This window comes from Cicer arietinum, chromosome 5, assembly GCF_000331145.2.
Source record: "Cicer arietinum cultivar CDC Frontier isolate Library 1 chromosome 5, Cicar.CDCFrontier_v2.0, whole genome shotgun sequence".
Classification (NCBI taxonomy): domain Eukaryota; kingdom Viridiplantae; phylum Streptophyta; class Magnoliopsida; order Fabales; family Fabaceae; genus Cicer; species Cicer arietinum.
This window is the reverse complement of record NC_021164.2, coordinates 67,499,412-67,571,500: the sequence shown is the minus strand read 5'-3', so window position 1 is coordinate 67,571,500 and position 72,089 is coordinate 67,499,412. Positions and strand designations below refer to the sequence as shown.

Below are 72,089 nucleotides of genomic sequence, written 5' to 3'. Positions count from 1 at the left end.
TTGACCATCCACAGTTTTGGATCTCTCACAGATGGCAAAAGTGCTTGTTGTTCTACATCTGTAGTTTCTTCATCATAATCTGCTACTCGCTGCTTTCCATATCTTTCTTGTATACTTCTTGCCATTGCTTCAAGATCTTCATGATCTTCTTGGTGAGGTGGCAGTCGGGGGCGTGACCTACCTCTAGTGTCATCTTCCTCCGGCAGATCAGCGTCAGTTTCATCAATGAAGCCTGCATGGCTCAGATGGTTGTTAACTCATACATAGCTAAGTGGCACATTTAATACGATATAGCTTAGAGCCTGTGCTAACAATGTAATTATAAAGGCCAACAGTGAGCAAAACAGCGGAAACACACAAAATTCAATCCTTCCCCATCACTCAGTAACACATAATAGTAAGAAGCCACCACTCTAACAAAATATGCATGTATAACACACAATCTAATATACAGAAATAGAGAGGACTTGAAGCAATCCATATATTAGAAATTGGTGTGTTCACGAAAACTACAACTAAAGTTAATAGGTAAAATTGCAGCCCAAAAGAAAGATAGTGAATTCAGGGGACAATTATAATATCGCTTAGTATCAAACCCCACCGGAATAATGAACACTTGGAAGACTGTGTAGATGAAAACTGCCAGTGTTTTAAGATATCCCTTGAGCTATCATAGTTTAGGTTCGTGGCAGAGAATAATTGAAATCTCTAGAGGGTAAGAGTAACAGGGAGCTTAACTACCATTTACATGACCAGATTTTATGTAAAAGCTTTCAAGTCACTCTAACTTTATTGATTCGTTGATTACAAATAACTGCTTGTTTTGATAATCCTATTTTTTATACAAAGAGTATCACTCAAAACTAAAATCCAGATAATTGCAGCCAAACACCAATAATCTCATGCATAAAAGTGAATCTACATTAAAGAGTAAGGAAGGGTATAACAATTGTAACTGTCAAGACTTATTAGCAATGGTGAATTCCAATCTCATGCGGACCACATATCACAAATCACCCTCAAATCTCATTAGATCACACTTCCGCATCCCAATTTCAACCCTAATTTCATCCGATACCTAATCATATTGTTTTCTTCACTATAATCTAAACGCGACTGAAATTGATAAATAAATAAATAAATAAAAGGATAAGAAATAAATAAATAAAAACGCACCGTCTTCGCCTTCTTCCTCTTCCTCCTCTTCATCCGTATCAACCTCGGCTTCCTCGTCGAAATAATTTGAAGCGGAAGCCCTTTTGTACTGCTTACGTTTACGAGTACCTCGGCCACCAGCGTCATAATCATCGTCGTCGTCATCCTCTTCCTCTTCCTCCTCGTCCACCTCTTCAGCGTCATCGTCGATGAAACCAGATCGTCTCCGTTTCCTTCCACCGCCTTTCTCCTCCACTTCCTCATCCGCTTCCTCGTCGTCGTATTCGGCGACCTGCTCCTCTTCGTACTCTTCGTCGTCGTCTTCGTCGCGGTCCATTCCTCGATGGCTCATTTGAAAACCCTAATTTGCGATTGCGATTGTGCTTCACCGCTTCCTACGGGAGATTATATAACAGAATACAAGTGGAGACGTAAAACTGCGTAAGTAACTATGTCAATTGTTTGCATAGATGGATAGATTGGAGGTATATATAAAATATATATGAATTGTAAAACGGAGATGTGGCTTTGCTGTTATACAGCTTCATCCCGTAGCCCTAGAATTTCAATCATGACTTTGGTCGTATTACACTATTACTTTTCCCAATTGAAACAACACTTTTTTTATAAAATAACAGCTACGTGCAAACTGGTCTTTTAAATTATTATTGTTGGTTAAATTAGTATTGATTTTGTAAATTCATAAATAAATTTTAAAAATTATAAAATATGAATTAAAATAATATTTTTGTAAATTTTTGTCATTATATGTTTTAATGTAGTACTGTCATTGAACATATGATTTAGTTACGTTAATCTCACATTAATATAATTTTTTCGTGATTTTTTCGTGAAATTTTGTTTTTGAGAGATAAATTTGTGAATAATTATAATTGCATATAGACAAATAATATATAAAAAATTTAAATTTCATAGAAAAATTAGTCTATGTTCAACGTGTGGACGCAACTTTTCAAGCTATATTTGTGATATTACTCGTATCTACAATCTTCATTTTTTAGCGTTTCTAGAACTCCAAATTAGTGGTCGCGTGCGGATACGGTAATCAAGCAACTTGACTTTTATGGTGTGGCTAGGGTCAAGGCACATAGTATGTTTTTTTAGAGGTATTTAGTGTCTTTAGAAAATGAGTACCATCACTATTTAAGTCATCTCTACTTCTACTCAAAGTGTTGTGTTAAAAGTTTCTATGTGGTCTAGTTATCTTTAATATTGTATATCATCTCCAAGTCAATTGTATATCATCTCCAAATCAGATTAAGGAAAAATTTATAGAAAGAGGCTTGTGACATGTATGCTCTTTTATAATCTTCCATGGTGTCTAGTTAGTGATTTTAATACAATTCCCTATGATAGTGAAAAAACTAGAGGTGGTCCTATTAAAACAACTTCAGCTTCAAAATTCAGCTGTTGCATGAACAATAATTAATAGCTATGTGAGGAGGGTATCACATCGCTGACATGTTGTGAATGTGATATATGCACCGAAAACAATCTTGTATTTGGAGATTTTGAGTTTCAAACCGAAATAGTTTGTTCAATTGATTGAATCGATAATTATTTAAAACATGTTAAATCAAGTAAAATCATTTAAGTCGTATTTGTACTGTACTTGATTTGATCGAATTTTACATTTAATTATTTATTACTTTTTAATATTTTTATTTATTTATTAATTATGAAGTTCAATGTGATTTTAAGGGTTGAACCAATTGAATCGTTAATTAAAAGTTTTATAGATTTGATCTTTATTGCAATTTTTAGAACATTGGTTTCCAAGAATAATGTCCACATAAAAACTTGAGTCGATAATAAAACCGATATATAATAGACGCTGCTGATAAAAATATCTGATAATCATAAGCGAATGATTTTTTATTCCTCTCTCAATGTTTTAAAAAACCTGTGATAAATGTTGAGATTAACCAACTTAAAAATGTAAAATACATGTCCATAACATTGGATATAAGAGAATAAGCCACCAAATTACAATGACTCTTTAGCCCAGCTTGATAAAGCTCGTGTGCCGTAGTAGTTCAACGTATACCAATGAGTTATCATCTCGAAGCTCTGTGGCGCGTGCTTTGTAGCTCAGCTTGAATTGCCATCTCAACCTACACCAAAAGATGTCTTACATCCATAGTTCTACTATGTATGTAAGCTGTGCTTAGAGTCGGACTTGAGAGAATTTAATTTCACATATTATATTTTAACTTTTACTTTACATTTTATAATTTTTTGTATAAACTTCCAAAACTTTTTAAACAAAATCAACATATTTTTTTAACTCTATAATTATGATTTTTTACAAACGAAATTTCCAATAAGCAAATCTTGTTCTCAGTTTTTTTTACATATGAGAAATTGAGTTTTCAAAAAAATTTATATGTAAATTTTTTTTAATCTTTTTTACATACAAGAAATTTTGAATTTTTTAAATTTCCAATATAAGATTTTTTTCTCAATTTCTTTTACATATCTGAAATTTTGTTTTTTTAAATTTCAAGTATTCGAAAAATTTCTCAATTTGTTTTACATATCAAAAATAAAATTTTTGATATGCAAAATTTTTTCTCAACTTTTTTTTCTATATTAGAAATTTCATTTTCAAAATTCTTGATATATAAATTTTTGTCTCTTTTTTTTTTACATTCAAAAATTTAAAATTTTGAATATATTAATTTCTAGATTGGATTTTTGAAAAACAAAATTCCATATCGAATTTTTTGTATTTATGCGGTGTAAAAAATAGCTCCAAAAATTTTCAATAAAAAAAGTAAAATTGACAAGAATTGTAGAGTATAAGTCAAAATGTGGAGCAATTGAAATCCAATTCTCCTGATTGAACACCATTTTAAGAGCCCAGATGGAATTCAAGTCTTTGACCCGATCCAATATAATCCACGATCCGATTTGGACTTACTAGAAATAGGAAGAGTAGCCTGTTACGCCATATGGAATGACGTTGCAATATCTGGCATGAAATAGCAATGTGGTACCATTCCCATGGTTTCATAGCTATTTTCGTTAAGCTCAATCTGTAAAATGGATACTTGAATGATATTATAACCATTTTTATTTGGTAACTGTAATATTATATCAGTTTTTAAAAATTGATAAGAATAAAAGGTTTATATGAAAAAAAACATGAAGGTTTCAAACATGCATAGGTTTCTCCTCTAGTGGTACAGATCATTTTGATTTGTTAGTTTAATAAATTTATATTTAGTTTAAAACAAGCATCTTTTTTAGGGTATATTAAATTACACGAAACAATAAATATATTTGAATTTATTGAAAATATCATGAATCAATGCATATACCACAAAGATAGTGGAAGAAAAATTTGTTTTTTATTTTATACAGAGATGATATTGTATTTGCTACCAATGATAAAAGTTTGCTACAATAGCTGAAATAATTTGTCCCTAAATTCTTTTATTCAAAGGATGTGTGTGGTTCATCTAATGTAATTGACAATAAGATCCATAGAGATAAACCTCAAAGTATTTTAGGTCTATCATAAAAAATATATTTCCACAAGATTTGAGAGTTTTCAAATGAAAGATTATTCATCACATGTTGTTCTCATCGTTAAGGATAATATCTTCAATTTGTACCAATGTCCAAAGAACGAATTTGAGTGGTAACAAATGAAAAACATTTCTTATACTCTCTAGTTGGAAGTCATATGTAAGCTCAGGTATGTACAAAGCCCAACATTGCATTTATTGTATGAATACTAATTCAGATATAGATCGCTAGATTGCTATATGAAAGTGATGAGATACTTTCAAGTAATCAAAAACTACATGCTTGTGTATAAGACACAAGACAATTTAGATGTTGTCAAGCTATTCAAATTTTGACTTTATTAGCTTGTGTTGATTATCGCAAATTAACTCCACGATACATTTTTATGAAGGTCAATTGAACTATTTTATGGAGAAGTATTAATCGGATCTTAATTATTAATTCTACAATAGAAGTTGAGTTTGTCTCATGTGTTTGAGACTACTTATTATGGTCTATAACTTAAAAGTTTTATTTCTCGATTTAGAACCATTGATTCTATTTTTTAGCCTTTGAAAAGTTTATGTGACAATTGAACTACTAATTTTATGGTTGAAAACAATAAAAGTAGAAGTCAAAACAAATTTATCCACATTAAATTCTTATCAATTAGAGAAAGAGTTAAATATAAAATTATTGTCATTGAGAAAATTAATACTAATTCAACGATAGTTGATACTTTGATTAAGAACATGTCACCAATAAAATTCAATAGTCATTTAGAAAGAAGAGAAAAAATTAATTATACTTTATAATTATATACATACAATTTGTTGATAAAACTCTTATATTATGATTTTTTTTCTTTCTCATATTCATATTCAAGAATAAACATATACATTAAATATTTGTTACAATATTATTATTATGTATATACTTGAGAAAATAATAACAGTTGACCATTCTCACTATTAAGGAATTAAATGACATGTGTGCTTGTATTTAATGGAAGTTGTTTAACGATTCATTTTGGCCAATAGTTAGATCTAAGGAAGGTGTAACTAGTTAGATGATATGAATTTTACAAAATTGATTATTTATAAAAACTCATCTTTCAATGATCCAAATGTTATGTAGAATCCAATAACATTTGGTCCCTAAACATGCTTATGTATCTTCATCAACAATAAAAACATAAAAACATGCTTATATCTAGTCATCAATAAAAAGAATACTATTTAATATTAGAGAAAGTAAGAGTTTGGAAAAATCTAAGACTATAGACAGAACACAAATCATCATGGATAAATTATGGTTTTTATTTTTCTGCATTTGATTCCCACCGTAATTTTGTAGTTACACCTCTTATATATTTGAAATTATAAAATTGTCATCATAGTTAATTCAAAATTATAACTTATATCATCTTTTTTTTCTCCATCATCGTCTTCACCTGATACTCATCTCCCCTATTTATTGTCTAATTTATTCTACCTTGCATCATATTTTATTATATTTTGCTTCCATTTCCAGACTTGCAATTTATTTCATAAATTTGAACCATTTCTTCTCGTTTTCTTAGTTTCATAAACTTGTCTAGGTTTTAATTATCAAATTTAAGCAATAAATTTCGTACAGGATTATAGTAATCATCATAAGGTTTGTTGTTTGAGTAGGATTTAGTTAGATTGAGTTTGAGTTTTTCAAACTGAAATTCTTTACAGAGTTCTTCAAAGAGGGTTAGAGAGCTACACAAACTCAATTTGCATAGATCTATGTGAATTGAACATGTGAATGAAAATTACTTACATGATCTAAATTGATACAAACTTACGCAAACTCGGTTTGTATAGATTGCGTGAATTGAAATAACTTACATTTAGTTGGTTGGACATTTTATATAAAATTGATTGACCACTTCTACATGGGATCAATGTCTTTAAGAGCAGCATGATACACCTCGAGAGTGACAAGCACAATTAAAGCGGCAACAACATGCACAACAGGATGAGCAAACACAATAACAATTGACACAAATAGGATGTCTAACAAGAGCAGATGATTCAACCTCTACAGTCTGATGGATATACTTGCTATGAGTTATGAAGTGTGACAGATGAGTGTGAGATATGATGTGATGAACAGATAAAAGGACAAAATATAATTTTAAAATGGGGAATACATTAATGAACATTTTAGACATTCAAAATTTAAGAAAAATTGATAGAAGGTAGGGTCCGTCCAACATCTAGAAAGATCGAAAATGATTTTGAATAAGAGGTATTTTAGAGTCTATAATAATATTTTTTTTGTCAAATTACTAAATTTTTAAGAAAAATTATTTTTTAGACAATTTAAAACAAATAAAAAAATCATTTATTTAACTAATATAGTCAATTTTATATCATATCTTCTTTGCAATAGATATTCAAATAAGTTAATTTAACATTTATTAGGACAATCAATATTAACTCTAGATAAGATTTTATTATTTTTAGATTTGAAAATGTTAAAATATGAGACATTTTATAAAGTACAAATTTGTTTTGAGATTTTTCATTTAAGTAAACATGTATTTTTTATAGCTTTGGTGGTTTTATCATTGAGCTGGTCTAATGGGAGTGTAACTAACAATAATGGAGTCTGGGTAGCAAAATTATTTGATTTATTAATTCACCTTCATTGTTCTTTTATTCTGAGAAACGTAGTAGGATAGCTGATAGTTATTATCTCATAGTAATAAACTAATTGGAGACCCTAAGACAAGGTGTTCATCGTATAGGTGTTACTCAAACTGCTCGAAAAATAGGTACCTAACCTTGCTTCAACGGCCATCATATATTCAAAAGGTGAAAAGGACAAAAGCAAAAATGAAGTGATTAGAAACTAAGAATATGATACACAACTAGATTGAGTTGTTTTTTTCTACAAGTTGCTTTTATATATCTCAAGTTCATTGTATGATGGTGAAATGCATAACCATCTAAGCTGTATTGATTAAGAATACTTTGTAAGGAAGTTATGGTCTATTGTAAGAATTTAGTTTTTGTTAATAACTTATTGTTCTCTTGCACGTGAGTAATATTAAAAAAATTATTAGTTTAAATATATTTTTAGTTCTTATAAATATAGTTTCTTTTAATTTTAATTTTGTATTTATATCTTTGCAAATTCTAATAAGTTTTAAAAAAATTCTTTATATATTTTTTATTTATATCCTTGCAAATTCTAATAAGTTTAAAAAAAAATTCTTTATGAATGTAAAAAATAGTGATATTATTAAATTTGAATGAAGTGATTGTGTAATTGTTGTTGACTAGACAATATTTAATATTTAAATTAAAATTTACTTTATTAACACATTTAATCATTTAATTAAAAACTTAAAACTAATTAATTTATTAATAAACTAATTAAATAATAAAAATTCAATAATCTTCGTTTTCAGCCGCAAATTTTTTAATAAAAACTCAACAATCTTCATCTTCAATCCTAAAAATTATAATCTATTATTTTTCTTACACTACACCTGTTATGGACATGTTCGTCTTCTTGTGCTTTTGTTATGGCATGCTTTTGTTATGGCATCCTATTATGGTATTAGTCTCTCTTATCCTTTTCCCTTTTTCATCATAGTGATTGCAATTTTCCTCATAAATTTCTTTCATTTTAATTTTTAATTTTACTGTTTTTATGTAAGGGTTTGTATAATTTGGATTTATCAACAGTTTGACATCTGTGTTTGCAGGATTAATTGAAGACTGAAAAATGTTACACAAGATGGATTTAGTGCTTCTATTGTAAGTTTTTATATCCCACATAGATCTAGATGCGAACCTCGGCTCCTTCCAAAATAGAGATAGTGCATATTTAGTTAGAATTATAGGTGGAGTAAGACAAATTAGAGATTGAAACTTTTAGGGTTTGAATCAGGATATGAGAATTTGTGATTTAAAGATGAAGAAATTATGGTTGAAAATGAAGATTGTTGAGTTTTTATTAAAAAAGTTGGGGTTGAAGATGAAGATTATTGAGTTTTTATTATTTAATTGGTTAATTAATTAATTGATTAGTTTTAAGTTTTTAATTAAATAATTAATGAGTTAATAAAATGAATTTTAATTTTAAATATTATCTAATTAACAATAATTACACAATCACCATATGTCACTTCACCTAAAATTAGTCATGTCATCACTTTTTTACTAAAAAAGATTTATAAAAGACTTTTTTAAAACTTATTAGAATTTGCAAGGGTTTAAATCAAACAAAAGAATTACAAAGACTAAAATCAAAACAAAATATATTTGTAAGAACCAAAAACATATTTAAACTAAAATTATTTGTCTTTTTTCTTTTGACGCGATCCATTATCTTAATAGAGCAGAAAAACTTTTTGCAATTGAGTGTCTTTATACCTCATGAATATAGATTGACTTACAAAGAAGTTTGTTAGTGAAAATTACAAAGAAGTTTGTTAGTGAAAATTTTACAAAGAAGTTAGTGAGAATTTTACACTGAATAATTAAAAATTAAGGTTAAATGTGTTTTCCGGTAACTATAAATTCTACTTTATTCTTTATTCTATTAGTCGATACAAATATTTTTTTTTTTAGTAATTTTAATTTGTTAACAATTTTAAATTTTATTGTTAAGTCAATTCATGTGTTTTTCTCAAATTTTTGAATAATTTTTTTGTAAATATAGTTAAAGTATTAAAAAAAATCTATAAAGAATATAATTTAATAATAAATAATAAATTAAATATGAATTTTTAAATATCAAAATATCAATAAAATAAAATAATGAAAATCGAAACCTACATTGCAAAATTATTATGTATCATAATACATAGTATTTATTTGTATAAAAAGAAAAAGTGGAAGAAAAGACAAAAGAAGGAGAAAATAATATTAAGAAAATAAAAGTGAGTGGAAAGTATGATGATTTTTTATTTGTTTAGTGAAAGTAAATCAAAATTGAGATGAAATAAATAATATCTTTAAAAAATTATATAAATATCCATTTATAAAAGTAAGGGTACTTGTTTTTATTGATTTTTGTTTGTTTGCATTTTTTGCACAAACACTATCTCCAACTTTTAGATCGAAACATTTTTAACATGGTTCCACTAAAAACTTTCTTTCATTTTTTGTGAAGACCGTAATTATTTTTTAAATTTGAGTTTTCCTTCCTAAAATTTTATTTCTACTATCATTTTCTCCAACCAAACATGCCAATAGAGTGTATGTAAAAAGTTTGATAGTATACTATGATAGAGTCAATTTATTATTATTTTATAAGATTAAAAAAATGTGAGACTAAAAGTTAAGACATAATTTATATAACTAAAAATGTCATTTTAATTTTTTCTTATAAAAACCAAGATGGTGAAGCACTGAAGTCACATGTTAAAAAATCCAAGGATACAACATACAACACGTAAGAATGAAACGTGTAGAGCTAGAAGTTCAATCAGTCATCACTTAGTCTGGGTGGAAACATGAATATGTTAAGAAAAAGAAAGGAAATCTCAAAATCTTCACCTCCCGTTAATCAAATATGCTTAATCCACGATTGTCTCTTATAGAAACGTGGCTACATAATTTTGGTGGTTATATGCTTCGTGGGTGTGGGTCAGGATTGGGTTTAATGTTCCCCTCCTTTTAAAATAATAAGGCGGCAGTTGACAATTTAACATATATTAATAATATGAAAGTAATATAAATAATATTAATTAAATAGTACAGTTAAAATAAAATAATTAAAATTATATTAAAAATAATAATTTTTTAAAATAAAAAAATATTTTTACAAATATGATAATTATTTCAAGAGGAGGTCAATATGTTCCTTAAAAGTATGATGTAACTTTCTGGCTTAATTTTTAAATAATAATCCACGGAAGATTTAAGGTAAATCATCCGTCTTGTTCTTTTTACCACAATTTTTGGTTCACATTTTAGAATATAGTGGGATAAGATATATTAAGCCATATCTTATTAGGCGATCCGATAGATTTAAATGTTGTAACATTTAAAATTGAACCTTCTAAAAATTAATAAATACAAAATTGGAAATTTTGAGTCAAATTATTTTTATAATATTAAACCATTTTTTTAAGAATACAACGTTAAACATGGTACAAATAATAGATATTAAATGCATTCATATGATTGAATAATTCTTTTGTTGAATTAACTAATACTAAAATTAGAGAATGAACTTTATATTATAAATACTATAAAAATTAATAGTATTAATTAAAATAAAAATATAAAATTGAGATCTTGCTTGCATCTCCTTTAGTCATATCATGTCTCTTACAGTAATATAGTTACACACATTATTTAATCAATATTAAACTGTTCATATTTTAAGTTTGAATTTTAAATTTAAAAATAATTGTCGATCTTAAAATCTGAACCATTTAATAATCTTTGTCGAATAATCCAATTGTGATACAATCAATCAAAGTTCATCTAGAATCTACTTCCTTTATTATCAGTGTGTTTGTTACGCAAAGTGTGTAGGTATATAAGTGTTGTAAATTTTGTATTAGAGTATCAAATTCTATTTCTACTCATAAAAAAACACACTTCCTATGTTTTTTACCCCAAATTCCACAAGCGGAGCTTAATAAAAACGCAAACAAACATGTATATTAAATATTAAGGGTTGTTTTCACTACTGCTACTTGAAAAAGATATTAATTCTACCCGACTCAAATGTGGCTAAGGCACATGTGAGCCTAACATTCCATATGTACTTGAAATAAGTTTTTACAATATTGTGGTCGAAGAATTTTTTTTAATGTGTTTCAAGACATGAATAACTATTTTGTTGACAGCTCTTATGTTAATTCACTTGTTGTTGATTATTGTAATATTAGTACTCATCTTTTTAATTATATAGTTGTGCATGTAAAAAAAAATGCAAATGTTTCTACTCATCTTTTAACTAAATTTTCCCTAATCATCAACCCACACTATTTTAATTGAAGATTTCACTCTTTATATTGTTTCTTCTATTACAACTCATTGATTTAATTGCTTAATGAAATTACGATCTTTGTAAACAAATTGCAAAACTATTTGAAATACTAAGATGTTATTAGAATTTAGTAAAATAAATTATTATACATATTTGAAACTATTTGGAGCACTAAGATGTTATTAGAATTTAGTAAAAATAAATTATTGTACATATTTGAAATTTGTTCCAATTTTATTTTGAGTTATTTAACACAACATACACTCTCTACGGTTACTATTATAAACAACAACAAAAACTATTTTAATGGTTATTAAAAAAATTAATTAAATGCAATTAATTTTATATATTTTATATAAAATATAATTTAAATTTATTAAATTGAATGTCAAATATTCAATTAATGATATTAAATGATCTTTATTAAATTTAAAATATATTTAAAATACTTGTATTAAATGAACCAAAAATAATTAACTTTTATTTATAATAATAATTAAAATTTGATTGACTTTTTTATTAATAATAGTATATCCTAGTCACACGTTGATGCGCATCATTTTGGACTTAAGATCGATACATATTTTTCTTTCATACTTCACCAGCACACTTATAAGAGTACAAAAAGTTTGGAATTATAGACACTTAAGATAGAAAGATTAGCACTAGACTGAAAGTTACTCTTCACCTAATATCCCTCGATTCATGTCTTTCTCAAGATCAAACTTGTGCATTAATTACAAGTATCATGTTGACTAAATTACATAATTTAGTCATTCGGTAGCAGTATTAAAAATTTTAAATAATTGATTTTATTTTATGAAAGAGAATTAATTTATAACTTAATGTTTGGTCTATTGTTAAAAAAAATAAAATGTATTTTCAGTCCTTCTAATTTTTGAATGTGCAATTTTATCTCTATATATTTTTTGAGTGGCTCTAAGAGACAGACCTGTCGAATTTCTGGGAGCCAACCCAACAGCCCAAAAAGAGATTCGTTTTAGAGGCGTTAACAAACGTCCGCGGGGTCGTTACGCCGTCCAGATCCGTGATCCAACAATAAAACACGTGTGTGGCTTGGTACCTTTGAATCTCCGTCACCGCCGCTACTTGATCTAACTCTGACACCACTCTCCGAAGCCGGCGTCGGTGCTGTTTCTTTTGCTTTTCTGGTTGCACGTTCTGTTTTGTTTTTCGACGCTTTCGTAAAGGATCTTTAGTGGTGATTAAAGGATTTTGTTGATTCTTTTGCATGTCCTCCGGGGAATATATATGCCTCTTCATCATTGATTGAAAAAGTGTGGTTTCAGTGAATAAATATACAGTTAGTTCTTCGTCAAGTTCAATGATGGTGGATATGGTTTCAAATTTGGTGTTGTTTTTCTTCTTAGTTGGGGAAATGGAAAGGAAAGGGGTCAAGCAGAAGAAATAATTAGATGTGAAATGTGTATGTTAATTATTATGGATTTCAACTAAATCCAACCACATATGAGGAGAGGGGTTAAGAAATCGAAAAGAGCTTAAATTTGAGGGTCAAAACTGTTCAAAAATAAGTTTTAAGTATACTACAATTGGACAACTGAAAAATTTATAATCAATTAAACACAAATTATTATTTATATGATTTTTAAGATAAAAAATTATAGTAAAAAAATTATAGCCAAATAGTATTATCTAAAGTTTCTAAGTAATTGAAAATATAAAATATCTTTATATTAACTATATGTACATATGAATTAAATATAAGATAAAATAAGAAGATAATCTTATATTTAAGTTGTAGTAATTATAAGGTATAAGCATTAGTCACAACCTTTCTTACCAATGCAGTGTCTTGATTTGACTCTAACCTTACAAAGTAAGTAGCTTTCTAACTCCCAGTCGAAGACCCGATATAAACGATGCATGCACCATCAACATAAATGACAAAGATATTGCGTGCAGATATAAGATTTCATCTAAAGTAAAGTAAAAATAAAAACAGAACTTATTTGGGGTGTTGATACGTCCATCATCAATTTTATGGCAATCTTGTGTTACGTATTAACGATGGCTTATGTGTTTATGCGTTTGTATAATTCAAGTTGTAATAGAGTTCTATATTTTCAAAGTGTTTGGATTCTTTAATATATTTATATAAGCACCCTATTTTTTGAGTAAATTTTTTATATTGGGTCAAAATCCATTTAACTGGTATCTGAATTAGGATAAAGATTTTTAACTATATATAGAATTACAAAGAAAATAAAGAAAAAAAATAAGTTAGAGTTTAAATAGAATATCATAAATGAATAATAACTTAACCAAGAATAAATCTTAATAATATAAAATATAATCATAAGAGTAAATTTCATAGATATGTGTGTTTAGATACTCAAATCATTTAAACTAACTTTTTGACGTGAGAGTGATTATTGAAGCTGGATAAAAATCTTATATTGTCATTTAGTCTATATATGTGTAGATACTTTCATCATTTGAATTTACATCAAATTTATTTAACAAGTGCGAATTAAAATTTCGTATCAAATAAAAATTTATTTTGCAATGTGATAGAAGTTTTGGTCGAAAGGTCTAAAAAAAATAGAGAATATAGATTGAAAAAAAAAAGAAGTGACTACCCTAAACATTTTAATTGTCAACTCTAATACATAAAGTATAGTGTTTTCATAACTCAATCGGATGGATCATCTAAACCAAATATTGGGCAATATTCTTACAATGGCATTACTTCTGCAATGTATGTTTACATTGGCTCGCCATGCCAATCGCCAGGTTCTTAAAAATGAATAAATAAATACATATTTCGGCTTTATCCAGTTTTACATTACATACCCACAGAAATCCCACAAATTTACAATGACATAGAATCCGCGGAGTTATCCGTCTAAGGATTCGTGAAATTCTATGATGGTCTCGGAGAAACCTAGAAAATATTGCCCAATTGATTTTTATTTTTTTTGTTCAAGGCCAATTGATATTTTTGGAGGACAATCAAACTCTTCTATCCCAGTAAATGTAAATGTTTCCAAATATTAATGTACACCAATCTGCATTATGTTTTTTTATTTATTTTTAATTCACATTGGACTTTTAGCCTAATTTTTTTTAAATTGAAAAAAGACACTTGATGAGTTAATTGAAATGTCACTGCAACGGTTAGAAACTACAGACGTGTTGAGGCACATTTTTTGCTGTACAATATCCCGTGAGTTATGTCAGTAGAGACAATCGACAATGATAGTATATAGAATCTGAATCCATTTGGCACAGACTGTATGTATGTATATGTATAAGAGAAAGTGAGAAACAGTTCTTGGCATCAATTCAATTCCCACAGATAAGATCATAGTATACAGTAGTATTATTTGTTATGCTTTACATTTGTTAATTCCTTTTCCTATATAAACCCACTAACTACTACTCTCCTATTATCATAGCCTATTTCCATTTCTGAAGAAACTAAACTACTATTATTTCACCACTCTGATTATCTCTATTCCTTAATTATACTTCTGCAGATTAAACAGAAGAAAGGAAGGGAAACAACATATTCAAAGAAATGGATATTGCTCATCTTTTGTTTGGCATATTTGGTGGGTTAATTATTGATTGATTTATTTTAGACCTTCTCCTCTAGAAATTTTTGGCTTCCTTATGGACTTATAAATATTTCTTCTGTTTTTCTTTTTTGTTACAGGGAATGCTTCTGCTATGTTTCTCTTCTTGGCACCAGTGTATGCAACTGTCTTTTAAATAGCTGCTTCTTTCTCTATGCTTTCTCTCTTTCTTTTTATTTACTTATTTTTTTATTTTTTTACATTTTCTAGTTGTGTCTCTTCTTTTCCCATGGAGGGACTTGCTTCAATCATGTTAAATTTTCCAATTCTCATAAATCAAAATTCAATCATCTGCCACTATTGTATGGTCTAACTGTCGTAATGGCATTAAATTTAGAAAAATAAAACTTCCATGTTAAGAGTCGATTTTACAATAAAAACTTTCCTAACTCAATGATGTAAAATTGATTCTTCACATGAATGATGTAATTACCACTTTTAAATGTATTAACACATCTTAAGTGCATAAAATCAATATTTAATTTTTGAATGTGTGGAGTAGTGACGGTTTAAGTGAAAATTGTGACGAATTGAGTATTGTAGGATTACATTCAAGAGGATTATAGTGAACAGATCCACCGAGAAATTCTCAGGCATTCCATATGTTATGACACTGCTCAATTGTCTTCTTTCTGCTTGGTGAGCTTTTAGTTTTACTTGTATTTTCTTTTTTACATTATTGCCACTTCCCTCTAAACTATGTGTCAAATTAAGTCACATGACTTGTTACTTCCTTTCCATTTTTGTGTGGTGATTAATGCTGTATTTCGTTCAACTGTCTCTCTTTTTGCTTCATCTTGGTGTAGTTAATTTCCTATGGACAGATAACACTTTAGGAAGCAAGTCATGTGAGTTGACAGAGCATGTTTGTTGGTTAAACGTTAGAGGCAAGAATGCCTTGTCAAGCAAATAATTTTGTTTTGCCTTTTGGAGTCAGTTTGTAGTACGACTAAAACTAATGTTAATAGGGGTGACATTGATATAAATTATAATTCTCTATTCGGTCACTATTACAATTAAAAATAATTATTTTTTACAAAAATTAATTAAGTCTAATTAACTTTTTCAAATTTTATATAAAACATAATTTAAATTTATTAAATTATCCATTTTAAATCTCAAATATTCATCTATCAATATTAAATATTTTTTATTAAAGTAAAAGTATATTAAAAATATTATCATAACTAAAAATAGTTAACTTTTCCTTATAACTAATATATAACTAAAATTCGAAAGTTAAAACTAATTTTACAAGGGGAGGCAAGATATAATATATTTAATATTATATATATATATATATATATATATTATGATCTTAATCAACATACATTAATATTAATTTTAAAATGTTTATCATCTATTTTAATTTAATTACAATTATAGTTCTTCTATTTCAAAATTAAAAAATTTAGTATTTGTTTCATAATTTTTTGAATTTTTCTCCACAACCTATATTTGAGTCATAAAATATATTTTCATGTCTTTATTTAAGATGACACGTCAGAAAAATTGAATCCATAGATAATAATGAAAAAAATATTGAAAAGAAAACTATATTTTTGAATTTTGAAAAAGAGAAACTTTAATTGTTAAAATAAAGAGAGGAAAAGTAAGTCTTAATATTATATTTCAATATCATCTATATAGTACTTACATATTGGATTGAAAATGTATTTTATGATCAATAATTTTATATTTTAAAATTGTTATTAACATCTATTTAGGATATCTTTTATGTCAGTATTTCACAACATATTATATATCGTTATTATTAATAAAGTTTAATTTGTATGCATCGACGATGCAATATAAAATTATTTTATATTATCTAAATATATCAATTAAATTTGAATTAATATTATATTATATTTTGTATACATATAATATTCAACAATTACCGCTAAATTCTATGTAATATCTATTACTAATTTTTTTCTACCCCAATCAATTGATTAATGGATTTGTCTCTATCTAAGTTCAAGTAGAAGAGACTAACATGATGTGGTTTAATTCCTATTAAAAAATAAAAAAGCGGGCTGTGTTTATTTTACACGACTTTTTGAACATGATATCTCGTATAAGAACATAAGTATTAGATCATACAAAGAAAAATCAAATAGCAATTGAAATTTTGCTTTCAATTGGCTAGTTTTCACATAAAAAAACTATTATATTCTAACCTTACACATTTTTTTAGTGCGTTAAATTTTAAATAGAATATTTCAGATGATTTAGCTCACTAGTTGAAGTAGAGGCCGTTTGTGTGTGTGTTTTTAGTCCCTTATGATTTCGAACATCCACAGGTATGGCCTACCTTTTGTGTCTCCCAACAACATACTAGTATCAACAGTTAATGGCACCGGAGCAGGGATTGAGATCATATATGTTTTGGTATTTATCATATTTTCACCTAAGAAGGAAAGGATCAAAATTGTAGGTCTCTTCACCGTGGTACTCTCTATGTTCTCTACTGTTGTGTTCGTGTCGCTCTTTGCCCTACATGGCATTTCTAGGAAGCTTTTCTGCGGTTTCGCCGCTGCCATATTTTCCGTCATCATGTATGGTTCACCACTCTCAATTATGGTAAGCCAACCCCTTTTTCATTACCATACCATTGTGACTTTGTTGCCAATTTTAAACAAACTTTTTTATATAGTAATTTATTTTATTCTTGGTAAAATAACACTATCAAGCCAAACCATGCAATTTATTTTGTAATAATTCGAAATTCATTGCCGGTGTGTATTTAATGTTAAATATTAATTGTGGATTTTAAATTATGTGCAGAGACTAGTGATAAAAACCAAAAGTGTGGAGTTCATGCCATTCTTCTTATCTTTGTTTGTGTTTCTTTGTGGCACTTCCTGGTTTATCTTCGGTGTGTTAGGCCGTGACCTATTTATTGCTGTAAGTTACTTTGCAAGTTTAAGTTAGTGTATATTTACTTTTACATTTGGAGGACATCAAATGATCTGGGATATAATTGATTTTGACATATTTGATTATTTTGGAATAGAAAATAGAGTAAATTTGTCATAACTTTTTTTTTTCTTAGTAAAATAATATTTTAAAAAAATAATAATCACTTTAGAAAGTTTCATTTTTTTGTTACAATTTTTTTTAAATTAAAATCTTAAAATAATTTAAAAACCATTATAAATAAAAAAAATGTTTTTTTTTCATCTTATATAAAAAAATTATTTTTAATTTTATATAAAAAAATTATTTTTACAATTGATTTTTTATCATGACATAAAAGCACAAAACAAATTCTTATTTTTTTTAATCTCTAAATTATAGAATAATAAAATCACTTTTTTTTAGATTCTCCAACAAACGTGTCTTAATTTTGTCTCTAAATTGATTTTTACTTTAAGGTAGAATTTGGAATTTTTACTCCAAAATTGATTTTTTAACTTCAAATTTATTATTTAATTCACTTTTACTATAAATCACATTGTAAGAATTTTGTTTCTGGATCACGAAACAGTTGTTTAATAATTGAAATTTCAAGAACAAACACATTGTGAGGGATGTTTTTATTTTTCAGGTACCTAATGGTCTTGGTTCTGTTTTGGGGGTAATGCAACTAATTTTGTATTTCATATACCGTGACAAGAAAGGCATTACAAAAAAGCAGGCCCAAATAGAGGAGGGATCAATGGAGATTGGCAATGCAAAACCGTATCAAATGAAGCAATTCAATGGAAATGAAATTCAAGGATGATGACATGTCAAGGACGCAATTAGTGTATTTTATTAGCTACATAATTTGCTACTAAAGCAAGAACCTCTCTAATATACTGCTTTGCTCTTATTTTAATTTCATAATTAATTGTAATTGACTTCGTTTTTAGGCTCTGACACCTTCAGCTTATAGTATTGGTCGGAAACTAGCATGTATTGGTGATTTTTTAGCAGCTTCTTACCGTTGGGGAGACACATCTAAGTGAGTTTTTGTTATGTGGCCTTTTCCTTGCAACCGACAAAATAAAACTGCAAAATTGTATTAATTTTCTATTAAAAATATTTATAATGGGGTGTGGGAATTTTTTTAAGGGGGTGTGACTGTGTGAATAGAACTGGAGACCGAACCCTGGTCCATGTCCAAATATGTTGGTCTTTTCCCAAATTCTGTGGCCAATTAGAAAACGTAAATGCACATCCAATCCTCCAATTTATCGATTTTTTTTAATCAGATTTTAGCTTTCATTAATGTAAAACGCTATTATATCCTAACTTCTAATAGTGTATTTAGAAGTGGGAAAACAAGATCAAGAGGCATATGAACATTCACTATTAGACAATACCTTTGATGGGCCACTAATTGGGTGTTATTATTCATCTTCAGCCCACACATTTTAACCCTCCTAACATTTATAATTTTTTGAAAAATATCTTCAACCACTCTTCATTTTTATCCCAAGCATTATAGTACACCTTAAACTTAAATAGGCGCATATTTTCACAAAAACAAAAATTACCATAAACTATAAGTAAATAAAAAATGTCTACCACAAACTATAAGTTTATTGTTTACATTTATAAAGTAGTTGTGTTATTTGAAAATTAAAATATAGACACTGTATATATTTACCTACATATAAACATTTCAAAAAAAAAAAAACACATAGCTTTTGACATTAAATTTTGATGTCGAATAATTATTTCTCTAAAAAAATATTATAGTACCAATAAAAAAAGTTTAAAGTGAGTTACATGTCTATTGTTGTTGTTGTGTATTGATAAATCTATTTTTATAGAATTTTAATAGAATATTTGTCCTCTATTTTATTTTATTATATAGTTTTGATTTCAAATTCTTCTTATTTATTCATTTATTTATCGTATTTAATGAATTGATCATGAAATAATAAAATAATTCAAGTCGGTCAAATCTAATAAGTTTTTAGTGCAAATATATCAAAATTAATATTTCAACTTGTGATTATAAAAAGAATGTTTGTTGCACATTTCAAGGAGATTGAATTTTATGATTAGAAAATATTGTCAAAGAAGAAGTAGAAGATTGTTGGCAAAGGGAAATGCTATTGCATAAAATTAGGATATTCTTGCTATCATAAGGAGAAGAAATATGAAATAGAAAGGGAGCTGCACACGAGAATCTGAATAGGACTAGAAAAATTAGAGAGAGAGAAAAAAAAATAATGAGAAACACTTTGGAAACTAAGAGTGCTCGAAGCTGAAACAAAGTGTCTCAAATATTTCTTGTCTTTTAATTGATAAACACTTCTATTATTTATTTTATTTTATATACGTCAATTAGTAGCTAAACTATCTTCTATGATGTTTGGTGAATCTCGTGATGACGATATTTTTATACTATGTCTTAATGTTAAATTATAGTTTCATTTTAAATTTTTGTTGTATCTCAATTAAATTATTTTGCTGTTTTATTTACATGTTTGAGATTGTCGACTTTTGCATGCCTTAATCAATCAATTAACTAGTGATCCACTATAATTAATTGATACATCTATATGATAATTGAAATTATGATTCTTGTATGATAAAATATAGATACTAATCTTTCAATCACTCGCCCTTTTGGTTCTTTATGCTTTCTCTTAATTATTTTTTTTTATATGATCAACTAAAGAATTAATATAGAGAAAATAATGTTACATTGAATGACGAATCTTTGTTAATGGTTTTAAAGAGATATTGATAATTGAGAAAATATATAAGAATTCAAATAAAACTAGGACTTGATGTATTGATATGACCTTAGGTTTACTTTTCATTAATTCAAAGTTCTATTCTTACGTTATAATTTTTATGATATCCTTACATTTTAGTTATCGATAGTTGTTAAATTAATCTATATGAATATAATAATCTTCTATACTACTACTTGGCAAACTCGTACATTTGCGGAAGTTTGCCCAACAAGTTTTTGGCTCCGCTGCCGAAGATTAATTTAACAATATTAAGCAAAAAAAAATATTTTTATTACTTTAGAATATTTTTTATTTAGTTTAATTTTAATTATTTTATTCATAAACAAAAAATAAATTTGTTTGTTTAAATTTTCATTGTTATTGTTGTTAATATATTTAATATGTCATTTTTCTTTGTTATTATTAACATTTCAATTTTGTTTTGCACTTTAGTATATTAAAAAAAAAATTAGTTGTTATTAATTTTATTAGTTTTTTTTTACTTGTGCAGTCACACCCGCTCCTCAGAGACTGTTTGCAATTGATTATTGTTTTTGTAAAATAAAAAAAAAAAACATGGCCAACAAGAAAACTATGAGAGATTACATCATGGATAACCAAGAACAAATCAACCCTAAGAGGATAACAATGAGTGAATATGTGTTAGAGGCTAAATTGAAAGGTTTTAAAAAGCAATTAAAAACATTTCTTCCTTCTCATTGTCAGTATTGTGACTTGGTGGGGCATGATAGTCAAGACTGTCCAATAAGAAATTATTGGGATTACTATGAGATATTCCCTGATTACATTGAATGACGAATCTTTGTTAATGGTTTTAAAGAGATATTGATAATTGAGAAAATATATAAGAATTCAAATAAAACTAGGACTTGATGTATTGATATGACCTTAGGTTTACTTTTCATTAATTCAAAGTTCTATTCTTACGTTATAATTTTTATGATATCCTTACATTTTAGTTATCGATAGTTGTTAAATTAATCTATATGAATATAATAATCTTCTATACTACTACTTGGCAAACTCGTACATTTGCGGAAGTTTGCCCAACAAGTTTTTGGCTCCGCTGCCGAAGATTAATTTAACAATATTAAGCAAAAAAAAATATTTTTATTACTTTAGAATATTTTTTATTTAGTTTAATTTTAATTATTTTATTCATAAACAAAAAATAAATTTGTTTGTTTAAATTTTCATTGTTATTGTTGTTAATATATTTAATATGTCATTTTTCTTTGTTATTATTAACATTTCAATTTTGTTTTGCACTTTAGTATATTAAAAAAAAAATTAGTTGTTATTAATTTTATTAGTTTTTTTTTACTTGTGCAGTCACACCCGCTCCTCAGAGACTGTTTGCAATTGATTATTGTTTTTGTAAAATAAAAAAAAAAAACATGGCCAACAAGAAAACTATGAGAGATTACATCATGGATAACCAAGAACAAATCAACCCTAAGAGGATAACAATGAGTGAATATGTGTTAGAGGCTAAATTGAAAGGTTTTAAAAAGCAATTAAAAACATTTCTTCCTTCTCATTGTCAGTATTGTGACTTGGTGGGGCATGATAGTCAAGACTGTCCAATAAGAAATTATTGGGATTACTATGAGATATTCCCTGAGGGTTAATATGATCCCTACTCCTCCAAATGGAACATTGCTTACATACCACCTTGAATGAACTAGATGTTGATGAGCCCAAGTCATATGAAGCCGAAATTATCACTATCACCATCACGATTGGCACAATTCTATTCCAATAGGCCAATATCCAACCATGAGAAGAGATCCATAAGGTCGTCAACAATCTACTCCATTCATACTAAAATAGATCAACGAGAGAAAAGTACACACCCCAAAAGATGTAGTTTGTGTCGAAATGAGGGACATATCAAGATTAAATGCTCGTATCGTATTGATACTCCTGATGAAAATTAGTTAACTTTGTATGTGTATTTTTAATTATAATATTTGATTAAATTTTGTTATTTTTATGGACTCCATTTTATTTATTTTTTTTAATAATTATAAAATGTAATATTTAATTAAATAATTATTATAAAATAATTAACATTGTATTCATTTATTTAATTAAAATAATAATTATTTAAATTAATGATTAATAAAACTTAAAATAATTATTTAATTAAAGTAATAATTATTGAATAATAAAGTATATATTTATTATTAAAAAAAAAGATGTTAACAAAAAATAATGTGTCATATTATCCCACATTTATAAATTATAACTACCCATCTTTTCATACGTGTGGGCATTGATCAAATTATCTATATTTGTGTTTATTAAATAAAACTACTAATAAAAAAATTCTACAAACAATAAAAAAAAAACACATTGAGAAGTTGGTATGATGGAGACAGATATTCCTTCATTCTTCGAGATCGATTTCTAACTTGTTAAAAGTGAGAATTTAAAAAAGGTGGTAGTTTAATATTTAATAACTAATGAATGATAATATGATTTTTTTTTATATGGTAGAACAATAAAAAAAGCCACACGTTTGCCCTATTAATTATTGGTTTTGTAAAAGAGTTGTGTTATTTGGTAAAAGGAATTTAGTTCTTGACATTAATCATAAATTAAAGACAATAATTCAATTTGGTACAAATGGATATATCACAAAATACGCGAATTCAATACATGTTAGGCCTAAAGGATGAAACACCATTGAATATATTCTTCAACAAAAAATATTGATGATATAGATTACATAAAACAAATTAGATACAGTGATATATTGTTTGGTAAATCCATTCTTCCCAACAAACATTTCCCAATCAAAAATACCTTACCTATCACCCATTGTTGCGTTCCTATTAAAAAGTATTCTTCATAGAGATCAGTCAAATAGTCTTATATGTATTTGACAAAAAAAAATACTGAATAATAGATAAAGAAAATAATTAATCATACCAACCTTCGTATATTTTTGTCAATTTTTTTATAAGCAAACAAAATCAATAAAAGAATATAAAGAGTACTCTAATCCGTATACAACCATATCTTTCTTATCGCAAAATTACCGCAGTATGCGTAAGCAAGTAGTCGGATTTACATCCCAATCAGAAAAATTACAAAAACAGTTATTTGATATAAAGGAGTTTTATCATTATATACGCAAAATACTACATGTACGATTTTTAATTAGAAGACTGTGTTGAATTTAGTCTTTGACATCAACCTGCATAAGATATGAATTAAAAAACAATACCTCTATTCTGTATGACGGGATATTACCACAAAATATACAGAAATCAATACGTGTTAGTTAGTCTTTTAAAAGATGAAACAACAATGCATTTCAGCAAAAAAATGGAGGCTAAGATTATATAGAACTAATCATATACAAAACAACATTATTTCTTGAAGTCATTCTTCACAACAAACAACAGTTCCCAATAAAAAAAACCAATTACGCACCACCTAACCCGTTAGTGAAGAGATATATATAGAATCTAAAATAATTCTTGAAAGTTGACTCATCTATATTCATCAATGTAATAATTTATTAATCGATAGATACACCCCCTTACATCATAACAAAGACTTGAAGCATTTTTTGGTGCAAATTAATTTATTCGCAAAATCACATAAGATATTATTAACTTAGGGTGTTTTTATTTATTTTTCCTTGACACCTAATTGTTCAAGTTTCCTTCCTCTCTGCTTCAAGTTTAGCGGCAGTATCTGCGACTCCATCATTTTCATTGTCAAAGATTGGTTTCTCCTTCTTCACATCAGCAGATTCACCAGCTATGGTATTCACTTCCTGAAATCAAGCCATATTTAAACAATAAACAAAAAAATAACGTTAATTAGTTCAATTTTAAAATTACTTTTCCAATCGCATGCTTTTGAAACTTACAGAGGATTTTTTTGCGGGATTTTTCTCGTCAATAAAAACACGAGCAGCAGCTTCCTAAAAATAATTGTCACACGTAAAGGGGGAAAAACGCAACATCAATGCAACAACATAACATAAAAATAAAAAATAAATTTATAAATATGAAATTATTAAAATTAATTCATACCCTTAGCATTTTCGACTGTTCTCGAGTAATATATTTGGTCGGCGCCCTTTTAAATCTTGCTGGTCGCCTGCTAAATACCATTATAACCAATGTTTATATTTACTTAATGAGGTTTGGGTTAAATTTTGTGAGAAATTGTTTGCCAGTAGTATGTATATATAGTGAATGAGTGAGTGTGACAGTTGGTGTATGATATTTTATATTTAAAAAAGAAAATAATAAACAAACAAATAAAACGGCAAAAGTGACCCCATATATATTGTGCTAGCTTAGTTTTGGAAACATACAATTTTATGTATATTTGGTATATTGTTTGAGTTTCAAATAGAAACCGTACGTCCCCTTGGCTCATTGACATTTCACACCATACATCATACGAGTGGGGCCCAATTGTGAAGGTTACGATGAATCTATGCGTTATGGAACAAAATTTATTTTAATGAAAAGTTAAGATTTATAATTCTTGAATTCAGTTGTCTCTTTTATATTAAAATTTATTGTAAAATTTACTTTAATTTAAATATAAATTGATTCAATTTTAACTTATTTAAAACTAATTTTAATCATCACAATAATTAGATACACACAAAAATATTAACTTTTTCACTTTGAATATGTTAGCTTTCAAAACATCTCCACAAATCTACCCGAGGCATTTGAGTGTGTAAGAAAAATTTACATCGCCGCGCATACAAACTAAATCCACAGTCATAACCAAAAATAAATCAAATCCATAGTTTAAATGCAAATACATTCATAGTAAAATGAATGTTATGAATGTATAAACCTAACAATTATTTGAGAATAATATTGATGAAAAAATTAAAACTTAAATAAATAGAGCTAGGACGCATGATATAAAACATTTTTCTTTCCTTTAGTAAAAATATAAATAAATAAAAAATATTGATATCCTGTATGTGTAATAATTATTTTAAATATAAAAATAACAACCTATTTAATTTGAAATATATTATGTTGAATTAAAAACTAAATATAACATCTAATTGAGAATAAAATAACTAAATAGTTTGAATTTTAATAAAGAGGAATATTGATGAGGGCATAAAATAAAAATATATGAATAAAATAGAGAATTAAAAAACAAAATTGCAAGAGTTATAACACGTAATATTAAAAATATATTTACATACATTTTTTTTAAAAAATTTAAAAATTCAAAACTAGTTTTTATTTACCATTTGAATCATCTATTAAAATTTAAAAATGATGTATTTAATTAAAATTATATTAAGGTGAAAATTAAGGAGAAATAAGTGAATAATTTGAATTCAAATAAAGAATAATGTTGAGTAGAAAGTAATACATATAAATAAAAATATCCAATTAGTTTTATACTACATAAATAAATTTTCTCCATTAATATACAAAATAGACTTATTCAGTATCCATGCGAAAAGGTGAGTAATAGTAATTAACCATAAGGCAAAATAAAAAGAAATGACATGACTTGTCAAAAATAAGTAACCATAAGGAAAAATAAATTTCAATTACTTCAAAAGTAATAGAATAAAAAGAAAGGACATGATGTTCCTTTAAATGATTTGTTGTTGGATATTGAACTCACCAAAACTATAGTATATGAGAGTCCTCATCTTAAATTAAAATTTGAAAATAAATAAAATATGTTAAAATAAATTATCTCAAAATAAATTTGGAAATTAATTAAAATATATATATAAATATGATGTTTAGTAGATAATATAAAATTAGAGATGTGTAGTATATTGATAATTTTAAGAAGTGATAGTTTGATGGTAAAAGTTTGATTTTATAATCTCAAGTAATAAAATTTAAATTCCACTTAAGACACTTGTAAAATAAATATTAATATCATTGTTATTAATAATAATTTTTATATTTTTCATTTTCTTTTAAGACACTTGTAAAATAAATAATAATATCATTTGTTTTTAATATATATCTTTAATGAAATTAGTTTATTTAAAGTGAAATTTTAAATAATAAAATGATCATCTAATAGTTGTTATGTTGTTTACATGTAAAATCAATTATTAGGTATAAATCTATTCCTAGTTATACCTTTTTGTAGTATTTTGTTTTCAGGTAATACTTTTTGTAGTTAGTTTCTTTTATTTACCATTCGTTTAATTAGATCTCCGTTTGCGGTTTCTTTATATAACTGTCGTTGGATATCAATAAATAATTGTTTATTTAATTATTTTTTAAAAAAATATATAAAAGACAAAAAAACTTATTTTAAAATAAATTTATCATTAAAAAATGTGACAAATAAAAATAAACTTTAGTACAATAAAAAAAAACAGACAAGATGCCAGTAAATGTAAGAGCAAATGTGCAAGCACAAAAACCTTGATTATATGTAGATTTTACTATTTATAAAAAAAAGATTGAAAACTTTACTTTTACAATGTTATTTTTGTTTTACAGAAGTTCTTTTTTTTTTTTTTTACTGATTATTACAAAAGAATTTTTTTTTGGTACATAGAAAAGAACTTTAAATATCAATTAATATAAAACGGAGAAAATAATCGGATCTAATTTATTTATTGTTAGAAATTCATCTTATCGTTAAAGATTTAGCTCAAATTTTACAAGATTTGAGTTTGAATATTGCTATAGATGTGAAAACCTTGTTGATCATAGTTCGTTAGTAATTCTGTACTCTTAGAATTTTCTCCGCTTTGGCTTTGCTATGATGAATATTTTAGATGGCCCTCCCTCTGAATTAAAATATTGAAAAAAATATAAATTAGAAAAATTGACATGTTTAATTTTAATTAAGATTAGACCATCATCTCAGTCGTATGTTTTATTGTTCATTTTTATCCATTGTGTGTTTTGGTGCATTAATTTTAGTGCATGTTAATTTAATTCTATTTAATTTTAGAAGAGTTCAAATTAATTTTGAAGTTGTAAAATTGACTTTAGTGCATTAATTTTAGTGTGTATTAATTTAATTCTATTTAATTTTAAAAGAGTTAAAATTAATTTTGAAGTTGTAAAATTAATTTTGACATATTTATATAATATTGAGAAGAATTTATTTTGCTTTCACAATAGATTCTAATTTAAAGATAGGATAATAGAGCGTGTAATTAGAGTTAAATATATAATTTAGATTTAAATTTCAAGTAGAAGTCTATAGAATTGAGCTTTTATTTTATTTAAAAAAATAAATTATTGAATATTGAATTTTGAGTAATCTTAAATGTCTCTATGATACTATACTTAGAGTGTTAATGGTTGGTAATGACCTAAAACGTGTTAAGGCTAAAAAGTCCAACTAAACAATTATTAAAATAAAAATTCAATATTATAAACTTATATATTTAATTTAAATCAAAATTATCTATTTAATTTTAATTGTATGTTCTATCATAAAATTTGTAATTTTTAAGTCAAATATAATATTATATTGTTCAACTTATATTTAATTGAATACGTTCAATAAAAATCATTTTACATCCAACTAAGTCACTTTTAAATAAAATATAATTTACAAAACAATTTTATTAAAATTAATTTTAGTCATCGCATAATTAAACACGCGTTTAATTAAAGATTCATTTTGATTTTGTTACAAAACTTGTCTATTCTTTTTTTTAAGGGAGTTTATACGATATATCCATAAATTGAATACATTTACTCTCTGAAACAATTAATTGAATATTATTTTATGAATTAAATAATTATTTTTCGATTTTTGTATTTTAGGAAAAATAAATTCATAAGATAATATATAATTTCATTGTTTATAAACTTTATCCTAATTTTTTATATTATAAAAAATATTAAATATTCACTATTACGATTACCAAAAATAAAAAATTATTTCAGTAACATTTTGTATAAATAATATTTAATTATTATAATTTTTAAATGATAGATTTTCTTTTTAATATTTAATCATGAATTTAAAAATCAAATGTACCCGTGTATATCAATATGACAATTGTACTCTAGAATTTATTTATAATTTAATTAGGGTTAGATAATTTTTTATTCCCTAATTTTTTTTTTTTGAAATGTCGCTTTTAGTCTCTTTAAAAAATTAATATTTTTTAGTTTTTATAAAATTATTATATAAGTATTTTTAGTTCTATTAAAATGACAACATATATTTTTGAATAAATTTTGATAAACATATTTACAATGTTGTAAAAAATTCTTCCTAAAAAATAAATTCAAAATTTTGTTTTTAAATCTATATTTGTGTTAGTTTTATTTTGAATTTATTACATTTAAAAAATTTATATTTATTTTATTTTGAATTAACAAATTCTATATTTTTATAAATAAAATTTCTATAATATTTTAAATTTTATATAGAAAATCATTCAAAAATATAAATCTTTCAAAGATTATAAACTATTTACCTAAAAATTAATAGTGAGTTAGAGATCCCGTTTTTTCGATAAAGATTGAAGACAAGAATAAAAATTAATCAATTCATTTAATTATTAAATAAAATAAAATCGGTTGGATCCCTCGGTAAACACAGAGACAATAATATTGTTGCTAAAGTCAAAAGTGTAACTGTCTTTGTTCACCTCGTCTTCTGTGTAGCGTTTTCCTCGCTCTTGAGTAGCAAACACACCACACCACACCACACCTTAGCAGTTACAGCCTCACGCAGAGGAGCGAACCTGGGTTTGCTCACGTTGTACATACCTGTATCGTACTAGTACAAGGAAGCATAGGACTTTTGTGGGTCCACTAAAATTATGGATTACTACGTCTGTCTTTAAATTATAAATAAAAAATATTTCGTCAACAAAAAATAAATAAATGAAAATGTTATGTGCATTTCTCTAACTACTTTTGGTATTCTTATTAACTGAATTGTGATTTGTTTAAATTTATGATTTTGTAAAATTAAATTTGTTATAATCATAAAATGTATATTTTAAGTTAAAAATTATACAAAATACATTTTAAAAAATCTACATAATTTTTTTTAAATATAAAATATATTCATCAAATCATAAAATAAAATTGATAATAATATTTTAATTAATTGATATTGTTTTACAATTATATTACTCAAGATAAAAAATATTATAATGTTATCATCATAATAATTATTATTAATGACATAAAAATATATAAATTAATTAAGAATGTATTAGTAACCAAATAATCAATGTACTTGAAAATTAAGAGAAAATCTTATAAAAATAAAAAACAAAATTATCAAAAGAGTTTTATATTGAAGGATAAATGTTGTAGTATATATATATGCACGAGAATTGTAATAAAAGCCAACAAGTGCATACCATTAGTTAAGAACTAAAAAAAAAAAACTTAAAAAAGGTTTAAAGTAGAAAATATAATTTTTAATATTAATTCAAAATATTGAATTCACAAAATTTAAAGGATTGCTATTAATTTATAAAATATATGACTCTTATAATATATAATACTCCCATGTCTAAATGGATCAAATAAATTTAGGGGTATAATTGATAAAATAAATTCAATCAATCCGAATATTTAAACCAAATCAACCTAAAAATTACTAGTTATTTTTTTGTTTTGATAAAATACCAAATCAAACCAATATAAATCAAAGGTTATTGATTCAGATATTGAATTTTAGTTTACTGAATCAAACCAGCACTATACATAATTTTTTTATATATTTATTTTTTATGTAAAAGTGTAGTCCAATAAGACATCTTTTGTTTTATATAACAATAAGATACATCACTCATTAAGCCCAATTTTATATCCTAATGATAGTAATGATAGAGTCACATAGACACAGTCACACTCTACCGCATCAACTTCTCATTCATTCATGCTCACAAGTATCGTATCATTCTCCAAAGTTCTCACCTTGCCGCTCACAACCTCTTAGTTGAAATTGCGCCGCCCACCTCGCCGCTTTTCACTTAGTTATTTTTTTTCTCCTCGCCGCCACAACCCACAAATGTTTCTCTCCTCAGTTTTTGTTTCTCTCACAACTCTTTCGTCTTTCCTCTTTCAACCATTTCTGACCGTCGTGACCCCATATCCGTTTCTTTGTCTTGTTATTTTTCTATCACAATTTGTCTCTCTCTATTGAGGTAACAGGATTTTTTTTTTGTTTCCTTTTTCTATTTTGATTATTGTTTCCTATTATGTTGTACATGCAGTAAAGTTTTGATTGTTATTTTCTATTTTGTTGTACTCTGATTGTTGTCTATTTTGATTACTATTTGCTTTTTCTGTTTTGATGGTTTCTTTTTTTTTATTGTTGTCTCCACATTTAGTATGTGTTAGTTTTACCACTAAACTCTTTAGATTCAAAAAAATACAGTTCTATTACATTCACTAAACTAAAATGACAAGTGAAGTGGAAGTGGAAGTTAAAAAGGAAGTAACTCACAAAGTGAGAATGCGACAACTGGTTGCACTCCATTTTCAATTCAGGAACCAATTGCAACATAACAAGGAACAATAGAAGATTTAATTCTAAAACTATATCCGGTTGCACAACAAGAGGTATTGAAACGAAAACCAAGGCATTGAAACGAAAACCAAGTAGATTTCATTCTTCAGCTTGAAAGCACTTTATAAAGAATAAAAATATGGTTGAATGTAATTATTGCAAAAAAACTTACGCATGCAATAGTTATAGTCATGAAACCACTACCGTGAATAAACATTATAAGGTTTACATTAAAAATCCAAATAGGGTAGTTCATAAGAAACAAAAAACACTTACTATAAGAAAGGATTGTGAAGATGACTCAAACAACACTATTAGTTTTAAGCTTGTTGAATTTAGTCAAGATATAATATGTTCAACCCTAGCAAAGATGATAGTTAAGGATGAACTTGCTTTTAAACATGTTGAAAATGAAGGATTTAAATATTTTATGAATGTGGTTTGTCCTATATTTAAAGTTCTTTGTCATGTTACGATTACTAAAGATTGCATGCTTTTGTATAATGATGAGAAAGAAAAGTTGAAAAATCTGCGAATAAACAAATTGTTTCCTTTACCACAGATTGTTGGACATCAATCCTAAATTTGAACTACGTGTGTGTTACCAATAATTATATTGATGAGGGTTGGGAGTTGAATAAGAATATATTGAGTTTTGGTTTGATTTATGACCACAAAGGAGAAACCATTGGGAAAACCTTAGAGGAGTGCTTGACATGAATGAATAATGCAATCTAAAGTTATATTTAATTTGATCTATTCAAATTGGATATAGATTTCATATTATAGTTTCTAACTGTTTATTTTCTTTTCCTTTCAGATTTTTATCATTCAAGTTGATTGCTACTGTCTATTTTGAATTATTGTTATTTTGCATTGTAATTTAAATTCTCATTTAGAATATAGTCAACTAAATTATGATTTAATTTGACATATTACTGATTGTTTTGTATTTTAACTTGGATTTTGTTTGTACTATATTATTTCAAATTATGTTTTTAGAGGACCACTTGTATATTCTTTTTTTATTCCACCAAAAATTTGAAATGTTTGTTGTTTTTTTTTATATCCAATCATCCAAACTAAACCAACTTGTATATTATCGATTTAGTTTGGTTCAGATTCAGTTATAAAAAAAACAAGTAAAATCGAATCAAACCAATCCATTAAATTTTATTGATTTGAATTCATTTTTCGCAAAAAACCAAACCAAATCGATCCATTATACTTTTAAATATATCAAATTTCTTTAATCCTTTTAATTGTATTTAGGACTATATATAGTATGAGTCAAATACCATCAAACACAACACCCTAATTATAGTTAAGGTGAGTCGAAGTATGACGTCTAGTGTAATTAGAATAAGATGAATATAAATCTTTAGTATGACACCGTTACCTCATTTTAATTTTTTTCTTCATAAAAAATCATTATATCATATACACGCAACATAATCGAGTGGTTATGTATTTATAGATAGTATCATCCGTTTATATTTAACTATTTTTTTTTTGGTTATCCCATCAAGGTACTACATTTGTTTTCTTTTTAATTTTACTTCCTACTCTTTTTTGGTTTGGTTTGCACTCTTTCTCTTTTATCCGAGAGATCAAGCTTGATCTCAACATAAAAATTATAAGTTACAAATAAAGAATGGTGCAACCGCAAAAGGTAAAAATGCTACCACCAACAATGTGGAACAATAAGGATTTTGATTTTTAGCCAAAACAAACAAATAAAAATGTTTTTCATTCCTTTTTTCTCTTAAAATTTGCATAACGTATGAAAAATGTGTATAATAATTTGTAATCTATGTTTTTTTCTACCTTTTGTCTCTTAGTATATATCATCAATCTAGATTTATCCAAAAAATATATCAGCAATTTAAAATTAACTCTTACTATCAACTATAAAATATTTTTTTAAAAAGGTATTGTTTAATTTGTTTTAAAGCGGATAAATGAACACTAGAAACTTTATTTTATGTGTGAAAATATTGACTTAAGGAATAGAATTCTTTGATGATATGTAATGTTTCAGAATTATTAAATAAAGTACCTCACATACAAGTTATTCACGGAGTCAATGATCGCTACCCTTATTTTTTTTTCAATTCAATAAAAAATTTAAAATCAATAATAAATTTAAAAGGGATGAGATATGATCCATTCAAAGTCGCGACCACTATTGAAGAGTTTGTTTATCCTAAACTAGGTTCGAGTGTAACATAACATATATTTACAATCTACCGAAAGAGAAGTAATTTGAATTCATCTTAAAATCGTGTAATTTATCTTTTTAACAATATAAACTTAATAGATTTGTTAAACAAAATCATGCCAATGTTTCCTTGATTAAATTCTACCATATTTTTCTCTAACCAATATTAGTATACAATTTATATTTTACTCTTAAAAAAGAATAATGGATCGATACTATTAATTTATTAATCAATAAATTTATCATTTTTTCACACATCATTATTTCTATATTATATATTAAGTAGATTAAATTATTGTACGAGTACATTTATCTTTTGAATTTAATCTCTTTAACTTTAATAAATTATTTTCTATTTCTTTTAATTTTAATTAAAATTAAATTTTATATCAACCCAAAAGTGTGGAGCTCATTCCATTCCTCTCGCGAAATCGCACCACCAAATAAGAAATCGTCTCCTCTGTCATCTTTCTAGTATCGTGATAAGAACTCTCCAACGTTATTCCACCACCACAATGGAAGACCCCTCCTCTGTCTCTCCCAATTCGTCTGTGTTTGTGTCGTTGTCGTCTTAGTGTCGTCGACCATGCAGAAGAAACTTGGTTGTTAAATAATAATTATTTTAAAATAAAACAAAAATATAAAACTTATAAATTTAATGGTGTTAAATTTAAAATATGTTCAAACTTTTAAACTATTGGTAATTTAATTTTATAGTACCGATAACATATTAATTTTAATTATACCATAAAAGTACTCATATCATTATCTCTCTTTATTATTTGTTAAATAAATGTTTTTTAGTGTGAAAATATTATGCACACGGACGTTAATGAACTAATACACTACAATGATTTATTAATGTTTACGCATATATTGCATGGTTATCTTTTTTCCACATATTGTATTTACATAACGGTATTGTGTTTATAGAAAAAGATAAACAACAGACAGATATTTATGAACCGATACACAACAATAAATTACTAATGTTTACGTAGTATATATGCATGTTTTTTTTTATGACCTCGCGATATATGCATGGTTATTTGTTTCCACGTACTGTATTTAAGTTACGATAATGAAATATATTAACATATAGCATCTATATGTTTATACATGCATGTTTATTTGTTTCCACTTCTTTTATTTTTAATTTTGCGATTGGTTATTTATAACTTGAAGACTTATATAGTACATTTGTAAATTGACATGTTTTGATTTTATCAATTTGATTGATCAATAATTGAAAGATATGTTTTTAATGAATCATTATGACTAGGTTATATATTTAACATCATCAATTTTTTTTAATTTGTGCCATTTGAATCTCTTTTAATGTGTTATGATTTTTAATTAAAATTTTTAGTTATAGAAATAATTTATATAATCGTTGGTACAACTAAAATTGAAAGACAAATATACAATATTATTGATTTAGCCAACTTTTAATAAATGTATTAATGCTGACGTGGATGAGTTAATGAGAAACTAACTCAAAAATAAAATTGGATAATACATCTCTATACTCTTGAGAATTGTCTTAAAATTTTTGGAGGCTATGTTCTGATTTTAAAAATTAGATCTTTAATAAAAAAATGCAATTTTAATAATTCAAAAAATTAATTAAATAAATTTTAGTCCGTATACACATGCTAGTTTACATGATACATTCTACACATATCAATTTACATGATGTACTATACACATACCAATTTACATGACACATATAGTTAATTCATGTAATGTATAGTTAATTCATGTAATGTATGACATGTCACTTTTCCATATAAAACTCAAATATACATCTCGACAATAATAAAACAATAAATACAAATCTACTTGTAAAATATAGAACCTAAAATTCCAATAAGATTTCAAAAGAATTTCACTATTAAAATAATACTCTTATAAACTTTTGTTTTTGTTTTTTAACTTTTGTTCTCTTTCTCACTTAGTCATTAATACATCTTACCATTTTCAAATGATCAATATCATTATAAATTATAAATAACTGTTGTATTTTTAAAAATTCTAACAAAGTTAATATCTAATTATTTTCTAATATTAATTAATAAATTAATTTATGCGTTTACAATACATTACACCACCATACCTTACAAGTTTTATAATGGATTGATGTCTTCTTATTGATTCTAATGATCGTTGGTGTCTCATTGATGAAGCAAGAGAATGGATGATCGAGAATGGATGATCGAAGAGAATGGTTTCGAGTCTCTTACGAGGTCAGATAGAAAATATTTTTATTTTATTTTATTTTATTTTATACTTTAATTCTTTCTTTCATTTTGTTTGTATAGATATTAAAAGAACTAATTTTATTTAATAAATTGTCACATATTTTTCATACAATTGAACATAAGAAAGTTTTAATGAAAATTGATTGATATTTTATCACAGTTAAATAATATTTAAATTACGGTTAGATTAATGAGTTGTAACTTAGAAATATAGACATAGTCGTAAAATAATATATTCATATTCAAAAATTTGTTTTAGTAAATCACATGCTATAAGATAAAATAATATATTTAAAAAGTTGTTTTAGTAAATCACATATTAAAAAACTGGTTCGCGTAACTGTATTTCGCTTCGTTAGTCAGCGTTTTCCAATAAACTTTTCCTCTTTTCCAATGTAGAGTGCTATCCTCTTTCTAGAATAAAAGTATCACTCTATTTTTATTTCTATATATAAATACAATCAATCAATAAAAGTTTATTCAAAAATATATAAAAAATCAATAAAAATTCATTCAAAAACATATAAAAAATCATACTTTTGTTTGTTACAAGACCATATCTTATCAATTTCACAAATAATAAGCTTAGGTTAAAATACTTAATTTATTTTAAAATAATCGAGTAATATTATCATCCCACATGTATTAAAGAAGATGCATAAATTAAATTAAAAAAATATTATTTGTATCATATTATATTTATTAAATATTAATTCTTTATCAATTTTATAAATAAATATTGAAGATATTATCTCTGTATTTAATAATATTAGTATTTGTAAAAAAAATTTCTCTAAATATACAAATATTTTCAACTTACTATTATATTTAATATCTTTTCGCATATACTTCTTATTATATTATTAGTTTGTCTTAAAACATGAAAATGGAAATTTAACACATTCACATATAAATATTATTTTTAAAATATTAACACATAAACTGAAAGTAACTATTCTACTTTTCTTAATAGGATACAAAAATTGAGTGTTTAAAATAAGTGACTAAACGTATTTATACGATTAATATTAATTAAATGATATAATTTAATAAAAAAAATATTAAAATACATTAATTAAACGATGTAATTGACAACAAAAAATTATATTAAAGATTATTTTTTGGAATAATTGTTTTTTGCCTGTGGGACAGTGGAAAAATACACCATTTCTAATATAAACTTTATATGAATATTGTATTAAAATGTAGTATAAGAAAAAGTTGATCTCCATAGTTAAAAATCTACACCAAATGCATCAAATTTTTAAATATTTAATTGTTTTTATTTCATTTGAAAAAGAGAGTTTTTTTTTTTTTTTTTTTTTTTTAACTATCTTACGTAATGATTCAAACTTGAATCAAAATAAATAAGGCCATAAGATTTAGGCGTGTCTACTCTAATATTTGTCTTCTTATCATTAAACAAATTAAAACAAAACTAAAAATATCAAATTTAACCCCCAAGAAATATTTTATGTTAATTTGAATAACAAAGGTACTAGAAAGATTAGATCATCAATAACATTTTTCATTTTATTTTAAATTGATATAAAAAAAGTATTACAAATAACAGATCATCAATAACATTTCCCAATAGAAAGTACAAATGAACTGTTTGATAAAAAAACTGCAGAGAAAATAAGCACAATAAGTAGTACATTTTCAGATTCAGTTTTTCAAATTATTCGATTCAAATGAATTTTCTTCATTCATCATCATCAACGTCATAATCTTCGCAATCGGACATAACAGCTTCCTCCTCCCCCTGTTTAGAACTTGTCACTGGCACCAACCCCTAATATCACCAAAACACGTTATCAATCTTTTTTTAATTGAAGAAAATAAGGATCATGCATTTAGAAATGCTTAAATAATACACTGCTAGATCAACACTTGTGAAAAAATAAAAGAGGATCATGTAGAATTAAAAATAAAAAATAATTAAATAAGAATTCTATATTTACTTTTAAGAATATTTTCAAAGCTTCCTCCTTGGGATGAGTGTTGATGATTTTCAAAGCTGCCTCCTACATGTTTTTTCAAAAATTTATATATAAAAAAAGTTAAATATAACAAATAAAAAGTATAGGAAAATATTAATGAAGATGAAAAACATCAAACCCTGGCTAAATTGATTTCTTCTTGAAGTAATGTTTTAGGTTCAGCATCCAGAGAATGGTTTCTTTCAAGTTTAGAAGGAAGAGGCGTCGGTGTTGTTATTGGCTTCTTCTCAGTTTTGTCAACATTGTTTTTCTCTCTTGCGTGGTCCTTCATTTTCGGTTACTTAGACAGAAAACCTCTCGCACCCCAAACACAAATGTATCGATTTGAAGTTTCGAAGAGTTATAAATAAATGGAAGAACAAAAGTAACGTAGTTTTTTTTTTACCAAATACCAAGAGTAAAAAAATAAAAAGGTGAAGGGTGGCATCTTTGACTGTAATAATGAAGAGGGAGGTAAAACGTGAAATGAAACGATGAAATAACGTGGCAGACATGGCGAGAAAGAAACAGAAATGGATATACAAATGGCACGGCAACAGTTAACATTGCTAGCATCTGGATTAGTACCGTAAACCAACAAAATATAAATTGCTTTAATTTGGTGATTGGTTATAAAATTATTACTAAAAAAATTATTTTTCTTATATTATTTATTGTATGTTGTGATTGACGTGAAATCTTATAAAACTTATTTCTTGACAATTTTTTTCTTTTATCTACGAGATTTAAATAAGAGATTTTGTTTAAAAATCGGATCCAAGTCTTATTATTTTCATATTATTATTATTATTATTATTATTATTATAAAAAATGTAGTATTAATGGGGTGTTGCATGAATTGACATTTTCAAAATTAAAAGATAAACAGTCAAATGTAAATAAATATGTAATTATACTATATAAAAAATATATATAAAATTTAAAATAAATAAAAATGCATTTGAGAATATGATAATTAAGACTTTAAAAAAAATAATCCGTGGAACCAATTTTTTAAAAGACCAATACAATTGAAAAAAGTATTTCACTTTAAAAAAACTAAATTAATTCAAATGTGAGAGTCCTACCACGTTTAAAAAATAAAGGTCTCACTTAATATAAAATGACTTTAGTAAAGAAATTTATGGTAAAAACTCCTGTATTACATCACATCATATATATTAAAGATATAGTCGCATATGAGTTTATGAATATATATCTTTTTTATAAATTTATTTGAAATATTATTTTTAATCTGCATAGTATTTGAGTTTTTTAATATGAAAATCTAATAAAACCAACTCTATATTTTTATAAGATTTAGAATAATTTTTCGTGTATACTCATATATGGAGACATCAATTTGTCACAAAAAAAAAATTAATATATAAAATAGTTTTATTTAGTATTTAAAATTAAAAACACTTTCACTTATAAATTAATAATGTTAATAGTGGTAGAAGTTGATCCGCTACCGTGAATTGGTTGGAGTTTGCTACGGACCACCATTAACCATCACTAACAGTGGGATGTCAAATGAGTGTACCCATAGATAAGCCACACAGATTATTACTCTAAAATTTATACAAATCATACGAAGATTGGATTTTCTACACTATATCTCTCTATGCATTATCTCTATTTTGTTGTTGCAGTAACTAATGTTAATAATTAGTAATGGTAATATTAATATCGTTAGCTTTGTTATGAGTGAAAATAACCTACAACATTCTTATCACTCTCCTGTCACCAAACTAATCTTGTATCACTAATCTCTCTATTTTCTATCTCACTCATTAAATTTGGATCTTCCATTTTATATTTTTCTCTATCTTTATTTTTATTATTAATATTTTTTGCTGAGTTTTTTTATCACTCCTTTTTAAAGTAGAGAATCGTTCACGCAAGTGATAGCACATTTTCAGGCCTCACTTAAGAAAATGGCAGCTACACACTATTCTTGCACAAAGTTCATGTGAGTCCTGCTCGCTGAATGGAAAATGTGACCCATATGATTTGGTGATTATTATTTGAATTTAACCTAAAAATCAGGAATTGATCGGAAAAAAATGTTAACAAGTGTTGTCGTAACATTCGTGACGTCAGTGTCGAGGGTGCTTGTTGCACTACCCTTATTTTTTCTAACACGGCATCTTCCTTTTTCTTTCTTTCCAAAATATTAGTACTTGAATCCAAAGTTTTGATTAGGAGTAAATCATCTATCATATCAGTTCCTAAAGTATTAAAGCAATATGTATTTATATTAAACGATATGAAAACATGTCGTTTAAGTTGATCTTTAAAACTACATGAAATCCGTTAAATTAGTGTTTGTTGTTATGAATTTACAAATATTTTAAAGATTAAGGAGATAAATTTAACTTAGTTTAGAGACAAACTTGACAATTTTGAATAATTGAATGTCTCTTTAATATGTTCATATAGTTTAGAAATAAATTATGGTAGAGTAATACTATAACTAAATTGATGCTCCATCTAGAACCACTTACGATGAGTTGTGAAAGTTTGTTTGTGGAATTTGTTTAGTTTACTTTCCAAAATACAAGATCTACATTAATGAAATATGATTTATACATGTTATGGACATTAAATTTACATAAATTTTGTTTCTAGAACTTTGTTTTCTTCCGTAAAAAAAAAACTTTGTTTTCTGTATAATCAGTAGTCTACTTCCTCAAGGAGTTGGATAGACACATATTTCATAATGTTTCGTATTTTAAGGTAGATTTAAACTTCTTTATAAACAAAAATTTAAATTTTAAAATTTATATCGTTTGATGTTTGATCGAATAGTGAAATTTGTATAACTCTATGCAATCACAAGCACATAATCCATATACCTTTCTTAATTAACTCTGTGACGAACAATCAACTATGTGATAAAAATATAAATGAGAGTAGATAATTTTTGAAATCCATTATATAGATTCCAAACTTCCAAAATTATGGTTCATTTACTTCTCGTATTTTCTGTTTTCATTTTCACTTTAATTAATAAACATAATATCATGTAGATCTAATATTTTCTTGACCACTTTATTTTAAAATTTTGAAAATAGGTATAACATTTTTCAAATAAATTAAAAAAGTCAAAACCTTATTTTCATTGTTTCTAACCGTATTTTTTTTTTTAGTTTATCTTTCATCTTCTCTTTATCACATTATTTACTACATGAATCTTCTATCTCCTCACTACTAGAAATTTTACTTTTAATGATTAAAAAATCGGTCGTTAATGTTTAAAAATCGGTCAATGTTGTCAGTAGCGACTAAATTAGCAACATTTTAAATTTCGTTAGTAAACTACTAGTTGCTAGTTGTTGCGATCAAAACAATGACCGAATTTAGAGACTGATTTGATGGCCGAATTTTGTGATTGATTTTGTGACTGAATGTTGTGACTGAATTTTGAGACCGATTTTGTGACCAATTTTTTAGACTGAATTAGTGACTAAAGTTTGAGACCGATTTAACAATTACTTTAAATCAATTTTCTATGTCATTAGCGACCGGTTTAGAGACAAAATTTGTGACATAAATTGTTATTTTTATTAAATATTTGGTCACCAATTTTGACTCTTAATAGTACCGTTTTTTAAATACATTACTTTAATGTCCAAAAGAACACGATAAAAACAAATTTTGTAATTTGATTTCAATATCTAAAAAGTTCATACCTCAAAATCATTTAAAAGCATTAATCGACGTATATAACTAAAGAATATAATATATGTAAGTAATATTTCTAAGTACTCACAATAATACAAGATAAAATTTTAGTTTAAACATAATATATTTAGTCATAACAAATTGCAACATATTGGTTCTTCATATTAACTTATCATTATCGATCAAACTCTTCATCATTATGATCGCGAACATCATTATCACCAATTTCATCATCAAAATCACCAGCATCATGATCACCAATCTAATGATCACTGCACACTTTCCACCCAATGAGACAAATCAATTCTACTGTCTACATGCCTAATTTCTGTAAAATACTTATGTTTTTTTTTATAAAGACAAAAACTAAGGAAAGCGATCAAATTGCAAGCTCAAAAAGAAATCAACCATGGTCAAATATGCTAGAAGTCTTATAATTTAAAGGTACATGATGCAATCTAATATTCTTATATTTCAAATGCACATGAGAACGTTCCATTTTAGCACATGCATCAAAATAAATTTTAAAGTGTCAAAATGCATGAACAATGTTTGAAAATTAAGTTTTTTACAAAAATCAACGTTGTATTCGACTACAACATGTTGTAGCCGAATACAGACTCAAGTCAGTAGTTAAAATTGAACTTTTGTATTTGACTACGAGACAATATATTCGAATACAATTGCTAAGTCAATAGCTAAAACTAGACTTTTATATTCGACCACAAGACATTGTATTCGAATACAAGTGCTGAGTGAGTAGCTAAAACTGCACATTTGTATTCGACTACAACATGGTGTAGCCGAATATAAAAACAAGTCAGTGAAAAAATTCACTCATCTGTATTCGAATACAAGAATGTGTATTCGAATACAAGCTTCAAAATTCAAATAAAATTAAACGTTACAAAGATGTGTATTCGACTACACTCCTGTTATAGTTGAATACAACCGCGAAACAATGCAATTTTTCAGTTTAAACTCAACCTGGATCATTGCATATGTTCTTCAAACTTCTAAGAACAATTGTCACTTATCTGAAGTGATGTCTATGGAGTATAAATACCCCATAGCTTCAGTTTTAACTCATCTATCCTACAATCAAACTTAGAACAACTTTGATTAATTTTCTGAAATATTCTCAAAGTTATATTTTCATATTTCAAGTACATGCCCTACATTTTCATATCATTAAGAAAGATTCACTAGTGTACTTGAAATTATATTGGATTGATATCATTGTACAAACTGTTATACTCATGTTCTTAGTCAAGAACATTGCTGAAAAATCATTGAAATTATTGTATTATTTTGAAGAAAGTGGTGTACTTTCTTCAAGTGTTGTGAATAAGATAGTGGTGTGCTATCTTATGCAGTGTGTTAGAAGTTTGTAGCAGAGATCCTAGGGTGAGACTTGTACTTATTCTAACAATAGTGGAAAAATCTATTGTGGTGTGCAAGAGGACTGGATGTACCCTTGGTTGTAAGGGGAACGAGGATAATATTGTTGTTTTCTTTATTTTTCTGTCATTTACTTTTTTCTGTCATTTACTTTTACCCATATACTATTCTAATCAGTAAAATAATTCACCAAGTCTCTAAAAACCAGAAACTTTCTAAACACCTAATTCACCCCCTCTTTGGTGCACCTCTTTTCATACACTTTCTAACAAGCCTAAAAAACTCTTCACGTTCTCTCCTCACTGACTAAAAAATTATTACAAAGTCATTGAGTTCAATCATTTACTGAAAACTTTTAATAGTTGACAATAATAAAAATAAAGTTTCCTTAGATATGTTGACGCTAAAATAGCTAATGCTTGACTGATCTCACATAGTTGCTCATGTTTTTCCAATGCCTTTGACTATACCTCTTCTCGTGCTTGTTCGTTTGTTGAAGCCATCTTGTTCATAGACATATTCCTTTCCCCACCAATAAGTTTGAAAGTTTTCTTTTGGTTTAATTCAACACATGACCGAATCATCTCATATATCCAAATCAAGGAGAATAACCATGCCCTAGGAATTGTGTATCTCTGTTAAACTTTATTATCCAACATCAATTAGAGAAATAAAATTGGAGGAGTCCTCAAAAGCACCTTTGGATTAGACAAATTCACAGAAGTATCAAAATTCATTTTGACTTGGGTCAAATGGGATTTTAGTAAAAATTTGTGTTTGGTTATTGTATGATAAAATTAATTTTGCTTGCAAACTCTACTTTGACCATAAGTGATAAAAACAATCAACTTTTGCATTAGGTTATAAATCTACACTAAGTTTTACATTAAAATTGCTTTAAGACAAAAACATTTAAACATAAATCACTTCACTTCAAATCAATTTTAATCAAATCCATTGCACAAAATGAAGTTCATCAAACTACATTTATCGAATGCTCAACCAAGCCCACTAAGCCAATCAATTCCCTCCTCAATATAAATTAATTCCTTCAAACTATTATTTTATGGTATGGGAAGAAAATAATAGCGTTTCAACAAACCTTTGGATGAAAATGTCAAGTCCTGAAAAGTGTTGGATAGTCCTATTTAAAACCCTGCATAAAAAAAAAATCCAATAAGAAGATAAATTGATTTACCTATCAATATGCATTAGAATCCACCAACTGAGAATAATGCATAAATAGTAAAAAAATGATTATGAAACTATAACAATAACATGTATTTGGAAAGTAAAAAAATACATGAAAAACCCAATATCTCATGTCCTGTAATTAACCAACATAAACATTCTCAATTGAATCATTTTCAGAATTTCTTTTCCCTCTTTAATTAAGTTCAAATTGATTAGGTCACAACAAAAAACACAAAGAATGAAGCATAATCAATAAATTAGAAAATGTATTTCTTACTTTCTGGTTCACAATAGCCGACAAGACGACAAACAATGAGGGTTTTACGTCGCAATTATAGTTAAACGGTTTAAGAGAACTGATTGGTTTCACGGTTGCAAAAGAAATCTGAACAAGTTGAGGTAAGCAACAGAGGATGATTTCGTGATGAAATGGCGGTGATAGGGAATTGGCAACAGATGATGGTTTCGTGATGAATGGCAGTGAGAGGATGGTTAGCAACAAATGAAATCCAAACTAGTTGATTTCACGATTGTGAACCGTGATGAAATGACGGTGAGAGGGGACGAGATGAATGGTTTTAGGGTTTGTGGTGGTGAGATAAATTGATAGTGTTGAGAAAGAAATGTTGAGTTTATGGGTTGAGAAGGAAATAATGAGTTTCTGGGTTGAGAAAGAAAGCAGGTTTTAGGATTTCTTTGAGAAATAAAGCATATCGTGTGTTGGTAAGTAAACTAAATTATGTAATTAAAAAATAATTAGCAACTGAAATTTTAGTTGCTAAAATTTAGTTGCTATTTCAGTCTCTAAATTTCGACAGCGACTGATTTAATGACGAAATAATATTTAGTTTCAAGGTTCAAAATTTCGGTATCTATTTCAGTTGCTAGTGTGAAAGTCGGATTTTCTATTAGCGATAGTTAGCGACTGCATTTTTAGTCTCTAACATTCAGTTGCTATTTCAGTATCTAAATTTCGTTAGCTATCGATTTAGTGACGAAAAAATATTTAGTTTCTAGCTTCAAAATTATAGTCTCTATTTCGATCGGTAGTGTGACTGAAAATATTCAGTCTCTAAATCGAGTACTATAAGCGAAATTTTTAGGAGTGAGTTATTAATAATATAAAATAAATATGAATTTTAAAAAATAAATTGCTGGAATGAATATCTTGCATACCAAAGGAATAGGCGGAAGAGAACAAGAAGGTGCACAAAGCAATACTCTTGGTGCCTAGATTTAGGCAATATGAAAGACACACTCATAAAAAGGAAATGATACCATCTATCCTCCAATTTTACCTATACCTTATAATATTTTAAAAATATTAAATCTACTTTTAATTTTATTTCTTTTTACTATTCTACCAATTAATTTTTGTTTACTGTTTAAAAATTTCAGATACGTAAAAGATTTTTTAGAAATTACTGTAAAAAAATTTTATAAGATTTTCAACACAGAATATTAACCGAAAATTTTTAAAAAGTTTTTTTTACATAAAGTTTGTACCCAAAAATGATAAATTTTAATATTTATACAAGAATATATATATATATATAGAAGAAGGTCTCGCGTGGCACATGAGGAAAAATGTTTGTTTTCATCTTTCTGCCTTCCTTTCTTGTCTTTCACATATATATACATAACATTATACCTTGATAGTTGAATTATGTTCCTATTTTTTAGACCCTTTGATCCTATATAAGCATGACTCTTTATATATATATATATATATAACTTTATTGTATCTCTGGGGGTAGAAGTAAAATTTTAGAGGTGTAAATTTTCCACAAAAATTACGATTAAAGCCCAATCAGCTGTGACCGAAAAAGATAGACTCAACCGTAACTGGGCTCATCGTGTCTTACAACAGCATGGGCTTACTGTTTGAGAATCGTAAATATATTTGGCTGAATCAAAAATAAATTTTTTTTGTTTATGAATAAAAAATAAATATCATGTCTTGATTTAAAATCTGAAAGCTTAAAATTGTATGTGTAAATTTTTTATAATATTAATAATCTTATCTATGAATAAATTGGTAGAATATGTCACGGGTCGAACATATTGGTCACTATAATAGAAATTTTATGATTACAAATAAGTATTTAAAAATTTATACAATATAGTAATATCATCAAAGTTTAAATAAATTTATTTAGTATAATACTGTTTTACACTTTAAATAAAATATTCATACATATATAGTATATACCCTCATTTATCTAAAAAATTATCATCTTAATATAGATAGATAAATATTAAATTTATAAACAAATAAATGTTATTTGATATAAAATATTCTATAAATTTACAAATATTTGACCAAATACAAAAATTTATCATAAGTATAATTTATATAGTAATTATAATTAATGTGTTATTTTTTTTTCAATTACTTATTCAGGATATAGTCAAGATACACACTAATGAAATTTATATTTATTCTTTAATCAATTGAGTGGTTAAAGACACTCTTTTAAATAATTTATTTGTCAAATATAATTTATTAAGTAACTAAAAACAAATATTGTCTGGTATATGATTTAGACATAAAATATATATAAAAAATATATGAGAGAAGTGAGTCCATTGTATTATAAGAATTAAAAACAAAGCGAAATAGAAAATTTATGAAACTTATTTGACCTTGCAAACGGCGATTTGCAACGAAGTTGTGTCAAAAATTTAGATTAGGACGTAATAATAATGGTGGCAACCAACCATATAAAAAAATGAATATGATGTTAGTCATTGCATTTCTTAGATATATAGTGTCAATCGATATGACATGAAAATATTATAGAGGTGAATAGAATATCACAATTTTTTGCAAAAAAAACACTTCGATTAGATTACGCGTAATTTTTTAGAAATATACAAACAACTTTTATTCAAATTAAAAAATACCCGTCTAAAGAGAAGCTTTGATGCAATCAATTGAAACTTTAATTAAAAGGAAATTCAATTAACTAATATTGTAAAATTTTCAGCAAATGCATTTTTACAAAAATATTATATTGTACAAATAATTAATCTACGCGATTTCAATGTAAATATGTCATAGAAATTTCATCACATTTTTTGGGTTTAGTTTTTCAACCACAAAGTATGAATGCTTAGATAAAAATAAAGATTTTTACAAAATTCAAGATTAACTCAAAATCAACAACGAAAACATAAAAATAAAAACTTTACTTTAAATTTATATATCATTTATTAAATATCTATTTGTTTCACAAGAAAATTAAAAGAGAGGAGCAAAGGAGAGAAAAAATAAAATAAAAATTATACGAAATCTACTCTAATTTTTTTCTTTGTCAAATCAGTAAAAATATAATTTTTAAAATTTTTTTATTTTTTTTTTATTTTATCAATTAATTTATCACAATTTTTTTTAAGAATTCAACCTTCTAGTTTTCAGAAAAGTACTCAATAATAAAGTTAATTTCATTTAAAATTAAAATTAATTATATGAAGTATTTATTTAATAAATTTTAATATATTATCACATTCATTATCCATACAACGTTTGTAATTAACCATATTTAAGATGTGTTGACTATCTAGATTAGATTGATGTTAAATTGACATAAATTTGTCTTGAACTATTGTGATTGTCATGTACCTCAATCAATAGGTTAATATTTTCCATTACAATTCGAGCTTCAAAAACTTTATCCAAAGTGTTACAAGCACAAGGAAAATTGTGAAGTAACTTTGGACCGAATCAATCGAGTTTGATTGTACGTATTCTAGGATATTGGAATTGCCAACACGCTCGGCCCGAACACTATTGAATGTGTGAGCCTCGTAAATAATAGATAAGCCAAGGTCAATGTATGTATGCAAGATATAGTGACAATGATGTGGAAAACTATATCCATAGCATATATCATGATGAATCATGATGGACATGGTGCATGTGCATAGCATAGAGATACCTAGATTTAATGCAGCCAACAATCTCAACCATTAATTTAAAATTCATCAATTTAAATTATATTTTATCTATCTAACAAAAAATTATATCAAAATATTAGTAATATTTTTAATACAATTTTAATTATTTTCTTTTTATACTAATCTTCAATAATTATTATATATATAATTTTTAGAAATATTATTATATTTTACTTTTATAATAATAAAAAATCCATCAGTAATAAAAATAAATAAATTATTATATTAATTTTTTATTACTAAATTTTTTAATATATAAAAATATATTAAACAATATTTATTTATACTGAGACGGAGGAATTACATTACAAAAACTAAGAAAAAAATGATCTCAGCACTATTTTAAAAGTTAAAATCGAATAATTTTAGAAAAAAAATTAAAATCTAACAATTTAGATCTAATTTAGCGTTCTGGTGTAACAGCGGGAAATCCAAATACAAAGACATACCTAGAATTGGATTTGACTTCGTTTATTTTTTCAGAGGCAAGAGAGAGAATGAAATGAATGAATAGAAAAGCAAAAAGAAAGAATGAAGAAAAATTCAATCAGATTCAATACAATCTTGACGTCCGCAATGACTTTTTCTCTCTCTAACTTCTCTCTCTAAAACACACAGTTACCAGCAGCGTCTACAACAAAACAGTGCGTTTCACTGAGATTGAATGAAACTTTGAAGATGCTGCGTCTCATCCTCCTTATCCTACTATACCGATAAAACAAAACCCTAGAAAATCTCACCTCACTTCACATGTAATGAATGCCAATTCACAATCCAACTGGAAAGTTCGAAACTTTTTGTTCCCTCTCAATTCCTTGATCAATTACCATATTCTATTGCCTTTCAATTTCTCAATTTTCATCTCTTGGTGAGTCATTCTAAGTTTTAACCCTCTGTTTCTGTCTCTCATTTATACCTCTGCTTCGTTGATTCGCTTCAGCCCCGGCTCAATTTTTCGACCTTTCTCATGATAAATTCTTCCTTTACTTTGATTATGTTTGTTTCTTTATTCTTCGAATCATTTTGTTTTCTTTCAATTGAGCTTGGAATTGTTTTGGAAAAATGGTAGTTTTATTGATTTTGTTATGAGAGGCGTGCCTTAATTTAATTGAAGCTGATTGGTTTTTTTTTTTGTTTTTGTTAATTGTAACTTTTTTTAATTGGTGATTAGTGTGATAGTGAATTAGTGATACCATTGTTGATTGAAATTTGGTGCTTTCATTTATTGGGCTGTTATATTGTGTGCTGGCTGATGAATTGGATCTAAGAAGTCATGTGTTGTACAGAGACTAATGGGAAAGCTGTTTGAAGGTTGCTCATTTAAGGGAGGCAGTGCAATTGTAATGTTCAAAATTCAAAGATTGTTTCTTAGTTTTGGTTTTCTTTGGTTTATGGCTTGTGTTTGGTAAAGCTCCACACCTCATATTTCTGTTGGATTACAGTGAAGACTCTTATAAAGTTTTTTGGCCTTGAACTTTAGGTTTAAAAGCTGTCGGGATTGAGTATTATGATGCGCAGTTTTTGAAGACCTGCTGGGTTATTGTAGTTTGTTGGACTCATGTTTTATATAAGGTAGTTGTTCTGCTTTGGGGATTGCTAGAAAAACGAAATATTGTGAGACATGGTACCTCCGGGTCCAGGGACACCGACTCCCATTGGCGGTGCTCAGTCTCTCTCGCCTTCTCTTTTGAGATCAAATTCTGGAATGTTAGGAGCTCAAGGGGCTCCCATGCCTTCGCAGACGTCTTTCCCTTCACTTGTGTCTCCTCGTTCTCAGTTCAACAACATGAACATTCTAGGAAATATGTCCAATATAACTTCTATACTGAATCAATCTTTCCCAAACGGAGTTCCAAATCATGGACTCACTGGTCAAGGAAGTAGCCAGCGTGGAGGGATTGAAACTGGAGCTGAAACAGGCCAACTTTCCAGTGTTGGCAATGGAACGAGCTTCACCAATTCTCCATCCTCATTTGTACAATCAAATATGACGATTGCGGGTTCCTCTGGTCAAGTTCAGGGTCAACAATTTTTGAACGCCTCTAGCAACCAGCTGTTGCCAGATCATCAACTTTCTCAACAGCTTGAACCTCGAAATTTCCAACACAGCCAGCAGTCAATGCAACAGTTCTCTTCTCCTCTGAATACACAGCAGCAACCGCAGCAGCATTTTCAATCAATGCGAGGAGGAATAGGTGGAATGGGACCAGTTAAGTTAGAGCCCCAGGTAAACAACGATCAACTTGGACAGCAGCAGCAGCTGCAGTCAATGAGGAATCTTCCTCCAGTGAAAATGGAACAACAACAAATTCAATCAATGAGAACTCTGGCACCAGTTAAAATGGAGCCCCAGCATTGTGATCAACCGTTATTCTTGCAGCAACAACAACAGCAGCAACAATTTCTCCACATGTCGAGACAGTCTTCTCAAGCTGCTGCTGCTCAGATCAATCTTTTGAACCATCACAGGCTTTTACAGCTACAACAACACCAGCAACAACAACTCTTAAAGGCAATGCCTCAACAAAGAGCTCAATTACCACAACAATTTCAACAGCAAAGTATGCCTATGAGGTCTCCTGTGAAACCGGCATATGAACCAGGGATGTGTGCTAGGCGGCTGACACACTACATGTATCAGCAACAGCATAGACCTGAGGTAAGAATTTATCTTATATATTGGCTTTGTTCTGTGTGTATATCTATCATAAACTCATATGTATTAATAGGTATTGCAATTTGGTTTATATAGGATAACAACATTGAGTTTTGGAGGAAGTTTGTTGCTGAGTATTTTGCTCCTAATGCCAAAAAGAAGTGGTGTGTTTCTATGTATGGAAGTGGCAGACAAACAACTGGAGTTTTCCCTCAGGTCTGTTACCGAAGAAAGTCTTATAATCCAATTCTAATGACTGGATAGCCTTGTCTAAGTTCATAACTTAATATTGAATGGTGTGTATAACTGTACTATACTCTAGTATTGGTGTTTCAATTTTATAGCTGTGATCACCATATTGTTATGTCCCAGGATCAAGTAACTAGTGCTTTAAATGTTTCCATGGATGTTCTATGGTATTAATTGTGCCGGCTGTAGTAGTCTCATTGATGCTAACCATTACTTTTAGCTAAATATCAACTGTTTAATTATTTTCAGGATGTATGGCACTGCGAAATATGTAATCGCAAACCTGGCCGTGGGTTTGGTAAGTTTTATATTTTGATGTTCTTTTTCTGCATGTCATTATTCAGTCTTTTTTTGTTCTTCATCATATGAATGTTGGCATCTTGACTTCCTATTAGACTATTCTCCTTCTATCTGCTTATGTTTTTTCTGGGTTTTTTCAGAAGCAACTGTTGAGGTTCTTCCTAGGCTTTTCAAGATAAAGTATGAAAGTGGTACTCTGGAAGAACTACTTTATGTTGACATGCCTCGTGAATATCATAATTCCTCTGGCCAGATCGTTCTAGACTATGCAAAAGCCATACAAGAAAGTGTCTTTGAGCAACTTCGTGTTGTTCGTGATGGTCAACTTCGAATAGTTTTCTCTCCAGACCTGAAGGTAGCATATTGAAATCAAAACATTCAAATGATGCTGAAAAATGCTTACCTTTTATGTTGTCATTGTTGGAAATTTGGCATTCCTCTTTTTATGAAAAGAAATTTAATTGACATTCTCTTGCTTATTATTTCTTTTGCAGATATGCTCTTGGGAATTTTGTGCTCGGCGCCATGAAGAGCTCATCCCCAGAAGATTGTTAATACCTCAGGTTATTATTAAGTAGTTGCATTATGAGATGCCCCTGGTACTTTAAAGAATACATTAACTGTTTATTCAAAGTCTGTAGTAAGTTTTGAGATTGTTGTTTTATATAATATTTGCTACAGATTTAAGAATCCTTGGTTTCATTGCTAGTTATTGTGGTATTATTTTGCTAGGAATGCCTTTTGAAATGCTGGTGTTATATCGTAAATATGGTAGTAGAGGAGTTTTGCTATATATTTACATATTATACGCTGCGATCATTCATTGTTATTTTTATTTCATTTTTATTATCGACAGGTTAGTCAGATTGGAGCGGTTGCTCAAAAATACCAGGCTTTAACTCAAAATGCAACACCCAATACATCTGCTCCAGAGTTACAAAATAATTGCAATATGTAAGTCCATCTGCCATTTATTCTGTGCGCTGATTTCTGAGCCTTTGATTTTCTTAATGAGACGTATTTTGCAGCCAAACATGTCAAATTCTTGCTGATGCTAGTTTTCCTCAGAACTTGAATTTTATACATTTTAATTATTAATTATTATATAACTTGTTCCAAGACATTATTTCCCTTTGATTAGGGATTTCATGTGAATGTTTCACTATGTTCATCACTGCTAGTAAAATGAACTCCTCTGCCATTTTTTCTACTCTATTTTTACTTTGTAGCCTTCTTTTTTGTGGTTGACCATCATGTATATAATAAACCTTGTTTGTTGTTTATTTGATTTCTAAATGATGCTACATTTTAGCTTGCAATAGTAATTTCTTTTGATCTCTTTTTGGTCTAACTTAATTATGGCTACCTTTTGTTATTGTTTCTGTTTTTATTTTAATAATAACCTGATATTCTTCTTTTCCAGGTTTGTTGCTTCAGCTCGTCAATTGGCTAAAGCCCTAGAAGTTCCATTAGTTAATGATTTAGGATATACAAAGAGATATGTGCGCTGCCTACAGGTAATGTTTCATTCTGACGACATTGCTTACAGTATTGTTTTTATATTAGTGTACACATTAATAACAAAATATCTATCGATTTCCTTTTAGTGTTTAAAACAGCATTTGGTTTGCGGAACTACTTTATCTTTTGCGGCATCATCACAACCCTTATTTGAAATGCTGATTTTGGAAATTTGTGAATAAATCATCGCACTCGTCCTTGCTTGTTTAGAATAGGAAATCCTTGTTTGGTTTTGTAGATCTTAATGTGACCGCAAAATATAACAATGCTGCTAAAATCTGCAAACTATATTTTCCTGAATCAGTCTTTTAACAGCGTTTTCTCTCAAGAGAGGACTTGAACTTGGGACCAATTAATTGCTCGCTGATGCTTTGGTGGTTCTTTTATTTATTTACATTGGTGAATAAATTGTCTTTTGTATTTTTTTTGGGGAGAGTGATTATCAATGAATACACACATCAGGAATTGTTGCCATTTGCACAAAAAGAGAAAAAAAAAAACCTTTTTTTTATTGTTTTTTCGCGCCATATGGTGCAGCAATATTTTTTTTCTTAGGAGTTTCATCTAGAGGAATTTTTTTTTTCCAATGAACTCTACTGTGGAGGACAGGTTGAGCCAACATGACAAATTTCGTTTGTTCTTTATTGTTTATGATGCAGATATCAGAAGTGGTAAATAGCATGAAAGACTTGATAGATTACAGTAGAGAAACAGGGACTGGACCTATGGGTAAGTTAATAGTTTACGTGGTTGATTTCTCATATGCAAGTATAGTTATGAATGTGTCAATCAAATAATATTTTATTAAAGAGTGTTCAACTGATCACACCGCTGTGTGTAGTTATATAGATTTTTTCTTCTTATATTATTAACTATTACCTTCTTTCAGAGAGCTTAGCCAAATACCCTCGGAAAACAAGTAATTCGTGTGGAGTTCGTAATCTAGCTCAACATGAAGACCAATTAAAACAACAGCAGCAAATGACTGTCAATAACTCAAATGGCGATCCAAACCCAGTGCAAGCTGCTGCCATGCAAATTGCTTCAAGCAATGGTATGGTTAGTGTAAATAGTTCTGTCAACTCAGGGTCCGCATCCACAACCACAAGCACTATTGTTGGACTTCTCCACCAAAACTCTGTGAATTCTAGACAAAACTCAATGAACAATGCAAGCAGTCCATATGGAGGTAGTTCTGTTCAAATTCCATCCCCAGGTTCCTCCAGTACCGTGCCACAGGCCCAGCCAAACTCATCCTCTTTTCAGTCACCTACACAATCCTCATCTAATAACCCCCAACAAACAACTCACTCTACTTTAACGCCTCCCAATCAAATGAATACAACAAACTCACCAGCTAATATTTCGATGCAACAACAACATCAATATCAACCGTCTCTTTCTGGTGATCCTGACCCAAGCGATGATCAAAACTCAGTCCAGAAAATCCTACATGAGATGATGATGTCCTCCCAGATGAATGGTACAGGGGGAATGGCTGGTGTTGGTTCTCTAGGAAACGACTTGAAGAATGTAAATGGTATAATGCCAACGAGTGCCAATGCAGGGCTGAATGGTGATAATGGCACAGTCAACAGTAATACAGGTGTTGGGGCTGGTAGTTATGGAACCATGGGGTTTGGTCAATCCACTATGCCTAATGGAATCAGAGGTACTACGATAAATAATTCAGTCATGAATGGAAGAGGAGGAATGGCGTCTTTTTCCCGGGATCAAGCTATGAATCATCAACAGGATCTGTCGAACCAACTACTCAGTGGGCTAGGAACAATAAATGGTTTTAGTAATTTTCAATTTGATTGAAAACATTCTCCTAGAGAGCCTTTGCCCTTTGTAGCTGGTGTGCATGCTGCGGTTTATGATAGCTGCTTGTGCAGCATGGTGAGCAATGGTGGTAGAATTGCCTTCGGCCGTAGACGACGGTAGAATGCATTTGGGTAGTGATAGGGTATAGGCTACTGTGCAAATATATGATTTTATATATAAGAAATGCAAATTTGTTGGCTGGTTGTGTGGCTTTTGGGGCTGATTTTTCCTTGTGAATTCAAGTGTCACTTTATATTTAAATTTTTGTACTGTCATGAGTTTTCACAAACTCACCCTTTGATACACGCACACAGTTGAGGAAAGTGACAAGTTTTGGACTACAAAAAGTAACCGGTTGTTGGGAGATAATTAGATATTATCCCAAGCAATCATCAATTTGAAGGTAATCAGCATTCAAACATTGAAGGATGTCTGTTTATCCAATGTAATAACCTTTACAAAATGATGAAAAATAAAAGAAATATACAAGGATTATTCAATGTGTTGAAACCATAGATGGAAAGATGATCCTTACATAGTTATGATAAAACATACAAACTACCTTTAGCCTTGTAGGAAATGGAAATGAATGGGATAAAATGAAAAATCAGCAATTTCACTAAAGTAATTTCTTCCTTCCCAATCCATCCATTGTTGCTACTGTAATGCTTTTCATTATATATCACTTTTTCTCAGTTCATGCTTCAATATATTTTTCCAGTGTTGCGGACAGAGTAGACTTGGGAACTGCACCAATTACACTTTCTTTCTTCTCTCCATTTTTGAAAAATAGAACAGTTGGTATGCTTCTGATGCCATACTTTGTTGCTATGTTTGGACAATCATCTGTGTTGAGCTTGTAGCAAGCAATTTTTCCAGCATATTCTTTCGCTAACTCGTCGAGAATAGGCGCTATCATCCTGCATGGACCACACCATGATGCCCAAAAATCTACCAGCACAGGGATTTCACTTGCAAGGACAAGGTCATTCCAGTTTGCGTCAGTCACTACTCCAACTGCAAAGTTTGATCATGTATATGTGTTACTTCATTATACAATACACTACACATAGGCCAAATTCACTTTAAGTATGGTTAGAATTGCTACCTAATTGCTCTCTTATGTTCAATCCTCAATAGGAAAATAAAATTTGGAATACAGTACAAGGAACCCAAGAAGCAACATGTTTATTCATCAATTCCAAGATGGTATTCAATAATGAATCTGCTGTTTGGCTTTGCAGTGACAAATTGAATTAGAGTGAAATTGATTTTGTAAAATTACGTTGAAATGTTGCTAATGTTTGAATATTTTCACATAAAAAATGAGTTGAACAATAAATATAAATATAAGTGTAAAAATCACATTTGAGATTAAAAAAAAAAACTAACTTCAAGTTAGAATTAATTCTTGAGAACATTCAAACATGTCAAAGTATGTTTGCTTGTGCGGCGGGCACACATTCACCAAATCCATGGTAAAAATTCACTGCTACAAAAGCTTAGTTTTGGAGTATCAATAAATTGCGGTGAAAAAGTGAATCTAACCCACAATTGAAGCTAGAAACTTGAAACCAACCGATGGCAAAATGAAATTTTGACCTTTAGAATCAATTATAACTCCTCCAAAAATAGAATCAAACATATTCAACCACGTAGTCGGCTGCAAATTCACACTATAATAACATTTCTTACCGTCCACAAAGTTTAAGTGCATCTACATTCTACCCATTGAAGCTTTAAACAAAAGTTTAGTATTTAGGTCTTTGATTTTTAACCCATTCCATTTTGATTTGGTAGTTCGACTGTGAAACTTCTTTGTTTATGTATTTCCGGAATATGAGTATGTGACTTGTTATAATTGATCCTATTGATAGGACAGAACTAAAAAAGGATCTGTCTGTGATTTTTGCAAAGTCTCTTTCAATCTAAACACTCACTTAAGTTAACCTATTTAGCAAGTTCCTCCTTAGACACCTAGCAATGACACTGACTTTAACTATAATGCAAAGATAAGATTTATGTCTAGCCACAAAATATTCTGATGTAGTTTTTGATACTATACTATATCTTCATAATAGACAGTTGAAAACAAGAAAAAAAGTGAACAAGGTGAAGGAAAGTATACCTTCATTTAATGCTTCACGAGCATTGCAAACAAAACGAGATTTTCTGTAGGCAACACCTGTTGAGTAAAGAGATGGGAGTGATACTGTTGCATTTTGCACTGATTTCTTGAACCCTCCTCTTTGAGCTGAGAAAACAAGCTTTTCCCTTGAAGATGAAAATAATGGAGGAAGACAATGGGGTCTTGCTGTGGATACTCTTAAACAATTCTCCAGAGCCATGTTGTTGTTACTTTTTGTGTAATTGTGGAAAATGGACACAGGGTTTTCTTCACTTGTGTGGATAAGTTTCTAGTGTGGTGAAGGTTTTTAATTTGTTTGGTTTGAAATTGTGTAGTTTGTTTGTAAGTGGATATTTTTACAGATTGTGAGGTTCTAAGGAGGCTCGAATTCATGTGGATGTCGTTTATGTTTTCAAAACTCTCTCTACTTTTGTCCTACTAAAACGTACACATCATCCCAATTTCTACATAAGCATTAGCTATCTTGTTCGTAATTAAATTCTCGTCAATGGTAAAAATTTCTAGTTAATGATACTATCGTAATTTGTGTATGGATGTTTAATATATATATATATATATATATATATATATATATAAATTGAGACTCCGATTTACAAAAAATTTAATATCGGACATATTTTTTTAAAAATGTCACTTATATATATATATATAATGATGTTTGAGACAAAAAAGTTAAATTGAGATATATAATGTGTGAGATGAATTGTAGATGCATAAGAATGGTGCTTCATAGGTGTATAAATGATGTCCTACAAATGTTATCTGTGACACATAAGTATATGATGTGTCATTGTTTTAGTTTCATAAACATAGAGACGTTTAAACGCTTTTATTATGTGTTTGAATGAGGCAATTTTCAAAATACACGTAAATCAATTCGGACATGTATTTGGAGATTCTTAAAAACATTAAAAACAATAAAAGAAACTATTAAGGTGATTGTGAATTCTATTTAGTTTAAATGATATTGATATTTAGTTCGAATGATATTCATTTCTTTCATTGAGCTTAAAATAATAACTCTTTTTAAATAGTTTAAGTGAAGTATAATCTGACTTGATTAGTAATATTGTACAATTGAGAAACAACGACATAACAAATATCAAACTCTTAATGTCTGAATTATTATTTAAAACAAATATCAAATAACAAATTTCTGAAGCACAATAATAAGTAAAACGCAGCGGATATAAAATTTTCTCAACTTATAAAAACCTGTGAGGAGCAACAATAAATATATGGCAGCAAATTAATCAAAATAAAAAGACCTAATGAACACGTGGAAGACCCCTCAAGGATGAAAACCACGGGTCGTCAAGACCAAAGAAATAGCTCCACCATAATCAAATAAGGGTACAAGAGAGTCTCAAAATGATGCACAAATTGTGCTTACAGCCGGCCAAAATAACAAAGCACTAAAGTCTACAAATGAAAAGCAAGAAGAGGAAAAATACCCAAAACACATGCTGTTGTGCGAGTACGATTTCTCCCCCTTCAAACGTTGTTTCGCCGATCCGACCGTTGAAAACGGAGAATTGAATGTTGCGAATCTTTTGTCCAAACATCAGCCCGATCCAACAGTTAACGAATGCGAAATCGATATTTTTCTGAGACTGATTTAACAAAATCGGGAATAGTCTCTTTTCTCTTTTGGTGGTTGCCTTTCCTGTCAAAATAGTCTCTCCCCCTCACAACTATGTGGAGATAATCACCAAACCGACGATATCACAAAAAGTTTCAAACTTTCCTCTTGGTAATGCTTTAGTCATCATATCAGAACCATTATAATCAGTATGAACTTTAGTCAATTCCAACAACTTAGCTTCCAAAACATCACGTATCCAATGATACCTCACATCAATGTGTTTGGATCTACTATGAAACGTCTATTTCAGACCAGTTGAGTGAATTTCAGGGGCTCCTTGATCAAATGTCTGGAATGGATATCAAGTTTGATGATGAGCTGTTGGGACTATTTTTATTGTTATCTTTACTAGAGTCTTGGGAAATATTTTGAATTTCTATAACGAGTTCAACTCCTAATGGTGCTATTTTCTCTACCACCCTTCGGTTCTTTTTTCTGACTTCTCCCCCTATTTTCAGTGACAAGAGCTTCAGATTGAGATGAAGAACTCTGTGCATTCCTTCTCATCTCCTCATTCAAGACCAAAGAAACAACACCATTAGGAGTTGAACTCGTTATAGAAACTCGAAATGTTTCCCAAAACTCTGGTAAAGATAACAGTAAAAATAGTCCCAATAGCTAATCATCAAACTTGATACCCATTCCAGACATTTGGTCAAGGAGCCCCTGAAATTCAAGTGGTCTGAAATAGACGTTCCATAGCAGGTCCAAACATATTGATGTGAGGTATCATTAGACACATGATGTTTTGGAAGCTAAGTTGTTATAATTGGTTAAAATTCATACTGATTATAATGGTTCTGATATGATGACTAAAGCATTACCAAGAGGAAAGTTTGAAACTTGTTGTGATGTCGTCGGCTTGAAGATTATCTCCACATAGTTGTGAGAGGGAGATATGTTGGGTATTGGGCACCCTTCCTATGTGGAGAAAGACCCAACTACTATAGTCCATGTGTCTCACTTATTTAAGTGGAGAGTGGTCTAATCAGGGTTAAAAAAAGAGAGACTATTTTGATAGGAAAAATAACCACTAAAAGAGAGGAGTAACCCTATTCTCGATTTTGTTAAATAAGTCTCAGAAAAAAATCGATGACGCATTCGTTAACCGTTGGATCGGGCTGATTTTTGGACAGAAAAAAATCGATGACGCATTCGCAACATTCATGTCTTAGTTTTCAACGGTTGGATCGGAGAAACAACGTCTGGAGAGAGAGAAAATGTGCTCGCACAGCAACATGTTTTTGATTATTTTTCCTCTTCTTGCTTTTCATTTTTAGGCTTTAGTGCTTTGTTATTTTGGGTATTGTTTCAGATGAAGTTTCGCCGACCCGACAGTTGAAAACGAAGATCTGAATGTTGCGAACCTGCTGTCCAGAAATCAGCCCGATCCAACGGTTAATGCACAACCGATATATTTTTGAGACTGATTTAACAAAATCAGGAATAGGGTTACTCATCTCTTTTCTCTTTTGGTGGTTGCATTTCCTATAAAAACAGTCCCTCTTTTTTTTTAACCATAATTAGACGAATCTCCACTTAAATAAGTGAGACACGTGGACTATAATATTTGTGCATTTATCCACATAGGAAGGGAGCCCAATATCCAACCGTTGTAATTTTAAGTTCTACAATTGGTGTTTTTTATGAGTAAAATTATTTTTAGGAATAGAATTGTTGTTGATTTATGGTTGCCGATATGTATGTTTGAGTGTAATATGTGAAAGTGACATATTATCCGTGCACATTTTTTGTTAAATGAATTAATTTAACTAAATGAATTAATCTAACTAAATGAATCATATAGATTAGTACCGTAGAACCTCAATATATAATGCAAATTAGCATATGTCTATCGACTAAAATTTATTTTACTAAATTTTTTTATTATTAAAATTGCACTTTTTTATTAGGCTCAATTTTTAAGATTAAAACACGACCTCCAAAATCTTTAAGACGAATCCATTTTTATTGGCCAAATTATAATTCAAATGTCTATTATTATAAAATAAATTTTAAAAACTACTATAATTATAAAATAAAATAATTTTTATAATCTAAATTCCAACTATGTGAGTTTTATCTAGGGATATAAAAATTAAACCAAATGATCATATGATCGCAATAATTTAACCAAAACTTAGAAATAATACATATATGTGATTTAACTTCCATTAATACGTTCATATCCACACGTATTGAAATAAAATTTTAATTTTCTTTTGTTACTAAATATGTTTATACTACTGAAAATACGTTTATATATTATTCTTTTAATCTTAGTTTTAAATTATACTATTAAATTTTTAATATGTTTTTTTCTTATTCATTTGTTTAAAATTCATTTATTTATTTTGTTTGTACTTTATTCTATAATCCATTTAATCGATTTTATAATTTATTGATTTTAAATTTAATCTATTGATTTCATATTAAAATAAATATTTGCATTTTCACATTATCAACGCTAAAATTTAGTCCAATAAAATAAATAAAATATCACTTTCAACCGTACAACACTCAAGTCTAAATCTAGTTAATTTTAAATATGCTGATACTTGATATTACAAACAAAAAAAAAATACAACCAAATGCAGTTTGAATTGCAGAGGCATATACATTGAGGTTATAGAGACGTTAAAAACTTTGATGTCACTCTCTAATTGCGGTCGCAGTGAGATTTGTAAAATCACTTCCAACCTATAATTTTGCAAAAGTTATACTATGTAAAATTTATAATATTGTGGTGGGTGATTATGATTTTGCCGATCTCACCGCGAAACCAAACATCCGCTTAAAATCCTAGTTGCTTTATGAAAAGAAATCTTGGTTGCTAACAAGAAATCATGGCATGAAAAATTCAACCTAGAAAGCAAGCATAGCTGTTTTATGCTCCCTTGTTTAGATGAAATGAAACTTCATTATTAGCTAAACACTCCAATACAAAGATGAGAATGAGTCCATACTCTATAGAGTAATGAACAAGCAAGCAAACACTACATGACCAAACAACAGAAGAAGACTATCTTGTTCACCTCCAAGCTGAAGCAACAATCAAGTTTTTATCTTCCCAACCAAAATGAAGTGCACCCTTTTCCTCCTTTATGTTGTACCTATCACAGTACATCTTAATAAGTTTTCTAATTTCATCACTCACATTACTACTCATTGGAGATGAATTGAACCCAGCCATTGTAATCCTTGCTCTCCATTTTCCAGCAACTTCATACCTTTCTATCCTATCCTCACCTTCACAAGCAACAGTATTAACAATGTCTCTTGCTAAGCATTGCCTTTCAACATTCATCCTATCCTGACTCTCTCTAGGAAGTGTAACATCAAGTGACTCAAACACAGCTGAGTAGTAATTGTAAGCTTCAACAAACCTCTGCAAGAAAGGAGTGGTATTAGTGTTTACATCTTGTTCGATGACGGTTACAATCTTCGGATTCATGCTCTTTACCAATCGAAGAAGCTGGTCTCTTTCGTTAATCGTGGAAACACTCTCATCAGGCATGTGATGAAGCTGGAATGCAAAGTTTACAACAAGAGCTTCATCAGGACAACAGTTGAGCTTGAGCATGGATGGAGTGACAATCGATGTCCTCGATGCCACCGCTCGAAATTCAAATGACAAACCGAGTGATTCTGCTAGTTTTTCTAGTCTTTGTCCTATGATGTTTAGTCCTCCAATAGATCGCTGCACGGATTCAGGATCATCAATTCCTGTCAATCTAACATGAGATGGCTTACAAGGCCTTGATGCAAGTGTTTGAATAAGGTTTATGTATTGACTTCCTTGATTGATGTCAAAATCTATTATATGAACCTTTCTGTCATCTTTAACTGCTTCTGTAATTGCGTTGTTAGCGGCGATAAACCCGAATTTAAAGCATGGACAAACCTCAAAAAGTATCTGCATTGCTGCTAAACGGTCGGAAGAAGGTGGTTCTTTGCATCTTAAAGCTCTATAAATACTTTTTCCGGATTCAGCGAGGCGAGCAGCGAGTCCTTCAACCATATAGGCTGCAATTCTTTGGGAAGGCTCTCCTTGGATTGATACCATTTTTCGGAGACTGTTTATCATCGACGTTGCTTCCTCTTTATTTCCTTCTGAAATTGCATTAGCACATTCATAAAGAAGTTGCTTCGGGGTTCGAGAAATTCGCGTTATTTCTTTGGTATTGGTGATGCTGATTGTGCTAATATTGGAATCTGAAGATGAATACTCCTTCGGTGAATCATGGTCATTGATTAGCATATTCTGAATTGAATCAATTTCCATGCTTTGAGAAGTCACATATTCCTCTTCTTCATCAGCCTCACTATCATCAAGTAATGCCTTTTCCAATGCTTGTAGTTTTGATCTCATTTCACTATCAATTTCAATTGAATCCACGCTTCGATTTTCCATCGAATCTGATCCGAAATTGGACTTATCAGCACTGTGATTCCTCGTTGACATCAAAAAAGTATCAAATGGTTTATTAGTAAGCAGTGAAGCTCCTGAACTAGCTATAAGCTGGTAAGAAGAAGAGGCACCATCTTGGTCAATTGAAGTTGTAGAGATCTCAGAACTAGATGGTTCTATCAGTTCTTCTGTTTGTAAGTCATGGAAGTACTTCTTGTAACTCTGGCTGGAATAAGCATCTGTCCTATACATGCTTCTATGGTTATTAGAGTAGTGTTTTTGGAGGACAAGGTAGTGATGCTCACTGATGAATTCTTGTTGAACCTTCTAGGATGACTTTGCTATGATGGTAGAAACAAAAGAAGAAAACAAACTTAGAAGAATATTTTCAGGTATGGATTTGGTACTTATAAATATAGTCAAATGATCATGAATCAGCTGGTTGATAATCCATTATGTCCAATTCTTAAAAGTTTCTATAAAGAAAATGAACTTATTCACTGAAAATAGAAATATCTAATGGAAACCAAATGTGACACTGATTAATTCTGAGAAGACCTACTAAGGTTTGAAACTATATAAATACTTACTAGGATATCATTTGGCCAACCAAGAAAGAGAATGATTTTCTTACTTTTTTTCTAACAAAAATTGGTTATTAGATTTATTCAAACATAAGTTGACTTGGAAGTTAAAGTTCTACTTTAGTATGGCAAAGCCAATATATTATAAACCTAACACAGTGGCCTTACTGTATCTGGAAAAGCAAAAATGATATTAAAAAAACTTGTTTTGCTTTTACATCTGTTTACAGTATGATCTTCTGTCTGCAGATAACATAATCTACTCACATAAAGAAAAGTATTCCTAACTAAAAAAATACTCTGGATAAAAGTAAATCAAAATTGATCATTGACTCTAGAAACTTTGAAAGCAGAGACCTATACAAGGAAAATTTAAAAACTTAGAACATTGAATTTAATTTTTTTTACAATCACATGCATCAAACTATATAAATAACATGTACCATCTACTGTTGCAATTATAAACCAAAGACCATAAAAGTTCTTTACCCTGTTATTTTGTACTTTTGAAAGATGAAGATGAACATTTGAGGAAAAAGAAAGGTTGGCATGGTTTTTTGACAGGTGACAGAGTTAGCTGAGGCAAGATGCAAGACCACTTGTTGATGACGATGTCTGTTTTCTATATTAAAAAAATTGTTGGATAGAGTTCAATTTGGTACAAAAGCAACAAGATCAAAACCAATAACCGAATACTAACTAACAAGTGGATATACATAATACTTTGAGAATTGGAATCCAAGTGGATAGACTAAAACTCAAGTGGATATACATATAGGAATTCAAAAATCCAATTCTTAGAGGTGTGTAAATTATATTATTGTTGTATTTTAAAAAGTATGAAAAATATTAACATACACCCTATTATATTAAAATATCAGTTTAAATAAATGAATTCTTAGAGTCTAAATGAATTTGTTTAAATAAAATATCAGTTTTTATTAAAAAGAACACTGTTTAAACAAAAACTCTTTGGAAGTGTCTTATAATTGTATACTTTTCATTATTCTTTTATTTTCAAAGAAATGAACAAGTTTCTTAGAAGTATATACTTTTTTCTTTAGATAACTCTTAAAGATTTAATATACATATACAATTACAGTATTTTTTTTCTCTATCAATCCATCAAAGTTATAATATAATTGAAAATGTTTAACTTCATTGAATAAATAAAGTATGATTAATTAATTTTTTAATATACACAATTTCATCAATTTTTGTGTAAAATTTAATTTATATATTATTAATGATTTTGATTTGTGTAAAAAATTTTAAATCCGCGAAAATTAACTCATTAGTTTACAATTTATTTTAGATGGAGTATTAAAACAGTAACTCAAGGTTGAAGACAAAAACTCGAGCTTCTAGAAAATTTCCAAGCCTATGCAATTAGAAAATCCATCAAAGACTTCCAACCAAAGTTAACGAAACTTCTTTGTATTAACCGGCACCGCAATATAATTAACTGCTATCACTGTTTTCCCTTTTTTCTCTCGTATGTCTGCGTCCATGTGTATACCAAACTTAACGAAACTTCAAATGTTACATTCTAGATTAATATTTTTGATTAAACTCTCTAGTTCTCATTAAAAAAAAAAGTTTTAGTAATTTAAAGTTCGGTCGTATTTGATAAAAAAATATTCTAATTTAAATTTGTTTTTTTAAGAACAGTAGTATATGTATGCATTGGTCGGTGCAACCAGAAAATGAAATTTCACGAAGTTATTGGCTTCTTGCTTGTAATTCATGTTTGATCTTACGATCTCAGTCATGAGTGAACAAGCCCTTTGTTGACCATTGTGGCGGCAATGGATTCTCTTCATATTGCTCATGGACTCGGCCAAAGCCCCTCGATTATAGATTTGACCAATAAGGTTCATCAATGTATGGAAAGTATATAAAGGAGCACCTCTCTTATGATTGTCACACATCCGATTTTATTACGTGAAATGATATCAACCGTGATATAAATCAAACGATTAAAAGCTATAAATATATGATGCAATTACAACAAAGAATCTGATTCTTACTTATATAGTCAAAATTTCCCACAATTTGCTTTAGCGAACACCAATATTAGTTAGACACAATGGACAATGTTTTGACGAAAATAATTTTTTTTTAACCCTATTATGTTCTAAGATGCTACCGTCTCGTTTAGAAGTACATATCCGGAGAGAAAAAAAAGTATGTTTTCGTCTGGATGTACACATTATGTACTCCTAAAGTGTGTGTAAGATGAGAAAATAAACTCTTCAAAATAAAAGATATAAATCCAAGTATAAGAGTGAAGCCCACAAAGAAACAAAATAGGATAGGCCCAACTAGAGGACAAAACCTTTTGGTGTATTTTAGATTTGTAGTCACACCCCACAATTTATTATGTGCTTTTATTTATATTTTTGTAGACTTGGATTGATTACTTAGGCTTTTACTTATCGTTTTGTAGAGTTTAAGTATGCATTACAGTTTTCTTTTTTCTTTTTGACACAAGTAAAATTTAATTAAATTATTTTATTATAGTCTTAAATAATTTGTTTTTAATTAAAATTTATGAACTACTAAAATTAAATAATTTAATTTTAGTGTGCATTACTTTGTACATTACTTTCGAAATCACACTAAAAACATTTTATTGCTAGGAAAAAAAGGAATAGTGAATATCGTGATGCTATAGGCTGGTTGCCACATAGCTACAATTTTTAAAAAATCAGACTACTACTTACTTAAATGCCTTTTTTTTAACTAATTAATCTGCTACTCGTTCTATAAAATTCCATAGTCAATGCATAGATTTTTTGTTTTTTTGGTAAAGATTATTAGCTTTATTAAATTTTCTGTAGCTAATTCCATAATTTTATTGAGTTTAATTATTTGTATCCTTCAATTTCAACTGTTGCATAAAAGATAACTAGATTTTGAAAGGAAAAGAAAACATCTTTCATGGCTTGAAAGTCAATAAAAATATTGTTATGAAATATTTACGGTTATTAGTAAATACTACAAAGAATTTACACTTGAAAACAAAAGATATTCTTGAATAAAATAAGTGGATGTTATATTTTGTGGCTTTTGCATAGGATTGAGGTGTAGGACAAGCACCTATTTTGATTGCTCCACCTGGTAATTTACCGAACATGATTAGACAAGTAGGTGACTCAGCATAATTCATTCAGTTTGAGTGGAAAAAAGAGCAAGTGGGCCGGAGATTGATTAATTAATTATTAAAGAACATATATTATCACCATATTATACAGTAATACAAAGTATACACTTAATAATGATGTTAATATGTCTCTATGTTTTAACTTTGCTTTTGTAAATGGGTTTTCTAAGAAACGCTAGGTAGGATGTCATTCTATTTGAGATATATATTCAAGGTGACTAGAAGAAAAGGCATCAAGCATCATCTGCTTAAATTGGTTTTCTAATCATCAGATAATATTCCTAGCTTAACGAATGATCTACGACAAATAGTTCAAATGTTTACTCCCTTTAAGATAGGAATTAAACTATCATTGGGCATTGGATTGTAAGTAGGCTTACCATTAAGGTCATCTGTCACACTTTAATTAAGATCAATTCAATTTAAAATATGGATCGTTTGATTATATTTGGATGACCTCAAATATACTAACTACAAAATAACATGCAATATAAATTTGTCATTTGGCCACATGGTTGAGGAAACATTAAAATTCTATATTTTTTTTTTGTTGTCTAAGGTATCTTTTAGCCAAAAATCAAAAACTAATCATTCAAGGTACGAAGATCTATTTAAGGAATTAATAACTCAATAAATGTTCTTCTACACGCACAATCAAAATTCATATTAACACCTTATTAAACATTTCATCACATCCTTATGTAGTGTGCACACGATAAACTCTTGGAAACTAAATTTTGATTTCTTGCACCTTTTTTTTATTGGATCCAGGACTTTAAATCACAATTATAAAAACAAAGAAACGTTCAAGTTTGGATTTGTATACATGACTTGCCTTAAGAATACTAAGGATCTAGAATAATATTTGTGTTTGTTGGCAGCATAGGATTGTCGATCTTCTAGATGAAGCTAGGTCATTTGATCATTATGCTCGAGTTTTAATAGTTGCGACTTCATGTGGATAGAGATTTTGAGAAGCTACCATCCCTGTGCATTGCTTGTCACAATATTTGCCACACGATCACATAATGTAGACATAGACATCGTATCATTGGGGAGAATTGTAAAGATGTGAAGTCTGATTCTCACAAACCAAAACAGATTTATGTGACGAAATAAAAACCAACAACAATGATACATTATGCTATTGAAGTTGTATCGATGGAGGAGAAAAATATATAATCGAGGTAACTGTATTATTAACTCTCTATCTATTAATTATGTTCCAAATGTAGAAATACATGACACAAATGTTATTGAAATTTTTTCTCTTTTCGAACAAGAAAAAGTTAATAAGAATCACGAGGATAATCAATCTTTGGATTTAGTTAATACGTTTTATCATGAAGAACTCATTTATGATAAAGTGGTACAAGATATCATGGCTAATTAAAGAAGTTATAAACTCAAATCCAAATGTTATGCATGATCGGGAAATACTCTCCTAGTTTATGGAAGGTAAGGATATAACTTATTTAGACAATGACTCTATCCCAACTATAGATGTTGTCTTTGATAACATTAGATGTGGTCTTAAATTTGTTTAGCTTGTGTTTTAGTTTTTTTCTTGAAGAAATTGAAATAGTTTCACATTATTTAGAATTATAAAGTAATACGGAATTCAAGACTAAATATGTGATTTTAGTTTTTCATTACAATTTAAACAAGTCATAAACACTTTAAATTATATCTGACTATTTTCTTTCTATCTTCTTTCTATCTTCTTTTAGAGTTTTGTGAGGGTAGTTAGATATTTTATTTGGAGAGTGTGGTTGTATTCAGAGGAATCTATGTGTCGTAACAATTTTCTCATAATGTTATTTTCTAGTTGCAGTTTTTTCTCTGGTTTGGGATTTTCACATTATTTTCTTGTGTTTTGATTGTCATTAAAATTTTTCTATTTATATATTGCCCAACAGAGCAAACAAAGAGCAAATATTGAAAAATGTGCTAAATCGAGATTTTTGTTGATTCTATAACATAATCTATTAAACAGAATTAGAACAAGACCCTCTATGTGAGTTCAGGTGCCCTGTGCGGTATATAGGAGAAATCAAACTACACTGATGCAATATTACACGAATGTCACAATACTCAGCAATATTTTATTCAATACATATTTCTAAATTTGACTATTGAATTGAAATATTTTATCATATAGATTTTTTATATAAATTTTTACGTAAACTTAAAACAGTTTAATATGTTATTGAGATACCTTAACATTAATGTCTTTAGTACTTTTGCTATATATATATATATACTACAAAAATTAGTTATCTATGTATCTAGCCACTTGAATATGTAATAGTGACATTTGACACTAACAACATTCATCCATATATTATTAATATTAAAATATATCCCTTCTTGCATTTTTTTAATGCAAAATCATTAATAATTTGTTTAGAATCAATTTTTTTATTTAAAAACATCATTTTCAATTGAAATCAATATTAGACTATTTAATTTTTTTTTTTGACATTGTAAATCGGAAATAAGATTTTAACAATTTCAATTTTGAAAAACTCCTCCTAATATATGCAACATCAACATAGATAATATTATTCTATAAGATATGCAAACATTATGAAAATAATTAATTATTTAAGTTAGTCAATTGTTTGATATATAGAAAATAATGAATTCTAAAAAATTGTTTAAATACTCGAGGCTTGTGTCCATTCAAAGAGATTTTCCACTACAAGTAAATAATAAATTTGTCTTTTACTTATGAATGATGGCGAGTTTGTATTTTTGTTTTTCTATAGGATTTCTTATATATAATCAGAATGTATGAAACTTGAGTTAGAACTTTATAGTGGATAAAAATATTAAATGTGTAATTTAAATTAAAACATGAAAGATACCATACTATAACATAATAAAATACTCAATTTGATTTTATAAGAGACAATTGAATCAACAAAAATTTATATATTTGATCTATATAATTTAAGTTTGAAGTAATTTTTTATTAAAATTATTTTAATATGACAATATAATATTTTATAAATACCTTAGTCTAAAATATGAGTTTGTTAAATATATACATAAATATTTAGTAAAAAAAAAAAAAAAATTGATTTCCCTAAAAATTTAAGACTCTATTCAGCTGCGCCTCTCGAAAAGTATAAGAGTGTCTCTAAATTAGAACAACACATGTAACCTTCATGTACAAATTATATTTGACCTGGATTTTGTTCGTGGGCTTCCTAGTAATTCCTAATAAAAGCCCACATTCCCACATTCGTGAACTTGTCCAATATTTTCTTGTTACGAATTGACTATAAACAAGTTCGATGTTGGACTAAGCATTGTTTCATGATTAATTAGTTGAAAGAATTTAAGCATTGATAAAGTAAAATGGACACAGGTAGGTGAAGTGTCATTATCAAATACCACTAACTATACCATTTTAAAGGTATATCTCAGCGCAGAATGGGGATGTCGCTTTTAGCTGAAAAACTATGAGACAAGAAACAAAGAAAGCCACTAAATTGCCAACGAACCGTACTTAGGTGGCCTTACAAAATAATAACAATAATAATAATCACCATATATTAATTTATTGATGGTAGTTAGAATTGTAAATGCTCACAAGAGCAAGATATTGAAGTCCAACACACAAATACATTCTTATGGGTTACTTCAAACCCTTGTCGAATTACACGTCAAAATGTTCGATGAATCAATTGGTTAACCATCTAAGGCTGCTGCAATAAGATCATAGCTTCATGAAATCCTTGGGATAAAAAAATCATGTAAACAGAACAATAAAGTCCAAAATATATTTCTTTAAAAATTATTATTTCGTTCCAATAATCAACCCATTTTGTAAAATAAATTTGTCCTAAAATAAAGGACTCTTTCGACTTGCTATTTTATATTATTTATATAATTTTCAATACAATATATTTTATTATATATTTATGAGATTAATATTATATCAATATTTAATAAAGATCATTTCATAAAAAATAATATTCTTTTTTTATTTATACATTTTTTTAAAAGACATAATATAATGAAATAATTCAATTATTATGAAACAAAGATAATAGTAAACAAGGAAGAAAAAATGGTTGAAGAGATTTACTATAATATAAGTTAGGCCACTTGATCATAAACTTAAAATTATACATTTTTGTACAATTTATCAAAAAAGGAAAAAGTTATTGGTAGCGTGTATTTAGTAAGTCTCAAAATAATTCAATTCTGATTTTTTTTTTTTTTTTTTTCTGAAAAGTTCTGAATCTTTATTGTCAATTACATACGGAACTGTCACACATGATATCAAGACTGAATAAGTTTGTTTAATTGTACCCAAATAAAGATAAAAAAGAAAAGTGGAGCCCGATGAAAGTGAACATGATTTGAAATTTTGAATAGTTCCTTTTGCCTGTAATTCAGCTAATTACAGATAAGCTTGATTTTTTTTTCTCTTTCTTTTTACACTTCCTCCTTCAGTTTGTGAAAAGTCCAAATTGGAGAAATGCTGAACATAGAAATACCAAGTTGGACTATTTAAATTAAATGAAGCTTTACCATCAGTTGTAACTGAATACATTTATTGATAATGACAAAAAGGGTAACCTAAGGAAAGTTAAAAATTGTAAGCTGCAAAAAAATATATCTATAGTATTGGTATGCTATATATGTGTACGGTTAGAAATACAACAAAGGAGTTAGTTGGGAAGAGTCAAAGGAGTTAGTTGAGAATTTTGAGAGCATATGTTGACGTCAAATTACGGTGTGGGTTATGATGGTGAAAACGGTGGGTTGCTTAAATTACGTGGAAAGTTGAGAGAAAAATAAAGGTATGTTATGGTTTTCATACAAAGACAGTTGAAGGAAATTATAGATGTTTGCCCGTGCAAGTTTTCATTCACCGTTTTTTGAAAGCTATTTCAAACCCTGCTATTTCTGCTTCTCTAACACAAACACATATTCAAAGAAAAAAATAAGGTAGCTAGCTGGCTAGTACCATCATTTTAATTAACGGTCTATTCTGATTCCTTTAACAAACAAATATTCACCAAAATGCCAAACTCGCCTATATATATGTTTATTAATATACAAGGCATGATATTTATTCAATATCCATTACTTTTGTGTGATTATAACTAGTAGAATGAAATATAAATAAAATGTTGATCTAAAATTTATATCACATGTTAATTTTTCATACGTAATTTTTTCTGTAAATTAAATACATTAATTTTTTCAATATTTTTTTTTACTTTTTTCATTTTTCATAAATAAACAAATATTTGCAGTCTACATTGAAGTCAAGAGCCTATAGTATCTCAATGTTAGCTCTATGTGTTTTAAGGTTGTAATATACACAACACTGTTGATGCCAGCTAAT

General features: G+C 28.1%; 6 protein-coding genes across 12 annotated transcripts in view; 2 read left to right on the top strand and 4 right to left on the bottom strand.

The window, feature by feature from the left end:
* LOC101515779 (putative transcription elongation factor SPT5 homolog 1) overlaps positions 1–1,651 on the bottom strand; it is a 7,467-nt gene extending 5,816 nt beyond the window's left edge. Inside the window, exons 1-2 of the mRNA XM_004502520.4 lie at positions 1,177–1,651; positions 1–232 (exon numbers count right to left, since the gene is read on the bottom strand). The exon at positions 1–232 is cut by the window's left edge and continues 7 nt beyond it. Of these exons, the coding sequence (XP_004502577.1) occupies positions 1–232; positions 1,177–1,507 (563 nt within the window). The 5' untranslated portion in view covers positions 1,508–1,651. The remainder of the gene's footprint in view (positions 233–1,176) is intronic.
* A 13,317-nt stretch (positions 1,652–14,968) lies between these two features.
* Positions 14,969–19,247, top strand: LOC101515250 (bidirectional sugar transporter SWEET1-like). Of its 3 annotated transcripts, none has more exons than XM_073368470.1 (7): positions 14,969–15,033; positions 15,204–15,278; positions 15,383–15,419; positions 15,846–15,941; positions 17,609–17,888; positions 18,093–18,212; positions 18,856–19,247. In XM_073368470.1, the coding sequence occupies exons 2-7, from the start codon at positions 15,245–15,247 to the stop codon at positions 19,030–19,032; spliced, it is 744 nt and encodes a 247-aa protein (XP_073224571.1). In that variant the 5' UTR covers positions 14,969–15,033; positions 15,204–15,244; the 3' UTR covers positions 19,033–19,247. The 3 variants fall into 3 exon arrangements, with proteins under 3 accessions (XP_073224571.1, XP_073224572.1, XP_004502575.1); XM_073368471.1 differs by having other exon boundaries at positions 14,984–15,024; positions 15,206–15,278; XM_004502518.4 differs by lacking the exon at positions 14,969–15,033 and having other exon boundaries at positions 15,066–15,278.
* An 18,289-nt stretch (positions 19,248–37,536) lies between these two features.
* LOC101514596 (uncharacterized) lies at positions 37,537–38,257 on the bottom strand. The gene is made up of 3 exons (XM_004502517.4): positions 38,105–38,257; positions 37,948–38,010; positions 37,537–37,778 (listed from the first exon to the last, which is right to left on the bottom strand). Exons 1-3 carry the CDS (start codon positions 38,255–38,257, stop codon positions 37,689–37,691), a joined length of 306 nt encoding a protein of 101 aa, XP_004502574.1. The 3' UTR covers positions 37,537–37,688.
* Positions 38,258–48,667: 10,410 nt separating this feature from the next.
* LOC101513937 (transcriptional corepressor SEUSS-like) lies at positions 48,668–55,000 on the top strand. 5 transcript variants are annotated; one of them, XM_012716486.3, is made up of 11 exons: positions 48,668–49,078; positions 49,497–49,550; positions 49,691–50,869; positions 50,963–51,082; positions 51,365–51,413; positions 51,556–51,770; positions 51,910–51,978; positions 52,272–52,369; positions 52,839–52,932; positions 53,596–53,665; positions 53,826–55,000. In XM_012716486.3, exons 3-11 carry the CDS (start codon positions 49,832–49,834, stop codon positions 54,758–54,760), a joined length of 2,688 nt encoding a protein of 895 aa, XP_012571940.1. In that variant the 5' UTR covers positions 48,668–49,078; positions 49,497–49,550; positions 49,691–49,831; the 3' UTR covers positions 54,761–55,000. The 5 variants fall into 5 exon arrangements, with proteins under 5 accessions (XP_012571940.1, XP_012571941.1, XP_012571942.1 ...); XM_012716487.3 differs by having other exon boundaries at positions 49,482–49,550; XM_012716488.3 differs by lacking the exon at positions 49,497–49,550.
* Positions 55,001–55,102: 102 nt separating this feature from the next.
* Positions 55,103–57,254, bottom strand: LOC101514277 (uncharacterized). The gene is made up of 2 exons (XM_004502516.4): positions 56,892–57,254; positions 55,103–55,780 (listed from the first exon to the last, which is right to left on the bottom strand). Exons 1-2 carry the CDS (start codon positions 57,109–57,111, stop codon positions 55,461–55,463), a joined length of 540 nt encoding a protein of 179 aa, XP_004502573.1. The 5' UTR covers positions 57,112–57,254; the 3' UTR covers positions 55,103–55,460.
* A 3,806-nt stretch (positions 57,255–61,060) lies between these two features.
* Positions 61,061–64,334, bottom strand: LOC101513397 (scarecrow-like protein 1). Its single transcript, XM_004502514.4, has 2 exons — positions 64,042–64,334; positions 61,061–63,309 (listed from the first exon to the last, which is right to left on the bottom strand). The coding sequence occupies exon 2, from the start codon at positions 63,218–63,220 to the stop codon at positions 61,589–61,591; it is 1,632 nt and encodes a 543-aa protein (XP_004502571.1). The 5' UTR covers positions 63,221–63,309; positions 64,042–64,334; the 3' UTR covers positions 61,061–61,588.
* Between the last annotated feature and the right edge of the window lie 7,755 nt (positions 64,335–72,089).

Bases quoted from the DNA above. Each gene is read 5' to 3' on its own strand.
- LOC101515250 (XM_073368470.1), top strand. From the start codon at position 15,245: ATGGATATTGCTCATCTTTTGTTTGGCATATTTG. The intron at 17,889-18,092 runs GTAAGCCAACCC...AATTATGTGCAG, and splicing joins GTTCACCACTCTCAATTATG to AGACTAGTGATAAAAACCAA. The intron at 18,213-18,855 runs GTAAGTTACTTT...TTTATTTTTCAG, and splicing joins GCCGTGACCTATTTATTGCT to GTACCTAATGGTCTTGGTTC.
- LOC101514596 (XM_004502517.4), bottom strand. From the start codon at position 38,257: ATGAAGGACCACGCAAGAGAGAAAAACAATGTTGACAAAACTGAGAAG. The intron at 38,011-38,104 runs GTTTGATGTTTT...AAAAACATGTAG, and splicing joins AAGAAATCAATTTAGCCAGG to GAGGCAGCTTTGAAAATCAT. The intron at 37,779-37,947 runs GTAAATATAGAA...TGGTGATATTAG, and splicing joins CTTTGAAAATATTCTTAAAA to GGGTTGGTGCCAGTGACAAG.
- LOC101513937 (XM_012716488.3), top strand. From the start codon at position 49,832: ATGGTACCTCCGGGTCCAGGGACACCGACTCCCATTGGCGGTGCTCAG. The intron at 51,083-51,364 runs GTCTGTTACCGA...AATTATTTTCAG, and splicing joins CAACTGGAGTTTTCCCTCAG to GATGTATGGCACTGCGAAAT. The intron at 51,414-51,555 runs GTAAGTTTTATA...GGGTTTTTTCAG, and splicing joins CAAACCTGGCCGTGGGTTTG to AAGCAACTGTTGAGGTTCTT.
- LOC101514277 (XM_004502516.4), bottom strand. From the start codon at position 57,111: ATGGCTCTGGAGAATTGTTTAAGAGTATCCACAGCAAGACCCCATTGT. The intron at 55,781-56,891 runs GTATACTTTCCT...CAAACTTTGCAG, and splicing joins TCGTGAAGCATTAAATGAAG to TTGGAGTAGTGACTGACGCA.
- LOC101513397 (XM_004502514.4), bottom strand. From the start codon at position 63,220: ATGTATAGGACAGATGCTTATTCCAGCCAGAGTTACAAGAAGTACTTC.